The sequence below is a fragment of the Canis aureus genome, chromosome 14 (genome assembly GCF_053574225.1).
Source record: "Canis aureus isolate CA01 chromosome 14, VMU_Caureus_v.1.0, whole genome shotgun sequence".
Taxonomy (NCBI): domain Eukaryota; kingdom Metazoa; phylum Chordata; class Mammalia; order Carnivora; family Canidae; genus Canis; species Canis aureus.
The window spans coordinates 66,479,442-66,551,530 of record NC_135624.1 but is presented as its reverse complement, the minus strand read 5'-3'; the positions used below and the strand labels follow the sequence as shown (position 1 = coordinate 66,551,530).

The 72,089-nt window shown below is 39.8% G+C and overlaps 1 long non-coding RNA gene across 1 annotated transcript; it reads right to left on the bottom strand.

The window, feature by feature from the left end:
• Window positions 1-25,685: 25,685 nt before the first annotated feature.
• Window positions 25,686-48,965, bottom strand: LOC144283000 (uncharacterized). Its single transcript, XR_013351391.1, has 3 exons — window positions 48,856-48,965; window positions 47,786-47,974; window positions 25,686-25,834 (listed from the first exon to the last, which is right to left on the bottom strand). It is a non-coding gene; the product is annotated as an uncharacterized LOC144283000 (long non-coding RNA).
• Between the last annotated feature and the right edge of the window lie 23,124 nt (window positions 48,966-72,089).

Genomic DNA, 72,089 nt, shown 5'->3' with positions numbered 1-72,089 from the left:
TTCAGCCTGCCCAAAAATACTCAGGGCCTAGACTCACTTTGTAACTGTCCATTGATATTATTGAACTTTGATTTTTTTAAAAATCATCCTATTATCTACATTCTAGAGACTGAGAGAAACAGATGTCTGGAAAACTGACCCTATGAAATTCTGGGACATTTGGTACTACTTGAAGACAGTAGGAAAATGTGAAGACTTTGGAAAGCCTTCAAGTGTTGTGGGAAATTTTGGGACCAAGTACATACTTAACATATGAGTTTTTTGGAGGAACAGTCATTGGAAACTAGGATGCAATTTTTTACCTTTGTATAAACTATATCTTTAGGATTCTGAATTTGTGATCTAAGGAGCTGTAATTGCATACTGAAGATAAAGTGTCAAGATGAATTCCACAATTTATGGATCTTTCTAGCTTGGAACTATACACCTAAATGCCAGCTATGATGGATATATTTCTCGAGTATAGCCAGACTTTGCAGACCATGGAGTGACAGCCTGACCATCTTGTATATTGACACTTTCAGAGAATGTACAGTGGTACACCCAAGCCTGAAGAATGACTAATTTCCAGGACTGTTCTATTGCAATGCAGCCTACTGTTGAGAGACAGATAGATAGATAGATAGATAGATAATAGATGGTAGATAGATACATACATACAGAATATATACATGCATCTATAGATGGATACATAGATCAGAGGATATCTCATCCTCGTGCCCATCAGTATACCAAGAGTAATTTATTGAATGTCATAAGCTCTGGCACTGTCCAATCTATCATTGTTGACTTAAGGGCGTATGATAAAAACTGTATTTTTTGGTATATAGAGAACTAGCCTCACTGAAGTCAATGAAGATCCAGATTTTCAGATGTTCTTAACTCCCTAACCAAAGGAAAAATTGTAGCTGCAAGATTTCTGAGAATATCTGTCTATTATGATGGAGCAGGCAAAAATTCTGATAAACATTATACAGTCTGTAGGACACAACCAAGGGGATACACACTTGGCCTATTTAATATTTGATTAGTGGCAACACTGAGATGACTAGAAAAAAATTAAGAATATACTAATGACTAGTGCATGGTGCAAATGATACAGAAGGGTTCCTTGCCAAAACAGCTCTCTTAAGAGTCTATATGGGGCTTAGAAGTGACCAGGGGCACTAGGGAAAAGCATAGGAATATTGAGGGAGCACCTAAATGATATGATTCAGGAATTCTACCCAAAGGAATTTGGCCTTGGGTTGGGGGAAGAGTCTGTTTGGATAATACACTAAAATTGGAAATTAGGGACACCTGGGTGGCTCAGTGGTTAAGCGTCTGCCTTCAGCCCAGGGCGTGATCCTGGTCCTGGGATCGAGTCCAGCATCAGGCTCCCTGCATGGAGCTTGCTTCTCTTTCTGCCTATGTCTCTGTCTCCGTCTCTCCCTCTGTGTCACTCATGAATGAATAAATAAAATATTTAAAAAACAATTAAATAAATAAAATAAAATTGGAGATTAGATGCTAAAATATACAAATAAGGATATGGATTTAGAAGTGATTGCTTGAACACAGTCTTATCAGATATCTTCTGGCTCATTTTGCTTGTGCTGTGACATTTTACATAACAATTTCCCAGAAATCTTTAGCCAGATTTTCAGTCTGGAAGCTGACACCTGGTGTTTCCAAGGCATTGAACATGGACTATGTGTGAGCATGCTTAGCACCTTCCAGAACATAAGGCTGCAGACATCGCTTTGGGATGGTAGCACCCCCAACAGGAGATGATATACTCATTCCTCATTCAAATTGGGCAAAGGGGCAAGGATAGGGATTCTAGAAGGAAGCAAAGAGGGATGACCTCCTCACTAAGTGCAACAATATCCAACTTACAAGGCTCATTTTTATAGCTTGATGCCATTCACCAGGGAGTGTCTGACTGAGTAGCCTGCCTCTGTTTGCAAAAAAGGCTGTATAAGTATATGATTGAGTACGTGTCATTAGGTCTGCTGGGCCTGAAACTCTGGCATAAATAGCCAACCAGCTGGCTGTCCTTCAGATCAACTATAATAAAGAATCCTACTGTATTAGCAATGATAGGGGAAAGAAAATTTGAACTTTATTTTTATATTTAAATCAAAAGGGCATTATAACCTGAATTCGGGTTTTCATCATTTTGGACATAAAAAGTCTTTGAAACTATAATTTTTTAACTCAAATTTCTCCCTCAAAATTTAACAAAGAGGAGAGCTATATTTAAATTTTAGACACTTAAAAAATAAATTTTAGACACTTAAATGTTGGTGACATTTTATTAATAAGAATATCTCAATTCTTTTTAATTAATTGAATGATTAATAATCTATATTGGACAATGTGGATTGGCATAATTTGGGATACAAAATAGAAAGGAGGATAAAGATACTGCCAAGGAGAGCATAATCTTGAAATTAATTTAATTAGTGACTGCTCTGAACCAGCTCAACACTGATTGCTGATTGGAGGTTTTGGGAGAACACACAAAGGAACTGCGGTTGGTATTGAGGAAGGGACCCCGTGAAGATGGAAAGAAGACTGCCCTACCAGACTTCTCACTTATTCCAAATGGAATAGCCATGATTTGGGTATGTTGTGGATGAATATTTGTTCCTAACTTTTCTGGTTTTTACAGGAAGGGATTTTCCTGAACACAGCTGCCAGCCATCCTTTGTTCCTCCCCAAGAAGGTGGCCTGAGTTATCTGGTTGGTGAAAGATAGCTTTAACACTGGGCCGCATTGTAGAATACCATTCAGCTTTATCAGCGGATTAGTTAGCCTTTTCTGTGGCAACAAACAAAGCCAATATATCAATGGTTAAGAACCACAAATATTTATTTCTCTCTCAATGTTACATCAGAGCTGCAAGCCAGCTGTACTTTGGCTTAGCGCTGTTGTGCTTGATAGTTCCATGTGTCTTCTTAGTCTGAAGACTTAGGCATGTGGTACCTTTATCTGACATATGTGGTTCTAATAGGCAAGGGCAAACCACACAATTCAACTTAAGCTTCTTCTCAAAAAAGCAAATATCACCTCTGTTTTCATCCCATTAGTCAAAGGATGCCCAAGACTCGGCCCAAAGTCAGCAAGGTGGGGACTTAGATTCTTCCCACATGATGCAATGACTCACATAACAATGAATGGGAACATATAATCCTGTTATAGAGAAGAAGCAAATAATTGGGAAATTATAATTCAATCTTCCACAATCACCTATAAAGGCAATATTTTCCTTTCCATCTTCCTGAATACCGAGTTTATCGACTAAGTATGGTGGAGTACACAAGGGTCATTTATTGGATCTTCTAAAAACCAAACCAGTCCTCAACATTTCTCAGATATTTTAGTTTTTGTCAGTGTCATAGATGTGAAATGGTACCATATTATTATTTTACTTGAATGTTCTTGATGACTAGTGAGATTGAACATATTTTCATCTTTATGAGCTCTTGACTCTCCATTCTATTGAGTTGCCTGTTCATATTTTTGCCAATTTTTTAGTTTTTTTTTCTTTTGTTTAATGATCTTTGTGTCTTCTTTATATTTCTGGATATGAAACATTTGCTGATTAAATATATTGTACATAACTTCTAGCAGACTAGAGTTTTATTTTTTCCCTTTTTTGAAAGTTATGTATTTTGAAGCACAAAGGTTTTATTTTAATGCAGTATCATTAATAAATGTTTCTACTTATGTTTAGTTTAAAAAAAAATCTCTCCTTCTTCTGATATTATAAGTTTTCTTCCATATTTTCTTCTAACATTTTTAAGTTGTACTTTTCACATAAGATGATTTTAATCTTCTGATATTATGTTTTCTACCATATTTTCTTCTAACATTTTTAAGTTGTACTTTTCACATAAATCATAAAGATGAATTTAATCTACCTATAATATATTTCTTATGATTGATATTAGAGTAGGACTCTAATTTTACTTTTCATTTACAGAAAACCAACATTCCAAGCCTCATTTATTAGATAATTTATTATTCTTCCCAGATCTCCAATACTACCTCAAAAATTTTCATATATCAGTAGTCACTTGTTCAGTTCTTTATCCTGTTTCACTAGTCTATTATTTCTTTCCCCATCTGAGTACCACATAGTTTTAAAAACCATATTTTTATAAGTTTTGCTATCTGGTGGGGTATTTACCACAATTGGTCTTTCTTTTAAAAAAAATGTCTATGTTTTAGTTGGCTAAGTTATTATCATTAAAACTGTTGAATTTTTAAAATGCTTTTCTATTTTTCTTAAGATAATATGATTTTAATTTTTTTAGAATAGGGTATTTTTTGTTTTAGAAATAGTGAGTATGCATCAGTGTTTTGTTTATATTATGTATAATATACTTATTTTACATATATGAGAATATATGTGATATTTATAGCCAGTATTTGAATGTCATTCAAAATCTGTTTTACATCAAATACATTTCCTTTCTTTTTCTTTTTGATCCCCTTCACCCACTCCTTAACCTTTAATCTATTAAAGGAGTGAATACATCCATTCAATGAATACCTTTACAGGGTTAGGGATACTTGCATTTTTAGTATAAACTCAGTTTGGTTGTAATCTATTTTATGATTCTTTTAAAAGGTTTTCTTTCTTTCTTTCTTTCTTTCTTTCTTTCTTTCTTTCTTTCTTTCTTTCTTTCTTCTTTCTTTCTTTCTTTCTTTCTTCCTTCTTTCTTTCTTTCTTTCTTTCTTTCTTTCTTTCTTTCTTTCTTTCTTTCTTTCTTTCTCCTTTTCTTTCTTTTTCTTTCTTCTTTCTTCCTTTGACTGAGAGAGAGAGCATAAAGAGGGAGAGCTGCAGGCAGAGGGATAGGGAGAAGCAGGCTCCCTGCTGAGCAGAAAGCCCCACATGGGGCTCAATTCCAGGACCCTGAGGTCATGGCCTAAGTGGAAGGCAGATGTTTAGCCAAATGAGCCACCCAGGCACCCCCTATTTTCTACTTTTATATGGCTAGTATTTTGTTTGGGGTGTTCATGAGAAAGACTAACCTCTAAATCATTTTCCTCAAAGTGTTAATTTTGGGGCTTGGTTTCAAAGTTTTGTTAGTAAAATCATTTAGGGGACATTTTATCTTTTCCTATCATTTGGATTATTCTGTATAGCTTTTTAGGTTGTAAAGTTAGCTTTTTAACTCTTGGCCTATGGTATTTTGGACACTTGTGTCACTTGATTCTATGTATGTTCTAATTTCTATTAGAATTTCTTCTTTGATTTATAAGTTATTTAGAAGTATGTTTTTAAATTCCCCAAATATATAACCTTATTAGTTACTTTATCTGAATTTCAATTTCATCAGAGTGTGTATTTTGAATAATGTTGATTCTTTGGTATTAATTGTAACTGGTTTTATGACTAGTAACATGGCCAAATTTTAAACATGTAGCAATGTGTTTTTAAGGAGAATAATTCCTGGGTTTAATGTTCTCTATATTTAAGAGAGATTGTTAATTGTGTTTATATTTTCTGTATCCCTACAGACATTTTTGGACTCATAACTTATCAATTATTCAGAAAGATATATAAAAATTGACAAGCATGATGACAGATTTGTCAATTTCTGCTTTTAATTGTTTTAACTATTTGTTTTATATTTTGAGATTACACTCCTAGAACTATTCATGTTTAGAATTGTCTGTCATATTTTCCTGGTGAACTTTACTTCCATAACTATATAATTCCTTTTCTCTAATTGCTTTTCCCTATCAATTCAATCTGCTCTGAACAAATGTAATATATGTGTAATCGATATTAAAAACAGAGACATTCTAGTCTTAGTTTTGAGCAAGCAATAGGTGCCACACTCTTTAAAGAATGAGATGTGAAACCACTTTGCAGTATCTGCAAAGGAGGTGAATGTAACTGGTTTAAACTTCTCTCATACCTTAAGGATAGAAGGTTAGGAGCTGGATAACAAGAAAGCATTTTTAAGAGAGTATTGATTTGCTGAGTCTACTCCTCATACAGCAGAAGGGAAGATCTTTTTACTCAATTAAACCCTAAAGAAAAAAGCTCTAACATGACAAGAGAGGTGATATGTGTTTCCAAGAATGTGTGCAGCAAAATGGACTAATATCATATTTATAAATTCAAAGTGAAGGGAGAGATGGCTATTCTGGTCATACGGGAGGTGTTGAAACAAAGCATATATGAGTCTATACTAAGGGCATGTTGTGGGTTAGGTGCAAGACAGGGATGGGATTACTTAGATCCAGTCCAAGAGCACCACCTAGTAAAGCAAGGTAATTTTAATGAAAAGAATCAGTAGGTGTAGCTGCTGGATGCTTAGAAGTTAAGAATAAGTCAAGCTAGACACAAGCTAGAAAAAGATGCCTTTGTATAGCTCAAGGGAATTGCAGTTGATAGATAAAGTAGAGCTTCTCCACAGGGCACCTCATGAGAAAAACATGCCAGGTTTAAACACCTCTCAGGCCCGAAGAGCACTAATCCTAGAACCCCACAACGATACCAATCCAAGGTCAGCACACCTGGAGGAAGAGAAACATCTCTATCTGGGCAAAGAGAAAAGCATATGACCACACCTCTTTCTACACTGCCTGTGACAATAAGCCTAAATTGAGAGAGGGGAAATGTTTTCATTTTAGATGTTTTTTTTTTTAAGGAATTTATTTATTTATTTATTTATTTATTTATTTATTTATTTAAAAATGAGAGAAAATGAGCAGGGGGAGGGGCAAAGGGAGAAGGAGAAGCAGACTCCCCATTGAGCAGAGACCCCTCCAACTCAGGGCTGGATCCCAGAACTCTGGGACCGTGACCTGAGTCGAAGCCTGATGCTTCACCAACTGAGCCATCAGGTGCCTCTAGACATAGTTTGATTATAAATGAGACTGGATATTTTTCTTACTGAATCAAGACTATTTTTTTTTTATTGGAGATGGATGTGAGAAAATGAGAAAAGTCATTGACTCTGTTTTAGTTCCATCCAAAGGTTAAGAGAACAGCTAGTCTAGATTCTTTGGGGATAGCTAGTTCAAATTCCTCAGTTTCTTTTGGGGCAAACATCAATGCCAAGACCTTCCACATTGGAAATACCTATTTTTGAGCTGAAATTGGTTGTTTCCTTCCTAATTATAAACATCATAAATTGTTAGTAAGACAACACCTCACTTTTTTTTTTTTTTTTTCCGAGTTTCCGTAGTGTCTTATTTGACCCGACTGGGGAGCACGAGGCCGGTTCAACGCGTGACCGTGACCGACACAAGCCTCGACGCCCCGCCCAGGTCTTGGAAGCCAGCCTGGTGCTCGCGGGTGTGCGTCAGGCGGGTGCGGCCCCGTGACCCCGCCTGGCCCTCCAGGCCCGCCCGCCCGCCGGGGGCTCCCCGGGGCTTCCCCAGGGCCTCGTCCGTCCGGGGCCCTCCCGGAGCCACCACGGCAGGGCCCGGCCCGTGGCCACATCGCAGTCTCGCAGCCCAGAGCGGCGTCCAGACCAGGCCCCGGGAGGACCCTGCCCCTGCCAGCGCCGCAGCTGCCCAGGGACCAGCGCCAGCATGTCCCACAGGTGTGCGTCGGCCGCAGCGGCTTCCTCGCGGGCTCTGGGCCTCTTGCCTTTGTCCCCGTCCAGGGGGTCAAGGCCGCCCTGTCCCAGGTGCCCCGCTCGGCGGCCCCGCAGGCCCCTGACCCGCACCTGGCCCGCGCTGGGCAGCAAGCAGGGAGCCGGCGCGGGGCGCGGGCCGTCAGGGGGCGAGTCCTTTCTTCTCTTCTCTTTTCTTTTCTTTTTTCTTTTCTTTTCTTTCTTTTCTTTTTTCTTTTCTTTTCTTTCTTTTCTTTTTTCTTTTCTTTTCTTTTCTTTTTTCTTTTCTTTTCTTTTCTTCTTTTTTTCCTTTCTTTTCTTTTTTTCCTTTCTTTTCTTTTCTCTTCTCTTCTTTTTTTCTTTTCTTTTCTTTTTTCTTTTCTCTTCTCTTCTTTTTTTCTTTTCTTTTCTTTTTTCTTTTCTCTTCTCTTCTTTTATTTTCTTTTCTTTTTTTCTTTTCTCTTTTCTTTTCTCTTCTTTTCTTTTTTTTCTTTTCTTTTCTTTTTTTCTTTTCTTTTTTCTTTTCTCTTCTTTTCTTTTCTTTTTTCTTTTCTTTTCTTTTCTTTTTTTCTTTTCTCTTCTTTTCTTTTCTCTTCTTTTCTTTTCTTTTTTTCTTTTTTCTTTTCTTTTCTTTTCTTTTTTCTTTTCTTTTCTTTTCTTTTTTTCTTTTCTCTTCTTTTCTTTTCTCTTCTTTCTTTATTTCCTTTCTTTTCTTTTCTCTTCTTTTCTTCTTTTCTTTTCTTTTCTCTTCTTTTCTTTTCTTTTCTTTTTTCTTTTCTCTTCTTTTCTTTCTTTTCTCTTCTTTTCTTTTCTCTTCTTTTCTTTTCTTTTCCTTTCTTTTTTTTCTTTTTTCTTTTCTTTTCTTTTCTTTTTTTTTCTTTCTTCGTCCCGAGCCCCGCCAGGCTCATTTCCCCGCATCCCCCAGAGGGCTCCTGCCAGGCAAGGAGGGCTAGTGCCCCCCCCCGGGAGAGGTGAACGGCCCGACCCGGGCTGCCCTAACAGCAGCGGCGCAGGCGGCGGCCAGAAGCGCGGCGTCTCCATCAGCGTCCTGCTCCCCCAGACCGTCTTCCTGTCCCCGATGGCTCACAAAGCCCCCGAGGCGTCGCCGAGCTTGCCGGTGCTGTGGCGGTTGCCGCGTGTCACCCCGTGCCCGCCCCGCGCCCACCCCAGCGGCCCAGCCCCTGGGCTCCAGCAGGCGCGTCCTGGGGCCGCGGAGCGAGCTCGTGCTGCCGGGGCAGAGGCACCCGCCCGGGGCCTGCGCTGCCTCTGCAGAGCCTGGAGCCCCGCGAGGTCCGCTGCTGCGAGGAGGCTGCGAGCAGGCCTCGGGCGAGGAGGGTCCGACGGGCGCGCAGGGAAGGCCCGGATCGCCTCTGCCTCGGGGCCGCCCCGGTGCGGTTCGGCGTGGGTCCAGCGTCATTTCCCTTGGGGGCTACTTGGACCGAGGGCCGGAGCCGCCCGACCCGGTGCATGTGGCCGGTCTCCCCCCGGGCTCCGGGCGCGGCGGGGCTGCTGTACCGTGATCCTTTACCGACCTCACTTTTACCGACCGCCCTAATAAATCGGAGCTTTGCCAACCTCGACCTCAACCTTTCTTTTCTCTTTTATGTGTATGTACGTATATTTTGGAGACTATAAAATCTCCAAATTACAAAGTCATTGCAACAAATACACCTAAAGCAACACAGCGGGACACTCCCAATGAAAAATGACCAAAGTGAAAAGAAATAAACCACACAACTTCAACCAAAACAATTATAAAAATAAAGAAAAAAAAATAAAAAGACTTTCCAGGGGGGTGAAGCAGGAGGCTCGAGCCGGGCGGCCAGAGATAGCGAGAGCTCCGTACCCTCAGGCCACAATCCTCAGCGACTGTACGAGGGCCACGAAGGGGTCCGGCCAGAGACACGGTGCACAGGGGCTCCAGGGAACGTCTCTGGGTCAGGGCTGAGATCCAGAGGGGCCTGTGTGAGGTTAGTAATCCTAACAACCGATTTATAAGGTGGACTTTGCGAAGTTAGAAATTGATGCTAAGAGTGATTAACAAGTTTTCCTAAGCTCATTATTCTCCAATCACTCAGAATTTTAACCCCAGTAAACTAGCCTGACTATAGCAAATACGCCATTTTCTATTCCAAGGTGCCAATTTTTGTAGCATAAGATTAACATATTTTGATTTAGGTCCCCCCACTGGGTGCAACTCCAACATCTAGAACTTTCCCTTCTGTGTTGCACTTCCTTGTTTAATTATCTGCCTCCAATTCACTCTCGGGGCTAGGAAAGTGAAGACTCCTTTTACCTCCTTCATTGTGTCTCCCTGGCTAGTGGCAAAAATAAAGGGGATCTGATAATACATTTCTCAAATGAAAGGATAAGGTTAAAAAAAAAACTACATAATGTTATCAGGAATATAATCATCACAGAGTTAAATCATGCCTTTGGATGGTCTGAGCCAGCTGTTAGACAATGTCATTTCTTGTCTCTTAAAAGTTGCATGTGTAAGTTAGAAATATGATGCTAGGGGACAGATTACAGATCAGGGCAAGCAGTTCAGGTCAAATTTTATTTTATTTTATTTTTAAGATGTTATTTATTTATTCATGAGAGACACAGAGAGAGAGAGAGAGAGGCAGAGACATAGGCAGAGGGAGAAGCAGGTTCCATGCAGGGAGCCCGATATGGGACTCGATCCAGGGATTCAAGGATTCAAGGCGTCCCCAGGTCAACTTTTAAAAAAGTATTTTTTGAGTGCAAACCATGCATTTAGCACTGTTCTAGTTTCTGATAGTACAAAAATAAAGACATCTTCTATGCCATCCAGAAGCTTACAACCGAAAAATAAAGATAACCGCACGCATTGGTAATTTCAAGTTAATTGGTTCATTTGCCACTTGACGGGATGAGCACTGGGTGTTATACTGTATGTTGGAAAATTGAACTCCAATAAACAATACCAAAAAAATCGGCACCTTTGCTTAAAGAAATGCATATTGGTTAACTCCGCATGGTCACTTAACTCAGGGAAAGCTAGCTGGTAGAGAGGGCAACTGAGATGAGTCTTGAAGCATGAAAATAAGTCAACCAAATAAAAAAAGGAAAGGTAGCACTTTAGGAATAGGGAACTGCATGCATAGGTGCACACAACAGCACAGTGTTTCTGAGGAAACACAGTTCCTTTGGTGCCATCGTACATGCAGCAGGAGTTGGGACACAGTATAAAGCGGAACTGGAAAAGTAGAAGTGCCTAAATGAAAAAGTAAATGCATTTCCTATTGTCCACTGTATGTACTCTTCTGCATGCCATGCCTTAACAATGAATTGAGGAACAAAAAGGCAGCTATTCTTCCAGAATTGGCAGGGAGAGGAAATGGGCCTCAGCACCCCTGGAGGAGTCTTCCTTCTCACATTCTAAGGCCTTGATGCACTGCAGTGAATTCTCTCACACTTTCCCCAAAGTATTATCTCGTCCAGTGAAGAGGACCACACGTGGAATGTAAAATGTTATAGATGAGAAGTGAAAGTGAGCAGAGGCATAGCTTGGGGGATGCAAAGCTAGATGGTAAGAGGGTGGAGTAATTAGAAGCATCGGGATCACCTGAGTCAAGTTGGCAGGACAGATAGATAGAGGGCTTCTATCAGGCAGAACTACCAGTGGAAGTCTGGAAGGAGAATAAGTGGAGAGAGCAGGCACATGATGGGAGTAGTTGAAAAGGAGAAATGGAAGAGGTAGGAAGAATGGTTGCCCAGGTGGGTCACTGTCTTTTTTGGACAGTTGCTAAAATAGTATAATAGCATTAGGCTATTAAAAATTGTTTAGTGGCAACATTCTGCAGTCATGGTTCATTCCTACTTACGAAATGTAGAAAGGTCAAGGTCCTATAGGCTGAAGCAATAGACAAAGGCTGGGTCATCTTGGTTCTAACAGTCCTCATCAGATGAGAGGATATCACTGCGTCCTCCTAATGCTTCAGACCCCAGGGTCTGGACGTGCTGAGTACACTAAGATTTGTGTGCCTTGCCATCTGACACATCTGTTGGGACTGGGGCTGAGACCACTGTTAGTCCTTATGCTGTCTATGCTGTCCCAAAGAGGCACCAAGGAGACCCAGTGAACAAATATATGTATTTGTAGGATTACTTAATTATTTATATACGTGTATTTAATAAGAGCCGACTGAGTGGAGGGAGGGGTTACTGGTGATGTAATACCAAAGTTACCAACACAGGATTTGGAGTCAAACAACACTTGGTTCATATTCCAAGCCTGCCACTACTTAAGCTGTGTGACTTTGCATAGGCTGTGTCTCAGAGGCTTCACTTCCTCATCGCTCAGCTGGAGCTATAAATACATATTCATCACCAAATGTTTTATGGTTTAATAAGATGCTTGCATGTAAAATGCCTAGTACTGGGCTTTCAATAGAGTAAATGCTCAAGACACGCTGGCTATTAAGAATAATGATAAGGAGAGGAGGAGGGAAAAGAGAGGATGAAACAGCATGTTCCATATGTTCCCACAAAACAGTGGAGACAGCGGCGGGGCAGATATAAACAGTGAAATGAAAGAGAGACTACAGGGTTAGAAAGGAAAAGGAGAAAGGCTGAAGTGAGGCTGACCATTGATTAGCCAATTTCCAGCCTTTGAAATGGACCACCAGTACCTCATATGGAGGAAAAACATTTAAATTTCTTGCCATTTTTAATCCATCTCATTGGATGATAAATGAACCTCTTAAACCTCCACTAGCTCTGGAATCTCTAGCGAGGATGTCTGCTTTGTGTCTGAGTCCTCTAGCTGTGCGAAGCCCTTTTTATTGAGCCCTGGGAAGTCTTTGATGGAAACAGTCCTTTAAGATGTAGTCTGCTCCTGCATATGGCACGAATGCCCTGCATATTCTTTTATTTATCAGACGCAGACTAATAATGGGTCATTTCTTCTTTGTACTTTTCTGCTGCTTTAGAGTAATTACAGGAAAAGAAAATAAGATTCACATAAGGATCTTTTTTTCTACTTCTTTCTAGAAGAGAAACTAACTTCACAAAGAACCTTAGACTTTGTATTATTGAGACCCTTTGCTTTTTGTATCAATGATTATATGTGTATGAAACACACAATGCAAGCTAATAATGCTTTTAGGGTGTGTAATTATTATGAGGAGGGTGGTAATGAGTCACTCCTTTGCATACAAAAAACATGTTAGATTTATGGATGATGAATAGGCTAAACCCACAACCCATTTTCTGCAAGAAAATTATTCACTTGCTTTGAATGTGATGATGCTTTCGTCAAGTTTTGACCAATCATAATCTTCAGGTAATGCTGGGGCAGGTTTTTGGTTTTGTTAGAGTAACTCTGACAAAAGAATTTTGAATTTTCCATAGAATTTTCCAGCTCTTCTAACATTTAAAAGCTAGATGTCATGACGCATATCATAACATTTGTTAACTTAAATAAAAATGTGAAACTGGGCCCAACGTGGATCTGATCACCAGTTGGGTCAAATTTTCATGCGACTTGGACTCTGAAGGAAGCAACTGTTTATGTGACTTCTGGAATCTGTTGCAATCCCACAGAGACCCCAAAGCCAAAGAAGAGAATGGTTGGAGCAAAGCCTAGAGACAGAAGGCAAGCATTCTTCTGGGCATGAAACAAGAATAGAATCCAGTCTATCTATTATTTTACTGTCAAGCAGTTCTGAAATTAGCCACCAGCTGCGTGTGGCTGTGGAACACTTGGAATGTGGCTGGTCATAATTGACATGTCCAGTGAATATAAAATATGCACCAGATTTCAAAGACCCAGCATGAAAAAAGGAATGTAAAATACCTCATTAATAATTTTTATACTGATTATATGTTAAATGGTAATTTAGATATATTGAGCTAAGTTAATTTCATTATCCAAAAATAATTTTTACTTTAAAGTATGGCTACTAGGACATTGAAAATTACATATGTGGTTCTCACTGTGTGTTGACTGGAGAGTACTAGTCTAAAAGCTTGCCTCAAAGAGATCAATGATCATTCTCTTGAAGTCACCTAATTTCATGTTATTCCCTTTCATGAAGTGTTTATCAACATTTGTGATTTCCTGATTCATTTCAGTCAGCTTCTTAGGAAGGCCAGATAAACAGTGCAGCCTGAAAGAGTCTAATGCGTTTGCCTACCTAAATGCGTGGGATGTTGCAGGCTGTATTTCTCCAAAACTACAAATGATGAACCATCCACAAACACTTCATCTTGATTTTGTGGGTCATCAACCAGAAGATCTTCATGTGGATGTAAAAGTAACTATGTAAAAGAAAATCCCACAGAAATTTTCCAATTGCCCTTTAAGATGCCATCAATTGAAAGTTTGCATGAAATATCGTTAAGGTGCTATTTGAATTATAGGAGAATTGATCACTGATAGGTATGGAAATTATAAACTCTGAGGACAGAATATACAATGACTGAGTTAGTTGTATGCTGAGGAAGAACACAGATATCCTTCCTGGAAACATATAAGTGATCCAACCCTAACTGAACTATATTCTCTCAGAATGGAAGCTTGGTGGGAATGGCTCAGTATTCATCCTAGTGTAACAGAAATGCAAAGGGCTTTGCAACAGCCAGGGCTCCTGCAAAATAACGGTCTGTAACTCAGTGATTGTAGCAAGCTCCTTGGCAGCTCTGAACCACAGTTTCCACATGTGTAAAATAGACATGTGAAAGACAATTGAAGACAATCATATATAATTATATATATATATATTATATTATATATATAATAAGGTATATTATACCTTTGCAGGGATATTGTTGCATAGAGAAACTAGCAAAAGAAATACTTTAAGAGTAGAATTTAGTAAATCATTTTCATGAAGGAATCTCATAAGTCTTAATTCCTATGGCAAACATTTCCATGTGATGTGAACTCTTGACTTTTACCCTGTGACATGTCTCTAAGGGGCACATTGGACTTGTAGAGATTGACTCATCATCAAAATTCAGAGCCTTAAGCCTGCTATTGAAGGAAATCCAATGCAGATTCTGATTCAGATATTACAAGGAGATAATGGTTCTAGGGAAGAGAGGACATCCACATCTACAGAAATAATGCAAAATATATTGTGCAAACTATCTCAAGATAGTTTTGGACACACTGACTCAGAAGGGCTGGTGGGATCCAGATGGAGGAGTCAGAAAATTCAGGGCTATCTCCTAGGAGTGAGGTATGTGCTGGAGGTGGAGATGGGGTAACAATCCATAAGGATGGGGCCCTTGAGGCAATGAGACTAGTCAGGGCTGCCACAAGGGATGGTCTGAAAGGGAAGCAAAGTGAAAGAAAGGGAAGGAAAGAAAGGATGAGTAGAGAACCTCTGTTTAGTAGAGGAAGGAGGAAGAACATGAGAGATGAAGAGGAAGAAATAGTTTCAGGTAGGAGAAAGAAGATGTCCAAATTGACTCCATATTTTTCTGGTCCCCTACCTGCTAGGGGCTTTACCTCAGGTATTCCTCAATGGATTAGGTTCTATTTCTCAATTTCTGTGTATCTCTATCTCCGTCTGTTCTGTCTGTATCTCTCCTCTCTCCCAAACCTGTGTATCTTGTTTGCTCAATGCCACAGCTGCAATTCCTCTCTCACTACCTGTCCTCACTCTGCAGACCTCTGCAGACCTGCATGACCAGGACCCTGATCTCATGCTTTCCCAGACACAGCTATAGGGCATGGAGGACTGCAACACTGTTACACTGAGTCCTACAACTGTTTTACCAAATGAACAGAGTAAAAAAAACTTTAAGCAGATAATAAACATTTTTATTTCTATCAGAGCCAAATAAAAACAAGTTTACCCATTTTTCCCTATTTGGTAGAAGGATGCTTGTGAGTGCTCAGCTCCATATGCTAAAAAATTCAAATTTGGGGGGAGAACACCTTTATTTTAAGTTAATGTGCTGTCTCAAGTGAAAGAGATTTTTAGGGAGGCCTTCTGGTAAACTATGTGTATGTTAACATCCTATGTATCTAAGTTCTTAGATTTTGTCAGTTAGAATATTAATATAGAGATATTTTTGAAGACATATTATAGCATATCCTAAGAAAAGTTTGACTTTCAGAGGTAAGATAGAGATGTGATGTACTCAAGATTGTCTGGAAATCATAAAACTATGTAAGAATACAGATTCCTTGGTAATTACCAGGTTCTATTGTTCCCTTTTAGTTTTATAATTTATAGCAGTGCATTGGGCTACATGGTTGTAATGGGATCCTCTGCCTGTCCTTATCTTGTTCTTGTTCTTGTTGTTTTTTAAGAGATTTGATTCCTATGTATTTCTTCTATTTTCTAGGAACAGTTTCTGTACTTATGTTCAATCACTCATTTCTTCTCCTTATAACTTCCCACAACCATCACAGTTTCTGTTGGTGCACAGAATATGGATTTGGCAGTGGTAGTCACAACTTACGGAAAGATGACCTGTTTTTCCTAACTTCAAACCCAATAGAGAGAGGTTTTTAAAGGAAAAATCTGTCACTGTACAATCCTTCTCTACATTAGTTTTAACCATTTTCTAATTGTCTTCAATTGTTCTTGACATGAAAGAATAGAAGAAATTGGATTAGTGGGGTGCACGGAGATTACTATTGAGTTTCAAAGTCTGAATGAATTTGGTCATAAGTTCTATTTGGAATGGTAAGCCATTTTGAAGCTGGCTGAGAAAATCTTAAGTACAATAATAAAGATGCTCCTTATTGCCTTGAAACACTATTTTTCTAAGTTAGTGTGCCTTTAAAACATGTTTTCACTTCTAAATTATGAGTGATTAATGGAAAACAGATTTGTGGTGGATTTTGTGGTTCTAGGAAAACTGAGGACAATGAAACAAGAACTAAGAGATCTAAAGTTGGAAATAAATAAGGATTACACCATAAGAGAATTAGAGATGTGCTTTATATAAATGGTTTTAAAATACCCCATCTGTCATTCACTCAATCTACTCAAAAAAAAATTTAAAAATTATGTTGAGTACCTGTTATGCTCATTTGTATTAATCAGGGTTCAAGATTCTTCGGGGAAACAGAACAGAATTTTTATGTAGATAGATATAGATATATAATACATATAAACTTAAAATTTTATATAAATTTTAAAATAAAAATTTATATAAATTTTATGTAAAATATATACATATATAATATTAAATAATATTTTTACATATTATATAAAGGAGACTTATTCTGAGGACTTGTCTCATGCAATTATGTAGTGTGAGAAGTCCTAAGATCTGCTGTCTGCAAGCTGGAGACCCACCAAAGCTGGAGGCATAATTCAGTCCAAGTCCAAAGGCCTGAGAAGCAGGGGAACCTATGATATAAGTTCCAGTATGAGGGCAGAAGATGCAATGAGATGTTTCAGCTCAGATAAGGAAGCAGGAATAAAGGGCAAACTCTTCCTTCTTCCACCTTGTTGTCCTAGTCAGGTGCTCAGTAGATGACCTCACTCACAAGGGGAAGGCAGTCTGCTTTACTGAGTCCACTGATTCAAATGCTCATCTCATCTAGAAAGGCTCTCACAGATGGAGAAATAATGGTTAATCTGAGCACTCTGTGGCAAGTCCAGTTGGCACATAAAGTTAATCATCAGAGCATCGTTCTTGTCTTCAGGGACTATAGAGTGTAGCAAGAGTGACAGATGTTAAACAAATACATAATTACATTTGTGATAGCACTTTGGAGAAATAATAGAATGCACTGAAAGCATGTAACAGGGACACCTAATAGAGCTTGGGGGCTCAAGACGAGGGAAGATTTCTCTGAGGAAGTAACACTTAAGCTGAGGATTGAAGAATGAGTGGGACCTAGCAAAAGATGAAGTAGAGGGGAAGACAGGCAGTGATAACTAGCTAAGGATGGAGAGAACCTCATAACCACAAAGAATTGTAAGAAGCTGTGATACTGTGATTTATAGTGAGGAAAAAAAAAATATATATATATATACACAAAACATTCAAATGAATACACCTGTACATGAATTAGGCATATATATTATATATATATAGTCTTTGTCTCTGTTTCTGGCACAGAACTCCTAAAACCCTGGGAATTTTCTAAGAGCTAAGAGCAATAAAAATGTCTTTTGCTATTCATAGCAAGCCCCTTTCAATCACACCTAAATTTATGTTAATGAGCTAACTTTTGGAAAGTACCTAGGATGGTCGCTGGTTGCCAGGGGAACAAAACGTGATTAGAAGGTTGTAACTTAGTCCCACCCCTGAGAGAAGGAGAGACTTGTTAGAGATTGAGTTCTATAACCAAGGGCTAATGATTTTTAATCAACCATGCCTATGCAATGAAGCCTTCATAAAAACCTAGAGGGTTTAGAGAGCTTCTGGGATGGTGAAAGCATGGAGATACAGGGATAATGGTGGGCCTAGAGAACATGGAAGCTCCACTCTCCTTTCCACTTACCTTGACCTATCCATCTCTTCTATCTGGCTGTTCCTGAGTTATACCCTTTTGTACTAAACCTGTTACTTAGAAAATAAATGATTCTCTGAGTTCTGTGAGCTTATCTAACAAATTAGTTGAATCCAAGGATTCTGTGGGAACCTTCCATCTATAGCTGGTTGGTTAGAACAGATGACAACGTGGACTTGTAATTGCCATCTGAAGTACGGGGGCTGGGAGGAGGAGGATCAGTCTGGTAGGATGGGTCTTAACCTGTGGAATCTGATGCTATCTCCAGGTAAATAGTGTCAGAATTGAGTTAATTGCTTAGTGTTGTTGGAAAAAACACAATCAGAGAAGGCCAGCATGACTGAAGCAGTAAGAAGGTGAAGCTAAGGATAGCTGGGAATGACTCATGTACGATCTTGTTTTGCACGATGTCATTTTCTAGGGAAACAAGAAATGAAGTGCAGACCCATGCTCGAGAACATTAATCACAAGAATAGCAATAAACACCACACTGTTGAATATTTGCCCTATGCTATGCTAAGCCCTATGCTAAGCCCTGTTCTGAGAGCTTTACACATATCATTTCACTTAATCTTCTCAAAAACCACTTGGTAGCTATTTATTATGTCCCATTATGTTGATAAAATAGGAGTATTAGCTTAAAGAGGATGAACAACTTTCATTTTAAATTTATGTGGCTAGAGACACCTGGGTGGCTCAGTGGTTGAGTGTCTGGTTTTGGTGCGGGTTGTGATCCCAGGGTCCTGGGATCGAGTCTCATGTCAGGCTCCCTGCAGGAACCCTGCTTCTCCCTCTGCCTATGTCTCTGCCTCTCTCTCTCTCTCTCTTTCTCTCTTTCTCTCTCTATGTCTCTCATGAATAAATAAACAAAAATCTTTTAAAAAATTTACATGGTTAATAAGTGATAAAACCAGGATTGGAACCAAGTTGAAAACTATAGAGTCTAGGCATAGTTCTACATGCATAGTTCTTTGCATAGTTCTACAGTTAATACTGTTTTGCAAAACATTCAAATGAACCCACCTGTACATGAATTAGGCATAATAATTGTTTTGATCTCTTTTTGCAAGGCAAGCATTATTTTTATTTTCTCCTTTGGCAAGGCTTACCAAAGACTACCACCCTCCTCCCATGATTCTGTCGGGCAAAGTAATATGAGAATTCACTTGCCTTCCCATTGATAGAGATTTTTTGTATGGCATTTCAGACAGAATAAAAAGGGGCAGGATCTGTAGACCACATAATCCTTGCACCAGTCCCATTAAAATGCCTAATAGTTTAGGTGACAGAAAATGATTCCAGGTGCTGGTTAAAATGAATAAGTAACATTTTGATAAATTTACTCAATATATTGAAAACTCTAAAGGAACTCACTCTGGAACTTAGTGATCTAGTCCAGGAGATGATTTTAGAATCTCACAGACCAGAATTGAGTTCAAACTCAGTTATTATCCCTGTGATCTTAGCAGATTGATTAACTTCCCTAAATTTCTGCTTCTCATCTATAGAGATAATACGGATAATAAATAAGGTATTTCCTTCACTTGAGTGTTGTGAGAATTTAATGAGATGATATTTATTCAAAGCCAGTAACTGTTAGGTAGCTATTATCAACCTATCTTTCAGCAACATTAAATATCTTAGAGGTCCACATCTTAAGGTAGGCATGAAAATAAGTCAAAATAAAGTGTAATGCTTGGAATTTATATAATGAATGAAATAGAAAATGAAATAGAAAATGAAATAGAAAATGAAATAGAAAATGAAATAGAAAATGTTAAAGAGTAAAAGTATATAATCCATCTAAAATTCTAAAACATTTGAAAGAAAAAACAAATAAAAAGATCCCAAGGTCCTCTCTCGGACAATGTATTTATCTTTATGATATAGCTCAGCATTTAGTTTGATGCTGGGAAATACACCTCCCTCAATAAATATTTGTGGAATGAATGGACAAATAATCGATAAAAGATTGACTGAATGAGTGGATGGAGGGATGGGTAGTTTCATATGTAAAGCAGTACAAATGTAAATTCAGTAAATGACAGATGCCAAGTGTGACTCCAAACTAAATCTAGCAAAGAAAGCAACATGAACATCTTACTTGGAAGATAGCTGGAAAGCAAAGTTAAAAAAGAGAAGCTCCATCAGACCAGCAAGAGAAAGATTGAAGATTCCCCAGTCCAGTGTTTTCTGGTTATAGAGATAAGTTTAAAAAAAAATCCTTATTGAATTTCAGTTTAATGGACATAGTTGTAACCCAAATGATCTTGCAGAAGCAGCAGTTCTTCATTCAAGCACATCTCTGCCTCTGATGTGTAGCTCCAGATGTAATTTTAAAGTCCACCCAGAAATAAAGCTTTCCAAGAGATGGAATATTTGCTTATCCTTCAATTCATATATGCTACTCGGTTATATCTAGTTTTTTGAGAATCTCCACCATGTGCTCCCGCTATCTAAGCTAAGATTTTTAGTAATGCATTTTTTCCTGCAAAAAAAAAAAAATCACGTATATAATTTTGGAGAGAAAACAAATCAGATCCAAATGCTTGGTTATTTCAGGAATCAGGTCAAAATGTATTACAGTGATTTAATTAATACAAAGACCGATTGACAAACGTGATGAGTAGAGAGTGTAAAAGATATGTTGTCAGCAGAACTTTAATATTCCATAAAAGGCATATGTGTAAGTAAAAATGCTATTTACAGATTTCCTTCTCGTGGATATCTATTTAAAAAGCATTGTGTATGGGGGATCCCTGGGTGGCTCAGCGGTTTGGCGCCTGCCTTTGGCCTAAGGCGTGATCCTGGAGACCTGAAATCGAGTCCCACATCGGGCTCCCTGCATGGAGCCTGCATCTGTCTCTGCCTCTCTCTCTGTCTATCATAAATAAATAAATAAATCTTAAAAAAAAAAAAAAGCATCATGTACTCAAGATCCTTTAGGTGTGTATAAACTGAGGGATCTAACACTTAGACATTAAAGGCAGAATTCAGTTTATATATCAGCATAGGGCTGGGGACAAAGTCAGACCAAGGTTTAGAAGAGCTACCTTTCCGTGGCTCAGCATTTTTCCACCCTGTCAAGAAAGACATGGAAAACAATTTAAGGTGAACTTAATGTAACACAATAAGAATAAACTATAGAGAAGCTTGGCTGCACATATAACACTGAACACCAGCTAGACTGGGGTCTTCTTCACATTATCCTTCAGTGGTTTCGGCAAAATAGTTGACACTTAGCAACATGCATGTTAACAACGAATGCATTTTGTTTATATTACTGAGAAATGTAAAGACCAAGGAAAGCAAGTAAAGAACAATATGGTCATAAAGCCAAAGGAAAAGAAGAATAAAGATGTTCAAAAACTCATTTCACAGCATATTTATGACAGCACATACAATTTATCAGTACACTAGTGGGCTTTCCCCTTTATAAAGATAATGTTCATCACCTTAATACTTCTGTCCTACACGAGAAGTGTCAACATTGAAGGAGCTCTTATGGGCAAGATAATACTATTATTAAACAATAAAGAAACAACCTGCCCCACAGCAATTTCTCCTTCATTCAATATTTATTAGAGCTTATGGATATTTCCTTCACTTGTTTCATTTATACATATATATATATATATATATATGATCTAGTTGATGTTCAACTAGACTATATATTTTTCCTGGGAAAACAGTGTGTCTTCTGTTTTCTTTGCACAAAATAAATTTTCTTCTCTCTTCTTTTAATAGTTTACACTTCATTAATTTCATAATAGATAAACATGAAATCATTTGTGGATGAAAAAATAAATGAACAAATGAATACAGACATAAACATGTGTTTAGACTGCTTGACTATAAATTTCTTTAAGGTAGGAAACATGTCTCAACTTTGTCGATTACACCATGACTAGAGTGTAAAACCAAAAAAAAAAACACCCCCCCAAACCAATCCTCCCCCAAACAAAAAACCAATCTCAGCAAATACACTGGCACTACCCCTTCCCAAGCCCCAAACTGCTGATCCTACACTAGATGACAGAGTTCTCCTTAGTCTCAAGCTACTTTAGACCTTTCCCAATTAGCTATAGAAGGCACCTATATCTGAGACATTCCTGGCACATAGTAGGTGCTCTGTGAATGTTTGCCAAGTTGTGGATGCCACCTACCATTTTCCACTAAAACAGAGACTGAAATACAGAGACAAAGTGAGACAAACTCAAGAATGTAATATTGTGGTTTTAATAGCAAAAATTGTTAAATTAAAAACCTTTTTTAAAAGATTTTATTTATTTATTCATGAGAGACAGAGAGAGGCAGAGACATAGGCAGAGGGAGAAAAAGGCTCCCTCAGGGGAGCCCAATGTGGGACTCGATCCCAGGACTCTGGGATCATGCCCTGAGCCAAAGGCAGATGCTCAACCACTGAGCCACCCAGGTGCCCTGCAAAAATAAAAATTTTTATAAAAGATATGTTGACTGCTTTAAGTGGAAACACCATAAGGGTCTTTATTTCATGTGTTATTTCTTTGTTTACAAAAATACAAAGAGCAATGTGTGTGTACTTCAACGTTTATCCAGGTTGACAATCACTGGACAACTCCAGGAACATATTTACCCAGATTGTTTGCCACACCTCCCTGACACAGCCAAAGGAGAGCCCCAGACCTGGAGCAGTCAGCAGAACCAGCTATTGTACTTCTTAGGGGGTTAAATAGAAAGTAAGCCTTCTAAGAGAAAATAAGTACTCACAACGAACTCTCTCATAGGAGTAGAGCAGTGTTCTTTGGGTCCTGAAATGGAAATACCTCTTGTTTCCAATATTTGTGGCTAATGCCACCCAATTGGTAAATTCAGTCAAACATAGTGAGCTGTACCAAAGATTTCACTAAGAACACTATGTTTCAACCCTATGTCCTTAAATCTTAAAATACTGTGCACCTCTAACAATCAGACTTTATTATTAAAATTATTGGATTTGCAAGTAGGTAAGCATATCTGCCAAAAGGTTAATCAGTTTCCATTAATACAGAGAGCATTTAAAACTATTCAAAACCCACAAAAACTAAGGACTCTGTCTTTAGAAAAGGAAGGCAGAACATTTTTCCAGTGGACACTGATCATTAGTTTTAACATCATAGCTTATAATCATCAGTATTAACTAGAACTTCTTACTGCAACTTACATTGAATTGTAAGTATTTGAATCTCTATTTTTACTGTAACAAGAGAGTATCTCATGCAGTTTTCCATCCCCAGCATCCAGCATTATGCTTGAAACCCCTGGGAGATCATTGAATATTTCCTGAAAGTGAATCTATAAATATATTTGCATTTTCCAAGCTGTAGTTCTCTGTGGATTAGAAGCTCAGTGACCACACATGAGATATTGTTACACACATAAGCAGAGCAGTTCCTGGTACAACAGGTTATAATTGCAGGCAGGTATGGGTGGAGAAATAAGAATGTTTTGTTTTGATTTGCTTTTCAGATACCCTTGCAAGATAAAGAAATTAGCTGGATTCATTTGAATGTTTCTTTCAGTTGCCTTTTAGAGAGTCAGAGAATTCATTTGCCTACATAATTTCACATGCAAGAGGATGGAGCTTTTCCCGTGCTTAGGAGAAATATAAGCTTCATTCATTGGTGCTGACTTAGAATCTTGCACATACAAGCTAGAAAGGAATCTAGTCTCCATTCTCTAAATGCTCAGTGACTCCAGACAAAGATAACATTTTTAAATGGCAGCATGACATGTTTATCATTACAAGACACCTTATGCCATTGAGGAAATCTCTGCTCAGCCTCTGTTTCTTTTCAGGTATTCTCTACATTTTTGTTGTTGAGTTTTGGCAGATCTTTAGCTTTTCCTGGTTGCCTGACACCTGAGGCTGGGGCAGAGTCTGCTATTCATCTCAATCTAGATTCTCATCCCCCAGTACTTTGTCTTTTATTTGTGCTAACACACAAGTGACTTCAAAGGGGACTTTGGATGAAAAACAGATACAGTCTGATGAGAATGGAGGGCATAATTGGATGCTTTGTGCTGTAAAAAGAAGTTCCTCAAACTTCCTAAAAATAGGAATCTCTTTCTTTTTTTACATAAAATCTGACTTTGAACCATTGTATCATATCAATAAGTATACTTTTCTGTCATCTCTAACGACATACATTTTTCCAAATCAGCAAGAGAACATTCCTTTAATTTGAAATGATTCATTTGCTCCTCTCTTTCTTTTAATTCCCATTAAATAAATAATGTTAAAAAAATAGGGACAATCCTTGATGCCTATGAACTAGTTGATGACTTTCAATAGACATTAAGCCCAATTATTATTAGTCTAGGGAAGATATGGGAACCAAAGGAACAAATTTCTCCTTTTTGTGTTCTGGAAGGTATAGAGAGTTATTCCAATTACATGCTTTCATGTCCCAATCTTGTACAGATGATATTGGTGTAAAAGTGCAGTGCAGATTTGTTATCCAACTAGTTCTCCTGGTATTTAACAGATAATCTAAGCCACAAGGAGTATATATTTATTCTTGTCTATTGCTATATCCTGTGGATTGTCTACATTAATCTGGGGTAATTACAAGATCTCCACTTTAGTTGGAGATCCAACTTGCTTCCTAAGTGGGATTATGGCTTATTTGCATATGTACACATCTCAAAAAGCTCCATTCCAATCTCTAACAGCATATGTAATTAGGTGATGTATCCAGGAAAATATATCACTTTATTTGACCAAATGTCCAAAAGTTTCACTTTCTCCCTTTCTAGTCTATGACTACTAGAACAGCTGAATTCTAGGTATGTTGTTCTGAACCATAGTTTGGTAATTATTGATTTGTTAATTAAGGCTTTATATTATTTATTTATATTAATATATATTATAAATTATATATTATTTATATTATAACTAGATTGCCACATTATTATGAGAAAGGAGATTACACTGTTTGGCAAAGGATCTTATTACCCTTGCAAATAATACCTGGATCTCAGAAGAGCCTGGTCTCCTTTCCCGGGTAATGTTGGACTTCCAAAAGCATTTGAATGTCGCACTACCTCATGGGATTAGCTGCGTACAGCATAGTTTATACTATCTGAGGCCAATGCTCAGAAATATGGTTCTTTTTTTTTACTCCCCACACTTCAAATACCACTTTACAAAAAAAGAAGTGGAAAGTTAGGCATGTGGGAGGCACGATGACGGACAATTATAACCTGGCCCACCTGCCTTAGCAAAAAAGGCCTGGGAGAATGTTCTGTTCTTTGGGGAGAGAAGTGGTTCCACGTTGCTTCTATCTGAGGCAGCTCTTACTGTTATGGCCTCTGCCTGCAGGTATGTGATACAGCCTGCTAGCAAAATCATCCCAAAGCATCTGTGACTTGTCTGTGCCTCTAGACAAGGCATATGGACTCTAGATAAGAATGGGAGAAAGGTGTCTCACCTGAAAACATCAACTGAAGAAAATCTAAATGTTCCATAGCAGCAATATGCTCTCTCAATATTGAGCTCTCTCAATCTCGCTGTCCCCAGTAAAAGGCCATGAGAGAACTTCCTTTTTTTTTTTTTAAGGTTTTATTTATTTATTCATGAGAGACACTGAGAGGGAGGCAGAGACATAGACAGATGGAGAAACAGGCTCTCCACAGGGAGCTGGATATGCTACTGGATCAGGGGCCCTTGGATCACACCTTGAGCAGAAGTTAGACATTCAACGGCTGAGCCACTCAGGCGTCCGGAGAGCTTCTTAATCACCATTTCCCCCGGCCCTTTCTTCACCATTCTTTTCAGGATCTGCAGTACCTAAAGAACTTGTTCTTTAGATGAATCAACCCTCATGATATGTATTATGACAAATTGCTAACATTTTTTTTACAATTATTACTATTTGTTTTTAAATTTGATTTAAATTTTACATAGTTAACATACAGTGCAATGTTAGTACGATATTGCTTTCTGGAGTAGAATTCAGGGTTTCATCACTTATATATAACACCTAGTGCTCATCACAAGTGCCCTCTTTAATATCCTTCACATTTACCCCATCCCTCAACCCCCTCCATCAACCTTCAGTTTGCTCCCTTATAGTTAGGGTCTCTTATGATTTATTTCCCTCTCCCTTTTTTGCCTCCCCCCCCCCTTCCCATAGGTCCATCTGTTTTCTTCCTTCAATTTCACGTATAAGTGAGATCATATGGCATTTGTTTTTCTCTGACGGACTTACTTCACTTAGCATAATACATTCTGGCTCCATCCACATCATTGCAAATGGCAAGATTTTATCCTTTAGATGGTTGAGTAATATTCCATTCTGTATTTATCACATCTTCTATATTCATTCATTAGTCAATGGACTTTTGGGCTCTCCTCATAGTTTGGCTATTGTGGGTAATGCTGCTATACACATCTGGGTGGGGGGACTAGGGCAAGGGGGCAGAGGGTAGGGATCCTCAACTCACCTGGCTCTACCAGCTTACCTAGATTACTTTCAAACCATCCTGAAAACATACAAATTTGAACCCAGATTTAAAGAGAGAACAGCTGGAACGCTACAGAGAGAAGGGTTTTCACTTCTAACAGTGTAGGAAGGCGGGAAAAAAAAAAAAGAATCAAGTTGGGGAGGGGCCCCACGAGGAGCTGGACTAAAGCTGGGCAGCGAGGGCCTCTGGGACAGGAAAGCCCAGACCCAGAGAAGCGGGAACTTTAAAAACTCCGCAAGGAATCTTCCTGGTCGGGGAGGTGCTCAGCAGGGCAATCAGGCTGAAGCCCAGGAGGGGCAGTGGAGCCTCCACTTTCCCAGAGACGTAATAGAGGAAGGGCGCCCTGGGGAAGGCGCGCACCACGCCGGGCCTGGGGAGAAGCGGGTGGGGCAGGCGCGGGTCCGGGTCCCGGTCCGGGCGGAGGGATCTGCGTCCTGCTGCCCTCGGGGGCTGCAGTCCCGGGAGCGCAAATCGAGCAGCGCAGGCCCCGATCCCAGGGCGCCGGGGACGCGGCCCACATCCTGCGCTCCCCCGGGACAGGCGGCGGCGGGGAGGGCCCAGGACAGCGAGGACGCTCCTGCCGCCAGGAGCCCCCAGCTGTGCAGGTCAGTGCCACGTGCCCCGGGAGCATCCAGGCCAGTGCGGACTGGGAGACTGCGGTGGTTCCTGGGGAGCTCACTCCAGAACGGGGGACCTGGCCGCTGCCAGTGGTGGTGTCCCTCCTGGGGTCACTCTGTGCCTGGGAGAGGCGAGGTCACCTGGGAACAGAGGCGTCAAGGAGTAAACAGCTCCCACTGAGCTTGGCACCGGGCAGGGCAGCTCCCCCAGGTGCACGCACCTGAGAACCAGCACAGGAGACCAGGTGGAAGGACAGGGGAAGAGCAAGTTCCTGACCCAGTAGCACGGGAAAGCTCCAGGGCAAGTCTTTGGATTTACAGTATAGAGAACCAGAAGGTACCCCTCCTTTCCACCCCCCCCCCTTTATCCAGGACAACTTATTTTTATATGAGACTGAAAATTTCCAATATTTTCTTCTCTTTTCCCACCTTAATACAATATTTTACTACCTCTTCATTTTTAAGATTCTTCTTTTTTGACTTCTGTCTTTCTACAATTACAGGTCCTAGATATATTTTCCACTTCTACATTCCCTTCAACATACTAAACTCAATTTTGGGAGATATATGAGGTATTTTGTTTTGTTTTGTGTTTTTTGTTTCCTCTCCCTCATCTTGTTCTACAATGATGGAAGTTAATACCTTCTAAAACATGACCAGCATGCACCCAGAACCAAGTGGTATACCATGCTGGTTCATTCTGTGAGATTCCTCATTCCCATTCTGCCCCCCTCTTTTATCTCATTTATGTTTTGGTGGTCAATGTTGCAGCCTTCTACAAGGACTTCAGGTTTATATAAATCTGGGACTGAACATCTAACATACAGAACTTAATATACTCAGAAATAAGAGGATCACCCTCTAGAGCCCCACAGGTAGACTACATTTTCCCTCCACTACAACTTCGTCACCACCACCATCTCACATAACCTCCCCTTTTTTCTTCTCCTTTTTTTTTTTTTTTTTTTTGGTCACTTCTACTTCAGGATACTTGGCCTTTTATTTTTTACTACTTTGTTTTAAAATTGGGTTTTCACTTTAGTGGTCCTTTTGTTTTATTCCAGTCTGATCTGTTTTCAATTTCTGGTCTCTGACCTTAGCAGAATCATCTAGGGTGAAATTTACTTAGGTCATGGTTGATATTCTTGACTCAGCCCGCTCATACAGCCACTCTGCACTGAACAAAATGACTAGAAGGAAGACCTCACCACAAATGAAAGAATCAGAAACAGTACTCTGCCACAGAGTTACAGAATTTGGATTAAGATTCAATGGCAGAAAGCCAATTCAGAAGCACAATTATAAAGCTACTGGTGGCTCTGGAAAAAAGCATAAAGGAATCAAGAGACTCAATGACTGCAGAAAATAAGTCTAATCTAGCCGAAATTAAAAATCAATTAAATGAGATGCAATCCAAACTGGAGGAACTAACAATGAGGTTTAATGAGGTAGAAGAAAGAGTGAGTGACATAAAAGACAAGTTGATGGCAAGGAAGAAAGTTGAGGAAAAAAAACAGAAAAACAATGAAAAGACCATGAAGAAAGGTTAAGGGAAATAAATGACAGCCTCAGAAGGAGAAATCTGTGTATAATTGAGGTTCCAGAGAGCGCCGAGAGGGCCAGAGGGCAAGAAAGCATATTGGAACAAATCATAGCTGAGAACTTCCCTAATTTGGGGAGGGAAACAGGCATTCAGATCCAGGAGATAGAGAGGTCTCCCCCAAAATCAATACAAACAGTTCAACACCTCGACATTTAATAGGTAAGTTGCAAATCCCAAAGATAAAATCCTTAAAGCAGCAAGGGACAACAGATTCCTAACTTATATGGGAGAAATATTAGATTAACAGCAGACCTTTCCACAGAGACCTGGCAGGCCAGAAAGGGCTGGCAGGATATATTCAGGGTCCTAAACGAGAAGAACATGCAGCCAAGAATACTCTATCCACCAAGGCTCTCATTCAGAATAGAAGGAGACATAAAAAGCTTCCAAGATAGGCAGAAATTGAAAGAATATGTGACCACCAAACCAGCTCTGCAATAAATATTAAGTGGGGCTCTGTAAAAGAAAGAGGAAGCCCAAAGAAATAATCCACAAAAACAGGGACTGAATAGGTACTACAAAGACACTAAATTCATATCTTGCAATAGTAACTCTGAACATGAATGGGCTTAATGATCCCATGAAAAGACGCAGGGTTTCAGACTAGATAAAAAAGCAAGACCCCATCTATTTGCTGTCTACAAGAGACTCATTTTAGACCTAAGGACAGCCTGAAAATGAAAGGTTGGAGAACCATTTGCCATTCAAATGGCCCTCAAAAGAAAGCTGGGGTAGCAAACCTCATATCAGATAAACTAAAGTTTATCCCAAAGACTGTAGTAAGAGATGAAGAGGGACATTATATCATACTTAAAGGGTCTATCCCACAAAGGACCTAACAATCATGAATATTTATGCCCCTAATGTGGGAGCTGCCAAGTATATCAATCAATTAATAACCAAAGTAAAGACATACTTAGATAACCATACACTAATAGTAGGAGACTTCAACACGGCACTTTCTGCAAATTACAGATCTTCTAAGCACAACATCACCAAAGAAACAAGGGCTTCAAATGCTGCACTGGACCAGATGGATTTCACAGATATATACAGAACTTTCCATCCGAGTGCAACTGAACAGATATTCTTCTCGAGTGCACATGGAACTTTCTCCAGAATAGACCACATACTGGGTCACAAATCAGGTCTCAACCGATTCCAAAAGATGGGGGTTGTCCCCTGCACATTTCCAGACCACAATGCTTTGAAGCTTGAACTCAATCACAAGAAGAAATTTGGAAGAAACTCAAACACGTGGAGGTTAAAGAGCATCCTGCTAAAAGATGAATGGGTCAACCAGGAAATTAGAGAAGAATTAAAAAGATTCATGGAAACTAATGAAAATGAAGGTACAACTGTTCAAAATCTTTGGGATATCGCAAAAGCATTCCTAAGAGGGAAATACATCACAATACAAGCATCCCTCAAATAATTGGAAAAAACTCAAATACACAAGCTAACCTCACACCTAAAAGAACTGGAGAAAGAACAGCAAATAAGACCTACACCAAGCAGAAGAAGAGAGTTAATAAAGATCAGAGCAGAACTCAATGAAATAAGACCAGAAGAACTGTAGAACAGATTGACAAAACCAGGAGTTGGTTCTTTGAAAGAATTAATAAGGTAGATAAACTATTAGCCAACCTTACTAAAAAGAAAAGACTCAAATTAATAAAATCAGGAATGAAATAGGAGAGATCACAACCAATACCAAGGAAACACAAACGATTTTAAAAACATATTATGAGCAGCTCTACGCCAACAAGTTAGGCAACCTAGAAGAAATGGATGCATTTCTGGAAAACCACAAACTACCAAAACTGGAACAGGAAGAAATAGAAAACCTGAACAGGCCAATAACCAGGGAAGAAATTGAAGCAGTCATCAAAGACCTCCCAAGACGCAAAAGTCCAGGGTCAGATGGCTTCCCAGGGGAATTCTATACGTTTAAAGAAGAAATAATACCTATTCTACTAAAGCTCCTCCAAAAGATAGAAGGGGACAGAATATTTGCAAACTCGTTTTATGAGGCCAGCATCAGCTTAATTCCAAAACCAGACAAAGACCCCACCAGAAAGGAGAATTGTAGACCAATATCCCTGATGAACACAGATGCAAAAACTCTCAACAAGCTACTAACCAATAGGATCCAACAGAACATTAAGAAGATTATTCACATGACCAAGTTGGTTTTATCCCCGGGATGCAAGGCTGGTTCAACACTCATAAAACAATCAACTTGATAGATCACATCAACAAGAGAAAAAACAAGAACCATATGATCCTCTCAATAGATGCAGAGAAAGCATTTGACAAAATACACCATCCATTCCTGATCAAAACTCTTCAGAGCGTAGGGATAGAGGGAACATTCCTCAGCATCTTAAAAGCCATCTACGAAAAGCCCACAGCAAATATCATTCTCAATGGGGAAACTACAGAACATTTCTGAAAGAATTGACAAAGACACATAGAGATGGATAAATATTCCATGCCCATGGATTGGAAGAACTAATATTGTGAAGTTGTCCGGGGCAATTTACACATTCAGTGCAATCCCTATCAAAATACCATGGACTTTCTTCAGAGAGTCAGAACAAATAATCTTAAGATTTGTATGGAATCAGTAAAGACCCCGACTAGCCAGGGAAATATCAAAAAAGAAAACCAAAGCTGGGGGCATCACAATGTCGGATTTCAAGTTGTCCTACAAAGCTGTGACCATCAAGGCAGTGTGGTACTGGCACAGAAACACATAGATCAATGGAACAGAATAGAGAACCCAGAAATGAGCCCTCAACTCTATGGTCAACTAATATTTGACAAAGCACAAAAGACTATCCACTGGATAAAGGACAGTCGCTTCAATAAATAGTGCTGGGAACATTGGACAGCCACATGCAGAAGAATGAAACTAGACCATTCTCTTACACCATACACAAAGATAAACTCAAAATGGATGAAAGATCTAAATGTGAGACAAGAATCCATCACAATCCTAGAGGAGAACACAGGCAACACCTTTTTGAACTTGGCCACAGCAACTTCTTGCAAGAGACATCTATGAAAGCAAGGGAAACAAAAGCAAAAATGAACTATTGGGACTTAATCAAGATAAAAAGCTTCTGCACAGCAAAAGAAACAGTCAACAAAACTAAAAGACAACCTACAGGATGGGAGGAGATATTTGCAAATGACATATCACATAAAGGGCTAGTTTCCAAGATGTATAAGGAATTTATTAAACTCAACAGCAAAGAAACAAACAATCCAATCATGAAATGGGCAAATGACATGAACAGAAATTTCACCAAAGAAGACATACAGATGGCCAACAAGCACATGACAAAATGCTCCGCATCACTTGCCATCAAGGAACTACAAATCAAAACCACAGTGAGATCCCACCTCACCCCAGTGAGAATGGGGAAAATTAACAAGGCAGGGAACAACCAATGTTGGAGAGGATGTGGAGAGAGGGGAACCCTCTTGCACTGTTGGTGGGAATGTGAACTGGTGCAGCCACTCTGGAAAACTGTGTGGAGGTTCCTTAAAGAGTTAATAATAGATCTACCCTAGGACCGAGCAATTGCACTCCTAGGGATTTACCCCAAAGATACAGATGCAGTGAAATGCCGGGACACCTCACATTCCCACCAACAGTGCAAGAGGGTTCCCCTTTCTCCATATCCTCACCGACACTGGTTGTTTCCTTTCCTGTTAATTTTAGCCTTTCTGACTGGTATAAAGTGGTATGTCATTTTGGTTTTGATTTGTATTTCCCTGAAGAGATGTGATGTTGAGCATTTTTTTCTTATGTCTGTTGGCTGTCTGTATGTTTTCTTTGGAGAAATATCTTCTGCTCATTTCTTGACTGGATTATTTGGTTTTTGGATGTTAAGTTTGAGAAGTTCTTTATATATCTTTGATACTAGCCCCTTACTGACATGTCACTTGCAAATATCTCTATCCATTCTTTAGGTTCCCTGTTTCCTTTGCTGTGCAGAAACCTTTTATCTTGATGAAGTCCCAATAGTTCATTTTCGCTTTTGTTTTCCTTGCCTTTGAAGACGTGTCTCCCAAGAAGTTGCTGTGGCCGAGGTCAAGGAAGTTACTGCCTGTAGTTAATGCCTTCCAGGATTTTTATGGATTCCTATCTCACATTGAAGTCTTTCATCCATTTTGAACTTATCTTTGTGCATGGTGTAAGAAAATGGTCCAGTTTCAGTCTTTTGTATGCTGCTGTCCAATTTTCTCAACACCATTTGTTGAAGGGACTTTTTTCTATTGGATACTCTTTCTTTGTTGAAGATTAGATTGGCCATATATTTGTGGGTCAAATTCTGGGTTCTCTAATCTGTTCCACTGATCTGTATGTCTATTTCTGTGCCACTACCATACTGTCTTGATGACTACAGCTTTGTAATATAACTTGAAATCTGGAATTATGATGCCTCCAGTTTTGGTTTTCTTTTTCAACATTCCTTTGGCTATTAGGGGTCTTTTGTGGTCCCATACAAATTTTAGGATTCTTTGTTCTATCTCTATGAGTGATACTTTGATAGGGGTTGCATTAAAAGTGTAGATTACCCTGCATAGTATAGATATTTTAATGATGTTTGTTCTTCCAATCCATAAGCATGGAATGCTTTTCCATTTCTTTATGTCCTCTTCAATTTCTTTCACAAGTATTCTATAGTTTTCAGAGTATAGATCTTTACTTCTTCTGTTAGGTTTATTCTTAGGTATTTTATTGTTTTGGGTGCAATTGCAAATGGAATCAATTCTTTGATTTTCTGTTGCTTCATTATTGGTGTATAGAAATGCAACAGATTTCTGCACATTAATTTTATATCCTGTAACTTTGCTGAATTCGTGAACTAGTTCTATTAATTTTTTTGTGAAGTCTTTCAGGTTTTCTACATAGAGTATCATGTCATCTGAAAATAGCTTAAGTTTGACTTTTTCCTTGCAGATTTGGATGCTTTTTATTTCTTTTTGTTATCTGATTGCTGAGGCTAAGACTTCTAGTACTGTGTTAAGCAGTAATGGTGAGAGTGGAACATTCCTGTCTTGTTTCTGACAAACTGGTAACATTTTTAAAGAATGATAATCTCTGTTGTTAGCAAGAGACACATTACATTACATTGTTATTGGAATTCAAATGCTACAACCTTGACAGCTGAGAACAATTTGACATTGTTTATCAAAATGTAAAGTATGAACACTGTTTTTAAGATATATTTATTTATTTTAGAGAGAGAGGATGGTGCATGCACAGGCGGGGGTGGGAGGGGTGGGGCAGAGGGGGAGAATCTTCAAACAGAGTCCCCACTAAGCAAGCGCAGGGCCTGATGAAGCAAGGCTTGATCCCATGACTCATGAGATCATGACCTGTGCCAAACCCAAGAGTTGGACTCTCAACTGACTGAGCCATGCAGGCACCCCTAAAGTATGAAGACTTTAGGCATGGCTCTAGGGAATGCCCACAAGCAGGTGAGTCCTGAAGCCAGTTAGAAACTTTCCAGAGCTGATTGTTTGCATTTTGACTCACTCCTAGTTATCTAGAAAACTGAGAAGCTACTGTGTGTACAGATTCATATAATAGAAACTAACATTGATTGAGTGCTTTTTGTATGCCGGGTATTGTTTTAAGCTTGTTTTAAGCTTTAATTTGGTTAATCTTGATGACAACATTAAACACTACTATCATCAACCTCAATTTGCAGATTATGAAATTTGGAGGATAAATACTTTGCTTAAAGTCACACAGATAGCAGGTAGCAGGCCAGGATTTGAGCTCAAGCAATCTGTCTTCCAAGGAATCACCAAATGTAATCAGTTACCTCCACCTGACCAAGTAGCTTACTTCTCCATGTTTGTAACGGGGGGTGGGGTGGGGGGGGTGGGGGATGAAGCCATCTAAATAGCACCACTTCCAAGGTATTTCTTGGAATTTTAAGCATTAAAATGAGCTATATACAGCTGAATGACCTATTAAAAAAGACACCCATTATGTGTTTTGTTAATTGAAAAAACAAGTTTTAAACTATATACATTATGTTCTCATTTGTATACTATCAAACAAACATGCTAAAAACAGAAACAAAGCCCTAAATCCATGTTTAAATATGAATAGGAATTCTCTTGGAATGATAACATGCCAAATGGTTAGTAATGGTTAATTCTGAGGGGTGTAATCAGAGGCGGGAAGGAAAAGAATATTGCTTTTATTTTATAGGTGTCTGTATTACTTTATTTTTATTTCCATGAACATTTATTTCTTTGCTCTGAAATTTCAAAAGAAAAGAAGAAAATATATCCAGAAAGAAGCAATACCTAGCAGTGTCCAAATACTGGAATCCCTAATGCTACATTTGAATAAGCACAAAGTGAGACTTCTATATCTCAAAATCCTTCTGGAGTTTGCACTGAAGTATCTCCATCTGTGTCAATAATAGTTCAAAGTCTTCCATGAGACTCTCAACCTCACAATGCTGAATAAAGATGCAGCTGGCTCCCCTCTCTCCAACCTTCTGACCCAACTCAGTTCCCCTGAATAATTTTAGAGTGGGATAAGAACAGTGATAACTCATGACAGCAGTGACCAGAACCAAGTAGAGATGAAGTTTCTGAAGAAGAGCCCATGTGACTGGTGGCTAGATTGCAGCTGTGACCTTTGATCTCAGCCAAGCAGCTCTTGATTTAGAATACCTGGACAGAGCAAGTCGAGTCCTAGCACTTAGGAGGCCTTCTGAGTTCCTAAAACTGATTCTGGTTCATTCTTTCTCAGAAACGCAGCCTTTCTGCTAAGCGGCTAGCCTAGTTTTGTGCAGGAGAGGAGCAAAGAAATATCTTCCAACAGTAGTGTGCTGGAGCTAGGTGGGGCTCACTTGTTACAGGCAGTTGTGCACATCTCTCCCCACCTCCGAGTTCAGTGACCTTCTGTTACTGAAATCAGCCAAGAATGGGCAAAATTTACACCAGAAAATCAGCAAATGCTACAGATTGAGGCTCCACTAGACAGTTAAACATTTATCTGCAAACCACTGGCCTCGAGGCATTTTAAATCATGAACAAAGAAACTTTGAAAGTTGTTCAAAGTCTTTCAAATCACACTATGTACCTTGAGAAACCCAGAAGACTTGACTCCTGCTCTCTCCTCTTATACAAGAATAGTCACATAGGAATGGGTGAAACACTTAGGTATTGCTTGTCTGGGAAGACAGCAGTCATTCTCCAGAAGCCTCAGAAGTAGCACCAGAAAAATCCATAAGCCTGATTCTTACTGGACAAATTCCCCCTACTATGCCCTGCAAAGCCTCTGTCCCTAAGTTGAAAGCAGAAAGAAAAATATTTATAACCATGATCTGGGTGGTAAATGGATTTAGGGGAAAGAAACTGCCAGGGCAAATATCCAGCAAACCCATCTCTGAATTCCTGAGCCCTTGAGATCCATGTATTTCTAGGACAAAGGTCCCAGTCATGTATTTCTTCACAATCTTTGTTTTCCTCTTAGTTCAATGTGAGTTATGGAGGCCTAAGGGACTTTTCCTGTGAGAAAATCTGTTTATTTCTAGGAGAACAAATCACAATGTGGCAGCAGCCACAGGAGTCTGTAGTCTGTGCTTACGGTGAGTATTTAATAAGAAGTAAAGCACTTTGAACCTGCAGTGACAGACACTACACAAACAGCACTTCTCCTTCTCACCAAACCTGTCTGGGAGCCCAGCCGAAGGGGGTGCTGGCTTTAACACACCTCTCCACCTGGCACCTGGCTCTCACTGCCAATACCGTGCCAAACCTCAAGGGTTTACCCAGTGGGTCTGAGAAGCTGTAACTCCTACTCCAGACCCCCACCCCAGGGAAGCAAAGTTTTTGAGTAGAAAGAATCTCAAATCCTCTTGCCAGCCACCTCATTTTGTAGATGAATAAACTAACACAGAAATGTTAGGTGACTTCCCCAAGATTACACAGCTAGCAGAGCCACAACCAGGATCTTGGACTTTTTCACCTCAGAGCCTGTGTTCCTGACCACTAAGATGTGATCAGTTAAAATCTTTGCCATCCCTCAATATCCAGCTGGAAGGGCTGCACCCTTCATTCCTTGGACAACCAAATGGGTATCATCCCTGCTTACTCTGACTCACCATTATATTCTACGTATCTTTATCATGCTCTGTATTGTCTTCCTAGTCTCTTTTTTCCTCTTTCTGGAATGTGTATTTCCTGAGCTGGAAGTGGGTCTTCCTTTTCTGTATCCTCAGCAACCTCTGGTTTTAGTGCCTTTGGTGCTTAATAAATATGTACTGAATGGGACCAAATTGACCTGAGATTGGAGTTGCTTTTTCTACAATAGTTCTCAATTGCACCTGCAGAAGGAGCAACTAGGAAGCTCATTAAAATGGAGATTCCCAAAATTCTGAGTCAAAAGCTCTTTTTTTTTTTTTTTTTGAGTCAAGAGCTCTTGAGAGAGTTCTAGGAATCTGAAATTTTCAACAAACCAAGCAGTGATTCTGAAGCATGGATCAATCTGTGCTTTCTTTCCTCTCTCTGGTGACAAAGTCAGTTTGTGAGGTGGTTGGCCAAGATGACAGGTGCCGCTGAGTTCATAGAGCAGGGCAGAGAGGACGAGACGAATGCAGGGTTGGACACACAGTCTTAGTTTCATTAACAAGCGTTCTCAGATGGGCTGTGAGGTGAGGAACCAACCTAACGCTTCTGCCAAGTGCCGCCCTCACCAGTATCCCCCAGTCCCGGAGCTGAGATAGTCTCTTAGGAGTAGAGAAGGAGAGACAAATGGAGGCTCTCTGCTCACTGAAGTCCATGCGGAAGTCCCAGTGTAGTGAGGCTTTCTAGGGTGAGCACAGAGTTTAAACAGACTCATCACAGCACTGACATTCTGCAACGTGATATGCTCAGGTAGTGGATGTTTGTAAAGTGCTTTGATCTCACGAAATCAGGGAGAAGGTCCCAGGCCCTGTACTGGGTGCGTCTCTTCCCAAGGCTCAAAGTCCTTGATGGGCAGCAAGGCCGGTTCTTTGCCGGCCGGTTCAGAGGCCGCGCTGCGCGGGGTGGGCCGGGCCGGGGCAGGTGCAGGTGCTGGTGCTGGGGGGACCGCGCGGCAGACAGGGGAGTCCCTGCAGGTGCGGTCGCTCTCTGTCGCCGCTATCTGCTGAGCAGGCTGCTTGCTGCAGACTTAGCATCTGCTTATGATGCTGCCTCCTGCTCTCGACTGGGAGCTGCTTGGGCAGAGAAACTGGGTCCTTTGGCTTCGCGTGACCGGGCCATCGCCCAGACCCCCAGGTCAGCGCGTCGGCTTCCCGCTCCCCACCACCCACCAGCCACACTGGTCTTGCTGTTTCTCCAACATACCACCCTGGTTTAGTTTGGGGGCCTTTCGCCCCCAAATCATTTGCTACGTGGCTGCCTTCACTCTATTCAAATTACAGTTCAGCTGATGTCCTCAGATGACCCTGACCATTTTTTTGAAAATATTTATTATTTGAGAGAGCAAGAGAGTGACGGGGGGGGGGGGGGGGGGGGGCGGAGCAGAGGGAGAGGGAGAGGGAGAAGCAGATTCTGCCCTGAGTGTGGAGCTTGATGCAGGGCTCAGTCCCAAGACCTGAGATCACGACCTGGGCTGAAACCAAGATTGGGAGCGCAACCAACTGAGCCACCCAGGCTGGCCGACGCGGATCGTTCCCGTCTAAATGTGCTAACCCTTGGTCACGCTCAAACTCACCGCTCTGCTTTGTAACTGGCTTACTTCATAGCACTTATTTTTTTCTGATGTTATCCTAATTTTATTTTACATTACTTATTTATTATTTTGATATTATCATTTTGGGAGAACGGCACCTATGTCCTTTCGGTTATTTTCCTTTCCTATTTGTCTATTTTATTTATTCTACTATAGCCTGCAGGCTTTTTGAGAGTAGGGGCTTTATCTACCTCATTCTCCTTTGTAACCCCAGTACCTAGAAGGGTTTAAGTGCTCAGTAGAACACTGTCCATTGGAATGTTGGTTGTTTCAGGACCTTGTGTAGTACTTAACAAATACTCACGAATACGTGAATAAATATAAACAGGAAGTGCTGATGCTCCAAGATAAATCGTTTACTTCACTAAATTGTTGGTTGATTTGCACAAAGTGTGACAGGGTTGGATTAACATAATCTCTGGTATAAACTGACCATCTTTGATTCTTAGCTGTCTTTTAGCCAATGATATACCCAACCCGCAAACCTGTTGATTTTTCTACTGTACTGTTCCTTACGTCTTTCTTTTCCTTTTCCATTTCCATTGCTCCCTAGTCCATGCTTTTGAAATTTCATGTGAATTTCTTTTTTTGAGATACAGAAAGAGTGAGAGATAGCCTGTGTGTGCACATGTGTGCAAGTTGGGGGGAGGCAGGTGCGGAGGGAGAAGGAAAATCTTAAGCAGAATCCATGCCTAGCTTGAAGCATGATGCTGGGCTTGATCCCAGAACCCTGAAATCATGACCTGAGCCCAGATCAAAAGTCAGATGCTTAAATGACTGAGCCACCCAGGTGCCCCTCATGTGTATATGTTTCTATATGGCCTTTCATGTAACAGCTGCGATCAGACAGCCCCATCCACAGATCCTGCCCATTGGCAGATTCAGTTATCTCTCGTTTTGTCATGCCCCGATCCAAATGTTCCAATCATTTACCCTGAAACACTCTGGCATTTCCATTTGCCAGCTGTGAGGTCACGGGCAAGTTATTTAACATAATTTCCTCTTCTGTAAAAATGAACCTGATTAATAGTACCTAACTCATGTCTTGTCATGAAGATGAAAGGAGTTAATTAATTTATAACTGTCATTAATTCACAGTTCCTAGCATGGAGCAGGGAATTACCAAATGGTAGCTCTTATTCTTTTCTTATTAATCATAACAATGGCTCCAGCAATAATTGAAATGTTTTAGCTAGAGTCTCGCACTTTGATCCAGGACTATTTTTTTGCCCTAATTTTTCACCATGTTGGCCCTAATCTTGGCTTTTCTTTCCATTTTCACTTCTTCAAATTCTAACCATGATTCAAATTATCCCACAGAAGAGATTCTTCTTTTTATTTAAAATGTGATGAGGTTGATATGATGGATGAGGTTGACCTTTCCCACTCTGTTTTTTTCTCTCCTCTGAAATTCTTCAACTCTCTCTACTACTTTCTTAGCATATAATCCTGACTGGTGATACCTATCTCATCACTGTGTTTCTTTAATTTTAACTCTTGTCTTTGTTTTTTAAGAATTGTAATTAGAGAGGCACCTAGATAGCTCAGCCAGTTGGGCATCTGCCTTCAGCTCAGGTTGTGATCCCAGTGCCCGAGGATCAAGGCCCACATCAGGCTCCCTGCTCAGAGGGGAACCTACTTCTCCCTCTCCTGCTCCTCCTGCTTTTGCTCTCTCTCACTCTCTCTGTCTAATAAATAAATACAATCTTCAAAAAAAAAAAAAAAAGAGAGAGAGAGAGAGAATTGTAACTAGACTGCTAATATGTGGGAGAACTTTGAGTCCGCAGGAACCCAGCATGATGTACAGCTTCCTTTTTTTCTTACGTTAATTCCTTATATTAGCTGTTGTGCCCAAGATCGGGAATCGAGAAACCCCCAAGGAGCCGACACCGATGCAAACACACGAGGGTTGATTTACAAGCTCGAGCTTGGGTCCAAGTACACCCGACACAGCGGAGCAGGGACTTGGACCCCGAGGTGGGTTTCAGCTTAGTTTTAAGGGCTGGTCTCGGGACCTCCAGAAGGGGGGGAGGAATTCCTCAAGTTCTGTTTACATTCTGATATGGGGCCTTCAAGGGCATTGAGCTCTCTTCTCATTCTAATAGGCGCTTCCTGCCCTTGGCCTGGGCTCAGTTCTTATGCTCATGTGGGCCTTTCTAGGACATTAAGCTGTAAGCTGTTTTCTTCCTGTAACTGAAGTAAGGTAAAGTTCAGCTCTTATTCACAGGGGCCCGGGATGGCTGTACTTGTGATAATGCTGAACTTAAAGTGGAACGGCCTTAATTTTCTTGGCCTCCATATTAGCCAACCACTTACACTGAAAATAATGAAATGGAAGGAAAAGGAAAGACAGGGCAACCCACAGCTCTTTGTCCTTTGGTCATCAGTAGTAAGCCAAAGGTAGAGTATTGGCACAATGTGTGCATATCAAGAAGTAAAATTAAAACAGTTGAGTTTTGTCCAGAGTTCCCACTATTCTGGAAAGGAAGAATCGCATATGTATGCATGATCTGCAAGGGGAAATTTGTGTACTGTCACTGATTTTGCAAAAAAAAAAAGTGAAGTACTATTACATTTGCTTTTAAAAAAAATCACACTGCACAATATAGAAATGAGTGATAAAATTCAAGCTAATAATATGCAATTTTTACATTTTCTTTACTTAGGGGCATTTAAACCATTATAGGTCAAAAGAAAGGCTGCAGAAGAAATGAAAAAGCTTCATATTTTAGTTGCTTTTTTCCTGCCTTTTGAATAAGCAGCGTCTCATTTTCACTTTGCATCAGGCTCCACAAATTTTGTAACTCCTTGCCCCCACCCCTGATAAGTATCAATATTAATGCAACTTCATTCAAGGCTGGAGAATATTTGGATTATATAGGCCTTTTGTGCTCTGATTCTTATGAAATTAACTTCTGTGACTTTACCCCTTAAAGAGGGATCCCTGGGTGGCTCAGTGGTTTAGCGCCTGCTTTTGGCCCAGGATGTGATCCTGGAGTCCCAGAATTGAGTCCCATATCAGGCTCCCAGCATGGAGCCTGCTTCTCCCTCTGCCTGTGTCTCTGCCCCCACCTCTTCTATGTATATCATGAATATAAAAATAAAATATTAATATATATATGGTAAATATTTGGAATAGGCTTTACATTTTTGGTTCCAATGGAAAAAGGATTTGAAATATAGTTCTTGTTTTGTTGGGTTAAAAAAATGATTTTTTTTCTTTTTCTCTTCCTTGCTATCATGTTTATGGTCAAAAAGTTATTGTATCAACTCCAACCTTATTGCAGCAAACTCATCACCATTTCATCCACAAAGCTCATGAAGCCAAAACTATACATCCTCCTCAAATTAAATGATGACTAGACCACAGTAAAGCCTGCTGGAATTGGATGACTCTGCCTAGGGAGGCTTTCATTGTACAAACATAAATAAATGTGCCCAAATATAGCCTCTGAACTTTCTCTCTCTCTCTCTCTCTCTCTCTCTCTCTTTCTCTCTCTCTGGGCAGCCTGGGCATACCTCCTACCTAACAGGGCCAGGTCCTGCCTGTTGCGCCCATTCATAGGAACACAAGCCTTTTGATGTCTTTTATTCTATGACTTCAAGACTATGAACTTGGTAACACTCTCCTAAAGCCACGCCTTTCCCTAGCAAGGCCAGGGATTCACGCCCATGAGCAAAGACTTGCGCTGAGGCAGATTAGATGAGGGCACGCTGCCCTGCTTTAACAACCTGTCAACAACTTAAGAAGAATTGCAGAACATTTTAGTTGGCAAGGTGAAGAGATCAACCTAAGTTGTCAAGTTGCCCAGATTTAAGGGTGTCTTAACTACCTATATAAAACCATGGAGATCATGGGATCTTTTCTCTCCACATCTCCCTGCCATCCCTTCCCCACTTTAAGAATACATTTCCTGCAGTTTATCAATTTCCATATCATTGATATGACTAAGGGTTAAAAAGGTACTAGTAGGCTAGAGAAAAAAAAATTGGTTCCTTTTCATGACTGGTTGCCTGATGGTGTGGGAAGAGCCCATCAGGACTGGTAAACACCCATTATGGCAGCACTTCCTGGAGGGTGGGGGGAGGCATGAGGGTGCCCAGAACATTCTGGATCTCTCATTAACATTGCCATTCTTGTAAAACAGCTTGCAAAGTTGCTGAATAGACAATCTAAGGCTAATTTCTCACAGTAACCTGGTGTTTCTTTTACAGCCCCCTCTTGCCTTGGAAAACCATCACCTAAAAAGAACTTCTGGGCATGCTTGAGCACTGGGTAAGGAGTAGTGTTTCGATTCCAAGAGTTAGATTATCCAGACCACATAGAGGTAGCTGAGGGTGGGAATGTTGGCTTCAACTTAAAAACTTACTATTCTCTCTGCCATTATAGAGGTTGCTAGGCTATGTAGTGGTGATGGGGAGTATTGATGGAAGATCTATCTATAAGAAACTGAGATTATGAATCTCCGAAATGATACTGGAGTATACTCCCAGGATGACATCTGTTTCCACTGTAGGATGCCAGGCAGATCACAAGTATGCAAGAACCCATAGTCATTTAAGAAACATCAGAAAATAATGGCATTGGATATCAAAACAGGAAATTATATGATTAGTGATTTGTTCCAGTAATATTAATCAGGCAGTTCTATGAAAGACTAATTGTGGGGAAGAGTAGTAAAAAGTGAAGGTACAGGACATTCATTGATGACTTTGTGACTATTTAAGCAAGAAATCATTGGGGCTACACAAAAGCAGGTGGGATGAAAAATAGGGTACCCAATCTAGGAAGCTTTATTTGGATACATTCAGTATGATTTTGTTTTGATATTCAATACTGAAAGGAGAAAATAAATGTAGATGTAGTAAACAATGAACATGGGGAGCACAGCAGTTTGGGGGAATAAAGGTTATGTCTTCTGTTTGGGAAATACTGGTTTTAGTGTCATCCCAGCCTGGAGGTTTAAGGAGTAATTGTCACAAAAGAGAGTTGATGCTGTGCTGACCCCCCACCCCCACCCCAGACGTGGGCAGCTGGGGGAGAAAAAACCAATTCTGAAGAAATAGAGAGGCCCTGGAGAAGAAGCTCAAGCATTTCAGAGAAATGCATATGTTCTGAAAAAAAATCAAATAAAATAAATAGATCTAAATCTAGAGTGCAGGGAATAAGTTCCCTTAGAAAGCCTTAAACCAAGGACAAGAAAATGAGAAGAGAGAACTAGAAGATTTATGAAGCTAGACTCAGAAGTCTCTGGCTTGGTCTCAAAGTGAGATTCTATGACTCTGAAGCTATGTATATGGAAGAGAAGGTGGGGGCTATTTGGAGGCTTTCTTTAGAGTGAGAGACAGTGTGAATGGGAGAGGGGGAGGACTGTCCAGTCCTGGCTTCCTGGCCTGTTTTGCTCTGGATGTGGACTCAGCCCCACGTAGGCTTTGAGTCAAAGAGAGCTTGTTCCTATTCTCTGAAAGTGGTGGTGGTGGTGTGTGTGTGGGGGGGGGGGGGGAGGGGGTGGATTTGTTTCTTCTGTCCTTTGCTAAGCTTGAGGATTAATCTAGCCTGACCAGGAAGCAGCCTTTCTCTCAAACCGTATTATTATGGTGGCTGACCTCTTGTCCCATTATCTGCTTCTCTGACTCCCTGTGGGAACTGGGGCCCACCTGATTGTTTCTCCTGGTCCCACTGTCATACCAAACTGACACATCCGTTCATAATTGGCCAAAATCTCATCTAGTGCTAAGAACAATACAGTGTCTCAGTGTTCCTCAATCTGGCCCATCTTCTCCCAATTGATCCATAGACAGGAGAGTTAAACCAGACCTGAAGCTAGATGAGGAGCTTCCCTAGAACCTGCTTCCTCCAGAGTCAATTTTTACCTTGTCCAGAGCCCTCAGGGCAACTTAGTTTCAGCTGATTCCTTCTCCTGTCTGAATTCCAGGATGCCTCAATCAGCATGGCTCTGTTAATGAGACATCCGACAGATCTCTGAGCAGAACCTGGTCTGTGGAGCAAGGGAATGTATCTGTGGCTCAGAGAGAAAGTTATCTCCACTTCATAAATGACCTAGGGAATGTGAAAGGAAGTACTCAAACTAAGTCGGTCTAGCTAGTGGAGTGTACTACAGAAGAAAAGGTAAAGGTTGAAATATTGGTGATACAGGGGAGGGGATGCCATGCTAGAAGGGGAGTCAAAAGCAGTGCCTGGAAAAGACTGTTTTAATTCCTTCAATTCCTTAAATTAATTGTGTAACATGGCATTATGTGGCATATGACTGGTTTTTCATGTGTCCTGGGCTTCCATCAATGTTGGTAATTTGCACATTGGTGTACCTTAGGGCAGGGATGTGCTGAACAACAGGAATAGGGGGAGGGGGGAGCCACTGAAACTTCCCAGGAGCAAGGTGTTTTTTGTTTTTTGTTTTTAATACAACTGATTTTTTAAAAAATATTTTTATTTATTCATGAGAGACACAGAGACAGAGGCAGAGACAGAGGCAGAGGGAGAAGCAGGCTCCATGCAGGGAGCCGGACACAGGACTCAATCCCAGGTCTCCAGGATCACGCCCTGGGCTGAAGGCGGCGCTAAACTGCTGAGCCACCCGGGCTGCCTGGAGCAAGGTGTTTTAAGAAGAAATGCCACAGCCCACCCCATTAATTGCCCAGAAGCTGCCAATCCAATATTACCAAGAGCGAGCAGTGAAGATAACTTGTTGCAGAAGCAAAGGATCTAAAGGGTGACTTAGTTTCAGCTGATTTCTTCTCCTGTCTGAATTCCAGGATGCCTCAATCAGCATGGATCTAAAGTTTCAATACAACGGGATAGTTGAAAGGGCCACCCTTTGAAAAAAACTAACCAGAACATGGTCACAGTGGTAGTTCCATCTCAGCTCAGTCATTGGTGAGAAGCTTTTTCTAAAAAGGCACTTTTTCTGTTTAGCACTCTGTAGTCTTTGAGAATATCCTTGTGAACCAAACTCCCCTCCAAAACCTGGCCCTTTGATTCATCTCTCAGGTGTGGCAGTATATAGTTGCTAAAAATACATGTTCAGAAATTAGACTGTGAAGTTCAATATCTAACTTTGCCACTTACTATTGGCCGTGGCATCCTGCTTAAATTTCTTAAGCTCTCTACCACTTTCTTGTCTTTAGAAGGGGAATAATACCTAATTTTAGGATTATGATGGTAATTAAATAAGATAATACATCTCAAACCCTTGAAAAGTCCCTCAGAGATGGTTTATTCACCACCAATGTAGCTGTTTTAATTATTCTAAGGTGAGGACAAAGAAGAAAGCTGTCACATCTGACATAAACGTGGAGGCCGAGAAAAATTAAGGCCATCCCACCTAAAGTTTAGCATTAGCACAAGTACAGCCATCTTAGGTCCCTGTGAATAAGAGCTGAACTTTTTGGGAAAAACTGCAGAATGTCCTCAATGTCCTCGGCAGGTAATCCCATATCAGAAAGACAACAGAGCTCAGAATTGCCCTCGGCAGAGAATCCCATATCAGAAAGACAACAGAGCCCACACCCGTGGTAGAAAGTCCCATTTTAGAATGAGAACAGAGCTCAATACCCTTGAAAGCCCCATATCAAAATGTAAACAGAACTTGAGAAATTCTTCCATCCCTTCTGAAAATCCCCTAGACCAGTCTATAAAAAACCCAGCTGTAACCCACCTCGGGGTCCAAGTCCCTGCTCCGCTGTGTCGGGTGTACTTGGACCCAAGCTCGAGCTTGTAAATCAACCCTCGTGTGTTTGCATCGGGGTCGGCTCCTTGGTGGTTTCTCGGATTCGCAATTTGGGCACAACAATAAACTGACTTCGTTATGATTCAACTCAATCCAGTTCTGTAATTACCTGTAGATTATTGCTTATTTGTATCCACACACTCAAGATACACTTGATACCACCTTATACTGTGATGTGTTTAAAGCCGACTCTCAGTATTTTCAACAAGTTTCAATCATTACGTTGCTGTGCCTAATCTAACATGGCAAGATATAGTAGCAGAGTGTATGTGTTGTGTGAGATCACACTCTCAGTTGAATGTTTTCAGACAATATTTTTTCTTTTTACTTGATACTCTGTTCAATTAGACTCAGAATGTAAATTCAAATTTCAGTTCTGAGTCATCTTGGTAAAATTTCTAAGCCTTTCTGGATCTCATTTGCCTCAGCTTACTACAACTTACTACAATAATAGTATTTATTTAAGAGATTCAGTGTAAGGTTTAAATAAGCTCACTAATGTAAAACTTAGAACATGGCCCTGCTTCTAGAAGGAGCTGGAAATCTATTCATTATTATCATTCTGTTACATTGGGCTTTGAGCACTCTAGCCTGCAGCTTCAGTGCAGCTGCCCAGAAAAGGACACTGTCATCTCTGCTGACAGCTTCCCTCAGCCCATTCTTAGAACATTCTGCATGGTACATGAAAGAGTGGGAAGCCGTTTTTGTCTTCTTCATAAAGAAAGGGAAGAATTGGGGATCCCTGGGTGGCACAGTGGTTTGGCGCCTGCCTTTGGCCCAGGGCGTGATCCTGGAGACCCGGGATTGAATCCCACGTCGGGCTCCCTGCATGGAGCCTGCTTCTCCCTCTGCCTGTGTCTCTGCCTCTCTCTCTCTCTCTCTCTCTCTGTGTGTGTGACTATCATAAATAAATAAAATTAAATTAAAAAAGAAAGGGAAGAATTGTTGTCACTAGATGAGCACTGCTATCTGTTAGAATATACCTTTTCAAAGTGTGTGGCTTTCATTATAGATCACACAGAAATGATCTAGATTTGAAGGTGGATGGGGCTGGAATCAACACCAGTGAGCTGTTTTACAAGTCACAGCCCAAGTCTGGGTCTGGCCTTTGGAGGCCTGATTATGTTAAATCATGTGACTGGTCAATTTTTTCAAACAGAAGAAAACTCTGTTCCCTAATCCTCCTCAATGCAAATTACCATTTAAATGACTTGCCTCTCTGAGTATCAGGTCAACGGAGAGCCAAGTAACCCTGGACATCAAGAAGAGACAGTTGGCAAAGTTTTCCTGTGAAAGTCTATATTATGCAAATAGTCACCAATAATCATTTCAGTGAACAGAAATGAGCAACAAAGATGTTATTAAAGACCATAATACACAAGCCTAGGACAATAAGTACATGCAAATATGAGCTCAAAAATATGTCTAATTGTCACTCTTTTCACCAATGTGTGGTATAGTACTAGGTAATATTCCTGTCAATTCTGTACTTCTTACTAATACACCTACCTACCTGCACCTCACCAAGGGAAATATCTACCTTTGTGAAGAGGTAAGCTGATGTGGACAATGTCTCATCATATGCTGCCTTCAGGCTTTGATATAGCTTTCCAGCCATTGTCTTTTTGAAGATAGCTGTTCCCTCCTATGAGTTCGCAGAGCCCTTTGCTCGTACATCTGCCACAGCTGTGCTTCTCAAACACAACGTGAAAACAATTCTCCTAGGGATCTTGTTAAAAGGCAAAATCAGATTCATTAGGTCTGGAATGGGTCTGAGATTCAGTTTTCCTAACAAGCTCTCTGGTGTCACAATCAAATGCTAAGCAAAGTGTATTGCAGTTAGTTTATAGGTACTTGTGTGCAAGGCTTTCTCTCTTGCTAGTGTCTGGCCCATAGCAGAGAACAGTGAACATTTATCATTTACCATTAAGCTAAGCTTTGAGGCTTTGAGCCTCCATTTTATGGTTAATAGTCATCGCTGGGTTATTAAAATTAAATTCTAGTAGAAAAGTGTATTCAGCCTGTTAATACTTAATATATATGTACACTTTTCTTCTTAAGGTTTAAAATACTTTTCTCCATTATAAGCTATTATATTCTGAGTATTTTTGACAGAGGGGGCTTCTGGATCATGACTTATTTGTATCTGCTTCTATAGCACCTACCATCACAGGCAGAGCTCCGGAGCTCTTCAGTGAAAGACGAAGCTCCCAGCTGTATTCTTTCTATACAAACATCCCATCTCCTGTTCCTTATCAGTAATATTCAGTTAAAGGTCTCTTTGGTAAATATTTTGAATTACTATCATTTTTAAATCAGAAAATGATGATGAATAGTTTCAGTTTTGCTAACATGACAGCTATTGTCTTTTTGAGTTTTCATATCTCAAGAAATGCTGCTCCTTTCACAACTGGTCAAGTACTTCATTAAAGAAGGAATTCTATCATTTCTGTTTGATTTCTAAATAAATTAGGGACTTGGGAACAGTTTAAAATGAAAGCCATTGTCTTGATGCTAGAATAGTAAGATGAAGTATGTGTTCATTCTGTTTTTCAGTTTTATCTGCTTTCAGGCAGTAAGTACAATGAAACGTGAGCATTTCTGACTCACCTTCTGTCCTCAGGTCACTATCACCGTTCACGTGTCATTTGATGTCATGCAGTGAGGCGACATGCTACTTGGGCAGGCTCTGAATCCCTAGTAAGGGGCACATCAGCAGCTGTTTATAGAGAAAAGGGATAATAAGTGTGAACATTTAATTAATTCTTATTGAATCAAGTCCAGGAATACATATATTAATATGTAATTAATATGTAATAATAATTATATATATATATATATATTTTTTTTTTTCTCCTTTCCATCTAACCTCCCAGATAACCACATGAGATAGGCAATTCACCATTTTATTACTTTCTCATTTTCTAGCTGTGGAAACTGAGGTTTAGCCAAGTGGTCTGCCTTGTCCACGGTCACATGGCTAGTAACAACAACTCAAACCTGTTCAGCCAGTCAATTGTCTTAGAGTTTCAGTGAGTTCACTCACATTTATTGAGTGTCTGCAGTGTGCATGGAATTTAACCAAAACTACCTTGGGTGGTAACCATCACTTTTCCAGTTCTTGAGTGAGGAACTCTACTGGGCTAAGCTAGGTCATTTAGCTGAAAAGGGACCTGATTTGAGATTATAACTAGATCTGGCTGACAATAAAACTATTATTTAGGGAGAAATCATCCTTGTAGAAAGCTAGTGCACTCTCTTCCATTGCTATTCAAAGGAAAATAGTGAGGAAAAATGGGAGAAAATAGAAGGCTGGAAGGTCAATGAACCTACGAAAGGGATTGGAACTGAAGTGGTTTCTTTGGACAACTTTGGTTCAAGTTGGTCAGATTTTTTTTCTTAATCCATCCCTGCTTCCTAGTCAATCTCTTTCCTCCCCCTTTCCCTCTCTCACCCCACCTTGTTCTTGTGACTGACTCCTGTCTCTGTACTAGAGGCTAGTGCTACAGTTTTGATGAAATCCCATTGCCTTGGTTCCTTTTTTTTTGTTGTTACCTCTCAAGCCTTGAAACTAGTTGTCAGAGAACTTGGGTGTGCCCCAATGCCACAGGCAATCTCTGCTTTTAAATAGGAAGATTTACCCAGGGACTGCACTTCTACCCTAAAGAGCTTTTGTTGTGTTTGGAAAGGTAATCTAACTGATCAGCTGGGCCCTCCCAGAACAAGTTCAAACAGTGCCTTTCTCCAAAATGTCTCTCTAGATCTCTGGGCTTTTCCACCTCCCCTCTCTCCCTTAGCTATTCCTTCCAGTGGAGGTGTGTTGATTGTCTTCAATGATTTCCAGAGAGCTCAGTTGTATTACATTCCAAAAGGAGTCCAAAAGACAATTTATGGTTTCCAACTGAGAAGACAAACTTTGAATAGATATGGTTTTGATTCATTTTTTTCATTACCCAGTTAAAATATTTCCTGCTTTTACTTTAAAGGAAAAACAGATAATGAGTTTGATGCTACCAAAATCAAACAGGGATTTATATGCTGTATGAGGTTTTGTTCCCAAAAAGTAAACATATCTCAAAATCCATAATCATGCCTCTTCTTTAAATAGTTTCTTTTAACGTTTTTATTTAAATTCCAGTTAGTTAACATGCAGTGCAATACTAGTTTTGGGTGTACAGTGTAGTGATTCAGCACTTCCATACATCACCTAGCGCTCATCACAGCAAGTGAACTTCTTAATCCCCATCACCTATCTCACCCATTCCCCCAGGTTTACCACCCCTCTACTAACCATCAGTTTGTTCTCTATGGTTAAAAGTCTCTTTCTTGGTTTGCATCTCTCAATCTCTCTCCTCTTTTTCCTTTTTTTCCATTTGTCATATTTCTTAAATTCTATATATGAATGAAATCAGGTAATTTTGATGGTACTTGGTTGGTAATCTTATTTTTATCTTCCCAAATAAAGGCAGTATACTGGTTAATCACAGTAATTATCTGACCAGAGGCTGGCTCAGTTGGAAGTTCTTGTAACTCTTGATCTTGGAGTAGTGGGTTCAAGCCCTATGTTGGAAGCAGAGATTACTAAAAAATAAATAAACTTTAAATAATAATAATAATTGTCTGACCAACATTAAAAATTTGTCACCTTGGCAGTCTAATAATATATATGTATATATTAGATGTACTTGATATAAACATGTATATAATGTAATAATATATATTATTAGACTGCCAAAGTATACATAGTATACATATACACACAAAGTAACTTTGAGTTAGATATGTTACTGGCTTTGATATTTCTATTTTCCATTCATTTTATGAGATAATAATGTAAAATGATATTAGTGATTTTTTTTTAAGTTGTAGAAGAGTTTATCCAAATGAGGACCTTCTTAGAAGGCCAATTCTGGGTCCAGCAGTTGTTCTTTACTTAGTCTTGTGGAATTCCATCCTAATTCTGCATAGGTTAATATTTACCATCAAAGGCTTAGGTTTTCTACCTTGTCCTGGGATACAGAAAGTAATTCCAGACAGAAATTCAGAATGATAGTGAGGCCTACCTCTTTTGTTTTCCTTTTTTCAAGGATCATAGTCCTGTACTATCTGTTGTCCATAGTCTGGAAAGAATTGTTTCATTTTCGTTTTCTAGTTTTCTAGTTGTTAACAGCAAGAAAGCAAGTTTAGTAGTAGTTACTAAATCATGTCTGGAAGCAAATTTTCAGGAAGAAAAATTCCTCTATGTAGATTCTGCTATTCTAGAATACAAAGGCTGTCAAATCTAGGTAACAATGTTTTACGTTTGTTTTTCCATGATCCTATTGCTTACGCAGAATTTATCAAGAAGATCTAATAGTTAATTAGTCCAGGGATCCCTGGGTGGCGCAGCGGTTTAGCGCCTGCCTTTGGCCCAGGGCGCGATCCTGGAGACCCGGGATCGAATCCCACGTCGGGCTCCCGGTGCATGGAGCCTGCTTCTCCCTCTGCCTGTGTCTCTGCCTCTCTCTCTCTCTCTGTGTGTGTGTGACTATCATAAATAAATAAAAATTTAAAAAAAAAAAAAAAAGTTAATTAGTCCAATAAAATACAATAGCAAACTGAGAGATCCTATGAGTTATGTAAAGACTTAATTCCAGCCTGTTTTATTGGTTTCCCATCTTATCAATATTCCTATATTCAGATTTATTTTTTATAAAAGTGACAACATATTGCTGAGGTTGAAAGCCCACCATTTTCCCCAGATTTGCTTTCTGATGATTTGGGTTGCTTTCAAGAGTGTAATCCATTAAAAAGCATGAGAATTTGCCATCATTGAGGATTTTCAAAGGAATGTGATGCTGGCTATAAGGGATAATTTCAGTGGAAACATCAAGTACCATCAGGCTAAGAATAGCACTTCCAGCAGGCCAACACAGACTGTAGGGGTTAAGTTCTGATACATTTCCAAGGAGAAAATTCATTTCCAATATGCCTGAGTTGCAATTGATGCTATGCTTTCATTCACTTCTTCTGATAGCATAAGCTCACATTCCCTTATTACAAATATTTGAAACTAAACATGCTATGAAATTTAGTTTTTCTGGTTTTAGAGAGGTAATACCTTACATAGTCCATATATTTCATAATATCTCCAGCTAGACTGGACAACATGAGAAATCACACTCTGATGTTTCTGCAATGAAATGAATAAATAGCGTCACTAACTGGGATATATCAATAAAAACCAAAAAAGTAGGCTTTCGGAGATTTTTAGATTTGGCAGTTGCAGATAAGGAACTAAGGATATGTATTTTAATGGCCCCTAAGAAGCCTCTAGGAAGTGCAGTATGCTCAGATATTGGTGTCATCGTAATATGGACATATTTGTTATTCATTATATTAAAATGTATATCAAATAAAGTGATAATTTATATTTGAAAACAATAGATAAATTTTTGTAGGAAACTTTTTTTCTTAATTTATGAGTTAAAGTTAAAGCTTAGTAATGAAACACTTAGTAGCTAATATTGAAGGAAATACAAAGGTAATTAACCCATTATCATGAATAATCATACTGTTCAGGTATTGTGACATCAAGTGTTTTTATAACATTATTGTTTACAAAGCATTCTCAGATAGTATTTGATTCTTACCAGAATACTGTGGGGCAAATAAGATGGATATCATTTGTCTCCATTTGCAAATGAGAAAACTGAGGCTTAGAAAATCCATGTGCCTTGTCAAAGACCATTCATTCAGGCCTCACACTTAGGATATCTGATGACAAATCAAGTGCTCATTTCACTATATTTCACTTTGAATCCTAGCTATTATTATATTTCCCTTGTCTATAATCTGTCTCCAATCAAATATTGGCCATTTAAGATGTTCCCTGCTCATAGTTGAAGGCAACTTAGTGAGCCACATCTCCAGTCCTTATCCTTAGTACTGAGATTATTGGTTCTACGAGCGTCCACGGAGTGAGTCATGTGCATGAAATAATCCTTGGGGGAAACCCAATGGGCAGCCTGCCAAGTTGGGTGCAGGTGACCTTCGACAAAGAAAAGTGCCTGAAAAATAATGGGTCACTGATTCAGGTCATTCTTGGAATCCTCGAATATTTAATAATGAAGCATTGGGAATCTTGAGATTAAGGGATCTGTGTTTACCTAGATGGTACGGTAGAGTGATTAGGAACCAGTGTCCTGCAATGAGGCTATAGCACACATGTTAATATTTCTACAGAGGCCCTTACTCATGCCTCCTCCTTCTTATGGGTAAGGATCACAGAGGTACCTTAAGTATCACAGGGAGCTTTATTCTATAGCACACTTGTCAATATTTCTATACCCAAATAAGTATATATTATCACTAATTGGGATGTGTATGAATGTATATGCTACATTCATGTGTATATGTGAATGCTAAACTCATATAATATAAAATGCTTTTCAAGAAATGTCATATTCACATATGCAACATGATTATTCTCAAGTTCATTCTGGGCTTATATCCAGCTATTTTCTTAACAGCGAAGTGTGATTTCTACCCAACCTATGGCCTAGAAAATGAGAATCTCTTGAGGGGGGTAAAAAAAAAGAGTTTAGGAATTCTCTTTACCTGGAAAGAATAGACACCAAATGAGTCAGGAAAGAGAAGTGAGGATGTAGAAAGAACTCCCTGATTTATAAAGAACATCAAAAGGCCTTTGTTTGAATCCTTAAGTAGGGATTCCAGTCAGCCCTCCTGATCTTCACATTGTTTGTCCATCCTCAGTGTTTTTCACAACAAGGTGCTTTGCAAATTTTCAACATTACAAGGAAAGGCTTCTTCATGCTCCAGAGGCCGTTGCCATTCTTATCCTGCCAATCTTTCTGCACTTAATTTCCTCCTCCACTTCATCACTTTCTTGGTACTAAAAACTACTAAACTCGTTTATTTTTTCCAACTGCTGTGGAGGCCGAGAAAATTAAGGCCATTCCACCTTAAGTTCAACGTTAGCACACGTCCAGCCATGCCACGCCCCTGGGAGGAGAGCTGAAATTACCATTACTTCAGTTACAGGAAAAAAACAAAAGTTTACAGCTTACTGTCCTAGAAAGCCCCACATGAGCATAAGAACTGAGCCCAGGCCAAGGGCAGGAAGCCCCTATTAGAATGAGAACAGAGCTCAATGCCCTTGAAGGCCCCATATCAGAATGTAAACAGAACTTGAAGAATTCCTCCCCCACTTCTGGAGGTCCCCGAGACCAGCCCTTAAAACTAAGCTGGAACCCATCTGGGTCCAAGTCCCTGCTCTGCTGTGTCAGGTGTACTTGGACCCAAGCTCGAGCTTGTAAATCAACCCTCGTGTGCTTGCATCGGTGTCGGCTCCTTGGTGGTTTCTCGGATTCGCAATCTTGGGCACAACACTAACATCCCTAGTCTTAGAAATTTCCTCCAACCATCTTCCTGTGAATGGAAAAACCTGCGTCTTCTGTGTCCCACCAAGCATTCCCTTGTTTAGCAGGAGGGTTAGAGCTAAGATAAAGAGAGTTGTTATTTTCTTACAAACCCCTAGAACTGGAATCAAGTCTTTGAGAGCACTAAACAAGTTTTGAGTGCACTGGAGGGCTTAGAAAAACAGAGAGGTGGGCAATGACAGTGGAGTAGGGGGCCTCAACTCACCTGGCCCCAACAACTTACCTGGATAACTTTCAAATCATCCTGAACACCTACAAATTCGACCCGAGATGTAAAGAGAGAACAGCCAGAATGCTACAGAGAAGGGTTTTCACTTCTAGCAAGGTAGGAAGGTGGAAAAAATAAAATAAGAGAATCAAGTGGGGGAGGGGCCCCACGAGGAGCCGGACTAAAGCAGGCCGTGCAAGCCTCCAGGACAGGAAAGCCCAGCCCCAGAGAAGCTGGAACTTTAACAATCTGCACAAAATTCTTCGGAGATGGAAAAGCTCTTAGCAGGAATATCAGGCAGGATCGCAGGTGGGGCAGTGGAGCCTCCAGTTTCCCGGAGACACTAATATGGGAAGTGCACCTGGGGGGGAGCGCACCACAAACTGTGGGCCCATCTCGGAGCGGGCCCCTGGGGCCTCTCGGAGATGCCGGTAGCTCAGGTGGGGGCTCCAGGCGGAGGGGGCGGGGAGCTGCACCTGCTGCCTTCGGGAACCGCGCAGCCCTGGACGGAGATTCCAGCATCACAGGCCCCAGGTCCCAGGGCGCTGGGGGACACAGCCCATGATCTTAAACTCCCCACCACCACCCCGGACAGGCAGAGGCGGGGAGGGCCCAGGACAGCGAGGACGCTCCCGCCGCCAGGAGCCCCCGAGCTGTGCAGGTCAGCGCACCTGCGCCACCCTGGGAGCACCTAGGACCCTGCGGACTGGGAGTTGTGGTAGTTACTGTGCGAGCTGACTCCAGAGCTGGAGACCTGGCCGCTGCCACTGTTGTTCCTCCTTGTGTCACCCTGTGCCTGGGAGGGACAGGGCCACCATGGAACAGAGGCCTCACTGGGTAAACAGCTCCCACTGAGCCCAGCACCCAGCAGGGGACGGGGCAGCTCCCTCAGGTGCACACATCTGAGAATTAGCACAGGAGCCCCTCTCCCAGAACCAGCTGGAAGGACAGGGGAAGAGCAAGTTCTTGACCCAGCAGTGTGGGAAAGGTCCAGGGGAAGTCTAGGGATTTACAGTATACAGAACCAGAGGGTACCCCTTTGCCCCCCCCCCTTTTTCCAGGACAACTTATTTTTATATGAGACTGAAAATTTCCAATATTTTCTTCTCTTTTCCCACGTTACTACAATATTTTACTACCTCTTCATTTTTAAGATTCTTCTTTTTTGACTTCCATTTTTCTACAATTACAGGTCCTAGATATATTTTCCACTTCTACATTCCCTTCAACATACTAAACTTAATTTTGGGAGATATATGAGGTATTTTGTTTTGTTTTGTGTTTTTTCTTTCCTCTCCCTCATTTTGTTCTACAATGATGGAAGTTAATACCTTCTAAAACATGACCAGTAGCACCCAGAACCAAGTGGTATACCATGCTGGTTCATTCTGTGAGATTCCTCATTCCCATTCTGCCCCCCTCTTTTATCTCATTTATGTTTTGGTGGTCAATGTTGCAGCCTTCTACAAGGACTTCAGGTTTATATAAATCTGGGACTGAACAACTAACATACAGAACTTAATATACTCAGAAACAAGAGGATCACCCTCTAGAGCCCCACAGGTAGACTACATTCTCCCTCCACTACAACTTCGTCATCACCACCATCTCACATAACCCCCCCTTTTTTCTTCTCCTTTTTTTTTTTTTTTTTGGTCACTTCTACTTCAGGATACTTGGCCTTTTATTTTTTACTACTTTGTTTTAAAATTGGGTTTTCACTTTAGTGGTCCTTTTGCTTTATTCCATTCTGATCTGTTTTCAATTTCTGGTCTCTGACCTCAGCAGAATCATCTAGGGTGAAATTTACTTAGGTCATGGTTGATATTCTTGACTCAGCCTGTTCATACAGTCACTCTGCACTGAACAAAATGACTAGAAGGAAGACCTCACCACAAATGAAAGAATCAGAAACAGTACTCTGCCACAGAGTTACAGAATTTGGATTAAGATTCAATGGCAGAAAGCCAATTCAGAAGCACAATTATAAAGCTACTGGTGGCTCTGGAAAAAAGCATAAAGGAATCAAGAGACTTAATGACTGCAGAAAATAAGTCTAATCTAGCCGAAATTAAAAATCAATTAAATGAGATGCAATCCAAACTGGAGGTCCTAATAACGAGGTTTAATGAGGTAGAAGAAAGAGTGAGTGACATAGAAGACAAGTTGATGGCAAGGAAGAAAACTGAGGAAAAAAGAAAAACAATGAAAAGACCATGAAAAAGGTTAAGGGAAATAAATGACAGCCTCAGAAGGAGAAATCTGTGTATAATTGAAGTTCCAGAGAGCACCGAGAGGGCCAGAGGGCAAGAAAGCATATTGGAACAAATCATAGCTGAGAACTTCCCTAATTTGGGGAGGGAAACAGGCATTCAATCCAGGAGATAGAGAGGTCTCCCCCAAAATCAATACAAACAGTTCAACACCTCGACATTTAATAGGAAAGTTGCAAATCCCAAAGATAAAATCCTTAAAGAGCAAGGGACAAGAGATTTCTAACTTATATGGGAGAAATATTAGATTAACAGCAGACCTTTCCACAGAGACCTGGCAGGCCAGAAAGGGCTGGAAGGATATATTCAGGGTCCTAAACGAGAAGAACATGCAGCCAAGAATATTCTATCCACCAAGGCTCTCATTCAGAATAGAAGGAGAGATAAAAAGCTTCAAGATAGGCAGAAATTGAAAGAATATGTGACCACCAAACCAGCTCTGCAATAAATATTAAGTGGGGCTCTGTAAAAGAAAGAGGAAGCCCAAAGAAATAATCCACAAAAACAGGGACTGAATAGGTACTACAAAGACACTAAATTCATATCTTGCAATAGTAACTCTGAACATGAATGGGCTTAATGATCCCATGAAAAGACGCAGGGTTTCAGACTAGATAAAAAAGCAAGACCCCATCTATTTGCTGTCTACAAGAGACTCATTTTAGACCTAAGGACACCTCCAGCCTGAAAATGAAAGGTTGGAGAACCATTTGCCATTCAAATGGCCCTCAAAAGAAAGCTGGGGTAGCAAACCTCATATCAGATAAACTAAAGTTTATCCCAAAGACTGTAGTAAGAGATGAAGAGGGACATTATATCATACTTAAAGGGTCTATCCCACAAAGGACCTAACAATCATGAATATTTATGCCCCTAATGTGGGAGCTGCCAAGTATATCAATCAATTAATAACCAAAGTAAAGACATAATTAGATAACAATACACTAATAGTAGGAGACTTCAACACAGCACTTTCTGCAAATGACAGATCTTCTAAGCACAACATCACCAAAGAAACAAGGGTTTCAAATGATGCACTGGACCAGATGGATTTCACAGATATATACAGAACTTTCCATCCAAGTGCAACTGAACATTCTTCTCGAGTGCACATGGAACTTTCTCCAGAATAGACCACATACTGGGCCACAAATCAGGTCTCGACTGATTCCAAAAGATTGGGATTGTCCCCTGCACATTTCCAGACCACAATGCTTTGAAGCTTGAACTCAATCACAAGAAGAAATTTGGAAGAAACTCAAACACGTGGAGGTTAAAGAGCATCCTGCTAAAAGATGAATGGGCCAACCAGGAAATTAGAGAAGAATTAAAAAGATTCATGGAAACTAATGAAAATGAAGGTACAACTGTTCAAAATCTTTGGGATATCGCAAAAGCATTCCTAAGAGGGAAATACATCGCAATACAAGCATCCCTCAAATAATTGGAAAAAACTCAAATACACAAGCTAACCTCACCTAAAAGAACTGGAGAAAGAACAGCAAATAAAACCTACACCAAGCAGAAGAAGAGAGTTAATAAAGATCGGAGCAGAACTCAATGAGATAGAGACCAGAAGAACTGTAGAACAGATTGACAAAACCAGGAGTTGGTTCTTTGAAAGAATTAATAAGATAGATAAACTATTAGCCAGCCTTACTAAAAAGAAAAGACTCAAATTAATAAAATCAGGAATGAAATAGGAGAGATCACAACCAATACCAAGGAAACACAAACGATTTTAAAAACGTATTATGAGCAGCTCTATGCCAACAAGTTAGGCAACCTAGAAGAAATGGATGCATTTCTGGAAAACCACAAACTACCAAAACTGGAACAGGAAGAAATAGGAAACCTGAACAGGCCAATAACCAGGGAAGAAATTGAAGCAGTCATCAAAGACCTCCCAAGACGCAAAAGTCCAGGGTCAGATGGCTTCCCAGGGGAATTCTATACGTTTAAAGAAGAAACAATACCTATTCTACTAAAGCTCCTCCAAAAGATAGAAAGGGACAGAATATTTGCAAACTCGTTTTATGAGGCCAGCATCAGCTTAATTCCAAAACCAGACAAAGACCCCACCAGAAAGGAGAATTATAGACCAATATCCCTGATGAACACAGATGCAAAAACTCTCAACAAGCTACTAACCAATAGGATCCAACAGAACATTAAGAAGATTATTCACCATGACCAAGTTGGATTTATCCCTGGGATGCAAGGCTGGTTCAACACTCGTAAAACAATCAACGTGCAGATCACATCAACAAGAGAAAAAACAAGAACCATATGATCCTCTCAATAGATGCAGAGAAAGCATTTGACAAAATACAGCATCCATTCCTGATCAAAACTCTTCAGAGCGTAGGGATAGAGGGAACATTCCTCAGCATCTTAAAAGCCATCTACGAAAAGCCCACAGCAAATATCATTCTCAATGGGGAAACTACAGAACATTTCTGAAAGAATTGACAAAGACACATAGAGATGGATAAATATTCCATGCCCATGGATTGGAAGAACTAATATTATGAAATTGTCCAGGGCAATTTACACATTCAGTGCAATCCCTATCAAAATACCATGGACTTTCTTCAGAGAGTCAGAACAAATAATCTTAAGATTTGTGTGGCATCAGTAAAGACCCCGACTAGCCAGGGAAATATTGAAAAAGAAAACCAAGGCTGGGGGCATCACAGTGTTGGATTTCAAGTTGTCCTACAGAGCTGTGGTCATCAAGACAGTGTGGTACTGGCACAGAAACAGACACATAGATCAATGGAACAGAATAGAGAACCCAGAAATGAGCCCTCAACTCTATGGTCAACTAATATTTGACAAAGCACGAAAGACTATCCACTGGATAAAGGACAGTCACTTCAATAAATGGTGCTGGGAACATTGGACAGCCACATGCAGAAGAATGAAACTAGATCATTCTCTTTCACCATACACAAAGATAAACTCAAAATGGATGAAAGATCTAAATGTGAGACAAGAATCCATCACAATCCTAGAGAAGAACACAGGCAACACCTTTTTTGAACTTGGCCACAGCAACTTCTTGCAAGACACATCTATGAAAGCAAGGGAAACAAAAGCAAAAATGAACTATAGGGACTTAATCAAGATAAAAAGCTTCTGCACAGCAAAAGAAACAGTCAACAAAACTAAAAGACAACCTACAGGATGGGAGGAGATATTTGCAAATGACATATCACATAAAGGGCTAGTTTCCAAGATGTATAAGGAACTTATTAAACTCAACAGCAAAGAAACAAACAATCCAATCATGAAATGGGCAAATGACATGAACAGAAATTTCACCAAAGAAGACATACAGATGGCCAACAAGCACATGACAAAATGCTCCGCATCACTTGCCATCAGGGAACTACAAATCAAAACCACAATGAGATCCCACCTCACCCCAGTGAGAATGGGGAAAATTAACAAGGCAGGGAACAACCAATGTTGGAGAGGATGTGGAGAGAGGGGAACCCTCTTGCACTGTTGGTGGGAATGTGAACTGGTGCAGCCACTCTGGAAAACTGTGTGGAGGTTCCTTAAAGAGTTAATAATAGATCTACCCTAGGACCCAGCAATTGCACTCCTAGGGATTTACCCCAAAGATACAGATGCAGTGAAATGCCGGGACACCTGCACTCCGATGTTTCTCGCAGCAAAGTCCACAATAGCCAAACTGTGGAAGGAGCCTCGGTGTCCATCGAAAGATGAATGGACAAAGAAGATGTGGTTTATGTATACAATGGAATATTCCTCAGCCATTAGAAACGACAAATACCCACCATTTGCCTCAACGTGGATGGAACTGGAGGGTATTATGGTGAGTGAAGTAAGTCAATCGGAGAAGGACAAACATTATATGGTTTCACTCATATGGGGAGTATAAAAATAGTGGAGGGGATTACAGGGGAAAGGAGAGAAAATGAGAGGTAAAAATCAGAGAGGGTGTCAAAACATGAGAGACTCCTAACTCTGGGAACCAAACAAAGGGTAGTGGAAGGGGAAGTGGGTGGGGGTATGCGTTGTTTGGTTTTCGGGCACTGAGGGTGATACTTGTTGGGATGAGCACTGGGTGTTTTACTTTATGTTGGCAAATCGAACTCCAATAAAAAATAAACAAAAAAAAAAGAAAGAAAGAAAATAAAAATCAAGGCATATAGGATCTTTTAAGGCATTTTTATTCCAGAGTTTCTTAATCCTGATTGATGTAGTCTTTGGTGGTTACTGAATGGGCTTCAGAGAGTCTGTGGGTCTCTTGTAATTGGAAACAACAACAACAACAAAAAGTATAAATCAGTGGGGAAAGCTTTGTTTTCAAAGGGTTTTGTGATCCCAAAGGATCCCACAGTTAGATCCACAGTCAAAAAGGCTCAGCCAAGTAGAACGGCTGAAGGTTTGGGGTTTCAATGACTCTCTCCTCCTGTCTTCAGGTCCTAACCTACTAAGAATAGATAATTGTAGCCAACTTGGGCCCAAAGAATTCATGGAAAGAATAGTGAAGAGTGGGCTGAACAATGGTGTTTTAGCTTGACTGCTAAAAGTTATCCAAGAAGAAGGAAGAGACTAGGGGCGGGGCAGGTCTTGGTACCTTATCTCTGCAAGGCAATGACCCCACTTTCTGGTAACCATGGCCCATTGGCTTGTTATCTATTACTAATTCACCAGGTAAAGCCAACCCTCTTATTTTAGGAAAAATCAAGTAAGAAGAGGCAAAAAAAAAAAAGTAGAAATAATCCAATCCTCAGGGGGAATCCATTTGCCTCTGTGCAAGTGTGATATGGGAGTGTGGGTTCCTGGAACGTGCTGTGATATACATCATGCGCTATCCTCTTTTTTCTTTTCACTGAGCCTACAGAAGTAAATTCAGTGAGTTCAGTTAGTGTAATCTTTGGTCTAACCAGATGTGAGACCTCTAACATCTGTCCTTTACCCCTTCTGATACCATTCCTAAGATAGCACAGCACAGTAGCTAAGAGGGCAGGCCTGGAGCCTGACCCCTGCATTCCATTCCTAGATCCATTGCTTGTGTGGCCTTGAGCAAGTGACTAAAACTTCGTGCTTTCATGAGTGACATGAGCAGTTAATATTTATGAGAGTTGCTATAAGGAACAAATGAACGTATACATGTAATTTGCTTAAACCTTCTCTTGCACAAGGTAACACTCAATTAAAGTTAGTTTTTACTTGCTAAGGCTTTGGATTTTGTCCAGTAAAAAAAGAGCCTTCCAACATTCTTCTCATATCCATACAATTTTACAGCATATGCCATACATTCTTTTTATAAAGTATTACCCATACTATGTTCCCTTATCCCACTTTCAAAATTATACACAATATGTTTAGGGATTGGCTAAAGGAAGAGATACTCCCTAGCATTGAAAGTTACATTATACAATACTATTTAATGATATGAGAGATATCAATAATACAGTGTTCAATGAAATAGAATTAAAACAGTATAAAAAGTATGATAAAATTTTTTTTAGATAACAGATACATGTTGATAGAATGTGTGGAAGAATTTACACCAGAGTATTCAAAGTGTTATTTAAAATTGGTGGAATTAGTGTTAGTGACAAGCCAAAGATTTACGGTGCAGGTTCCACCTTCTCAGTCTACACCTGTCAGATCAGTTCCTGCAACAACTGCAGTTCAAAATGTTCTGATTAATCCGTCAATAATTGGGCCCAAAAATATTCTCATTACCACCAACATGGTTTCATCACAGAACATGGCCAATGAATCAAACCCACTGAAGAGAAAATACGAAGATGATGATGATAATGACACTACGTAAAGAATACAATAAAGGTGTATTTCAAATGTTGGTTTGGAGCCCATTATACGGAACTAGAATATTCTATCTTCTCAAGTTTTATCTTAGAAAACTTAAAAGTAGCTGCAGTATTTTTCACATTAGCTTAAACTGTTAGATTTCTTTTTTAAAAAACTGTTAGATATCTTAAGTAAGCATACCAATGCTTTTTCATTAGGCTTCAAGTAAAGAAGTATTTGTTTCTTAATATTTCGATTAATGTTGAATTCTATAACAATTTTATATTTGGAAGCAGTTTTCTGCCATGTATTATCACTGACAGCAGCACTCAAGTGTCAACTTCTACAGCCTTATCAGTGGACATTAGTACAGCATAATTTCTAATTTACATTTAAACACTTTCTTTTGTAAGGTAAAATAGTCACAATTTTTGTTTTCACCAACTTTTTTGACCAAATCTCTAAATTTAGGAAATAGTTTTTGGAAAGGATAGATTTAAAGGGATTCTAAATTCATTTTGAGTGTATTTGTTTCTTGGTATTCCCTAACTTCCCACCTCCTCAACCCAGTTTCTAGATCCCATTCATTTCTGTATCACCTCTTCCCCATAGGCCTAAGTTTCTATAGAAGGCCAAAGCTCAAAGTTAAAAAGTCTAATTCCTAATAGTACAGTTCAGTGTCATTTTCCTATTTTTACAACCTGCTTTACATGCCTAAAGGTTTGCTTTGCTGTTTTTCTCTCCATATTAGAGCAGTTGAGTTTTATCCATTGCCTTTTATGCTGTTTGAGCTTTCCTCTGCTTTTAACAGGTAGTTTTGGGTCAGTTAGTCTTATATTGTAAATGGATAACACCACATATTTCATATCTCTAATTTTAACAGAGATGCCATAGCTTAAAATCTGCCTTGAAAAGTATATTTACACTGGACCTAGGCAGAAACCACTAAAGAGCAAGTGTTTTTTTCCTGCCATACATATATGCTATGATCACTCCTGCTTGAACCCTTCTTTTGGTATAATTCATTTTTCTAGCTTGTTGCTGAGGATATCATACATAAGATGGGATCAGACCTGAAAATCCTCTAGAAGACCAACAACAAAATCAAATCAGTGTAATGTGACCTGCATTTAGGTGTACTATGCATAGGCTTCTTGGTAATGTTGCTAAACACCTTTCATTATTTTCCACTTATACACAAGTAAACATCTTAGGGGAAAACATTGCAAAGCTTTCAAAAATATAAATAGGCTTGTTGTTTTTAAGTAAGTTTGACATGTTCAATATAGGAATACTTTTGCAGAGTTTTCTAAAATAAATTTTCATATATCTTAATTTAGAACTTACAGCCGAGGGCCCTCAAACTTAAAGCACAAGAGTTCTAGCAATCTTGGGGTGGAATCTTTGGGGTTTTCTAGGTAGAGTATCATGTCATCTGCGAAGAGGGAGAGTTTGACTTCTTCTTTGCCAAGGCAGGAAACCACAAATGTTGGAGAGGATGTGGAGAAAGGGGAACCCTCTTGCACTGTTGGTGGGAATGTGAACTGGTGCAGCCACTCTGGAAAACTGTGTGGAGGCTCCTCAAAGAGTTAAAAATAGACCTGCCCTATGACCCAGCAATTGCACTGCTGGGGATTTACCCCAAAGATACAGATGCAGTGAAACGCCGGGACACCTGCACCCCAATGTTTCTAGCAGCAATGTCCACAATAGCCAAACTGTGGAAGGAGCCTCGGTGTCCATGGAAAGATGAATGGATAAAGAAGCTGTGGTCTATGTATACAATGGAATATTCCTCAGCCATTAGAAACGACAAATACCCACCATTTGTTTCGACGTGGATGGACCTGGAGGGTATTATACTGAGTGAAATAAGTCAATCGGAGAAGGAAAAACATTATATGGTCTCATTCATTTGGGGAATATAAAAAATAGTGAAAGGGAATAAAGGGGAAAGGAGAAAAAATGAGTGGGAAATATCAGAAAGGGAGACAGAACATGAGAGACTCCTAACTCTGGGAAATGAACAAGGGGTGGTAGAAAGGGAGGTAGGTGTGCCTGGGTGATGGGCACTGAGGGGGGCACTTGATGGGATGAGCACTGGGTGTTATTCTATATGTTGGCAAATTGAACACCAATAAAAAACAAATTAAAAAAAACAACTTAAAGCACAAGAAAGGTTCATGTTAGGATGGTGCTTGATACATTGAAGAGAAATAATCCAGTGACAGAGAAGACCTGTCTTATCACAGTTTGAGTGTTTTTAGATATTAGGAAAAAGGTGGTATCAAACTTATAAAAACAGGTCCAATCATGATGGGAGAAAGATGTTCATTATATAGCGTAGGATATCATTACTTGAATGTTCTCAGGGAAGCAGCATGTCAAAAAGCCTAGGTTCTAGTCCTGGCTCCATCCTTTACCAACTCTGTGACCTTACTTCACCTCCCAACCTAGTTCTCAGTAATAGAAAAATAACACCAACCCTGCTTACCTCATAGGGATGTTGTGAGGGTTTAATTGGTATATGAGAAAATTCTTTCAAAATTGTAAGAAGGTTTATAACAACAAGAAATTGTTAATGTATTTGTTCTAAGATTATTAATAAAAAATTGAACTTAAGGGGATCCCTGGGTGGCTCAGCGGTTTAGCGCCTGCCTTTGGCCCAGGGCACGATCCTGGAGTCCTGGGATCGAGTCCCACGTAGGGCTCCCGACTTGGAGCCTGCTTCTCCCTCCTCCTGAGTCTCTGCCTCTCTCTCTCTTTCTCTGTCTACCATCAATAAATAAATAAATCTTTAAAAAAATTGAACTTAAAACAAATAAAAATAAAATAAAATTGGTGGAGTTTAGGGTGAGCTTTTTTCTCCTTAATTTCAACAATCATTACACAATGCTACCAAGTTATTTTTAAGAAAATAATTCAAGCTCAGTGCCTTTAAGAAAGTATTTGAGACCTGATTCTATCCATTCTGACCATATTAATGGTAACATTAATGTTTTCACTGTGCTGGGCCTTAGCAATATTTTCTCACATTTTAGTTGGTTAAATAGATTTCTACTTTTCTCATGGAATGAATACCACTTAACATTGGAAGAGACACTAATGGTCACAGTCCAACCTCTGCATACTACCCAGATTTCACTACTGCTACCTATTCCCTGCCACCACAGTTTCAGACATAGTTTTAGCTTAAATGATTTCATAGACTGAGATCCAGAAATTCAGAGGTAGCAATGTCAACTGTTAAACAGTTTTCAGGTATCCCTTACTTGCATTAAATAAAAAGTCAACCTTGGGGCACCTGTGTGGCTCAGTGGGTTAAGCATCTGCCTTTGACTCAGGCGGTGAATTCAGGGACTGGATCAAGCCCTGAGTCAGGCCCCCTGCTCAGTCAGGAGCCTGCTTTTCCCTCTCCGTCTTCTGTTCCCCCTGCTTGTGCTCTCCGGGGCGCTCTCTCTCTCTGTCAAATAAATAAATAATCTTTAAAAATAAAAATAAATAAAATCAAGCTTTAAACCCTTAGGGATTAGAAAAACAAATATTTCATTTTGTCTAGAGTACTGAGTATGGATATCCCTCCCGTTTTTTGAAAGTTTGAGTTATAGCACTTGGTTATTAGAAAGACCTACTTAGTACCTGTTTGCATGAACTAAGAGAAATCTGAAGAGGATTTTCCCTATTAGGGAAAAAGGCAAAAAGGGAAAGTAGTGTTTAGCATTTGTTTTGTACTGAGCCATTACAGAGGCAGGGTGCACCCTGAGCTGCCCAGCCAAGCTCCTTCCCTTTTAGCTGAGGACACTCAACATCTCAGCATTCAGCTACCATAGCTTTGAACTGTGTCTTGGAGCATTCAGGGCTCATCTCGATTTGTTTAGTGCATCTATTAGTAAAAGGTGTCCTAAAGTAGCAGAGAAGCTTAAGAGAGATTATTTTCTGGATCTGGGAAAAACACAAAAATGTTTCTATGTAGGTGCATTATTTCGGGAGTGGCCAACGGCCTGCAGAGCAACATGCCTGTTTTATTGTGATTGCTGTGACCCATACTTCCCCCCTTGACTCTGTATCTGTGAGAAAGGCACACTACAGCAGTAAGAAACACAAGGGATGTGAAAGACTACTATCAGAAATGGATGGGAGAGCAGGCTCAGAGCGGGATCGACAAAAATGTATCTGCATTTGTGTTTTTTAATGTTTTATTTAAATTCAATTTGCCAACATATAGTATAACACCCAGTGCTCATCCCATCAAGTGCCCCCCTCAGTGCCCGTCACCCAGTCACCCCATCCCTCCACCGTCCTCCCCTTCTGCAACCCTTTGTTTGTTTTCCAGAGTCAGGAGTCTTTCATGATTTGTCTCCCTCTCTAATTTTTCCCCACTCCGTTTCCCTCCTTTCCCGTAGAGTCCCTTTCACTATTTCTTATATTCCACATATGAGTGAAGCCTTGTGATAATTATCTTTCTCCAATTGACTTATTTCACTCCCACTGCCACATTTCAACAAGAAAAAAATACCTCCTACTCCAGTCTCTGCTCCTCTCCCATTGTGGGGCAAAGATCTCCCCAACCCATAGTCTCCTGGTGGCTCCTCCTTGCTCTGGTATGATGCCAGAACCTAAATGGGGGGGCTGTCCCACGATGCCAGTGATGGGCCTTCCCCCCCCACCTGGGATGATGCCAATGGGATTTACTCCTGGAATGAGGCCACTTATGGGAAGCCACATGCTAATGATGCCTGCATCCTGCAGTGATGATACCTCCCACCCATCACATGATGGTACCCTCTTGGCCAGGAAACACTGGACCACACATATCAGGAGGGATCAGAACTTCATTATATCCATTTTTTATTACTTGTTCTGCTTCCCTAGGAGATCATGGTGCTGTGACTCTGGGTGTCTTCTAAGAGCATGATAAGGAAGATTTTCTCTCCCACCCTATCAAAGAGAGAATAGTTTTGGCAGAGGAGTAGTGAAACCACAAAAATAAAATAAATAAAATAAAATAAAATAAAATAATTTTTAAAAAAGCAATGCTCATCTGTATTGTGAAATGAGAAAACAAAATTGTCAACTGTTTTAGTCAAAAAAAACTTTTCCCATATAAATAGTGGTACTTGCTTCTTTGGTTTATGCCATCGGCGGTCATATATGAAAGTTTTCATCTCTATTTTTGGATAGCAGGAAAAACCTGTAATTCAATCTTTTTGTGGATAGGATTTAGACATGTATCCAGAGTTACTACTTTCCCCAAATTCTCTGTCCTACAAATTCCCTGTCTTTCGTGTACTCCCAAGTTTCTTATTTCTCTCCACTGTCACCACCACCACCCTAGTTCAAGCTACCTCTATCTCCTGTGCTGCCCTGGTGAAGGTGCCATCTCACTCATGGGGATCTCTCTGCTTCCTCTCTATCCCTCTCCAGTCCATTCTCCACACAGCAAAATGGTATGCTGATCAAAATCTGAGACTTTGCACTTTCAGGTCAATCCATAACTCCTTCTCCTACTCACACAAGAACCTAAACTCCAACGCCCTATGGTGGACCTGGCCCTGCCTTCCTCCCTTACCGCATTCTTATCACAGCTCCTCCCAGGGACGCCATCCCACATCGTCTTATTCTCCACATGTCCCCACCTCTCACATAGGTCCCTCTCAGCCTTCAGGTACCCTACACATGACACTTCCTCCGGGAGGCTGTCTACCAGGTCTACAGCACCCTACCCTGCGCCCATAATTTAATCATAAGTTAGGCCTCATATTTATTACCTTCATTTACTTGTCATCATTTTATGCGCATATTTTTTCCATTGCTTGTTGTGTTTTGGGGTTTTGTTTTGTTTCTTACTTCGGGTGCAGAGGATTACATGAAACATTCCTCAGACTTCCTGTTGTTTTATTTAGTCAATTCTCAATACTTTCCCTTCCATCTCTCTGCTCCCAGCACCCTTCCCTCACCATTAGGGGGCCATTGTGATGTGTTTTACATGATCTTTTTATATATAATTAAAGTGTCACTTAATGTTAGTAATTTGTGACCTTTGCAAAATGTGTATTAATATAAGGAAATATGAATCATCCTGGTTTATTCTTACTTGCTTCAGCACCACTTTTTAAAATTGTAACATCAAAAATATACATTCCTATTGCTGTGAATATACATCATTTGTTTCTCATGGTTGAATATGGTTTTCCAGTTTGTAGTCAGCATGTTTGACTTTTGGTAATAGACGCCTAGACTGCCTAAATTCTCCAGTGTCATAAATACTACAGTGAGCATCCTCATGCGAGTTCCATACCTGTCTCAGGGGTATGTTTTCCCTGGGCAATGGAATGTATTTACCTTTAACTTAAGTACCTCCATTACAGTTCCAGGCCAACCTCCAGTCAGTAAAGTTTAGTGGTCTCTATATCCACAAGCTTTGGCCATCATTATCTTTCTATTCTTGTGAATCTGATGGTTATACTGATATCCTATTGTTTTGATTTGCTTTTCTTTCATTTCCAGTAAGTTTGAGCATCTCTTTACATGCAGGGCCATGATGTTTGAGTGTATACCATGTGTTTATAGAAGTGTACCCAGTCAAGAATGTGAGTGGGAGCTGAAATCCGAGCCATGCCCTGCATGCCTTGGCATGAAACTAGAGCTATCTACAGAAAGGGCTGACTTTTGCTAATTTGTACCAAGGTGACGTATGGGCTAGCACTAGTCTGGATCACATACTTATTAGTCACTTAGGTTTCAAATTCTGGGAATTCCTTGCTCATATCCTTACCCCCCATTAAGTTGAAGGTCTTGTAATTTCTTGTTAAGTTTTAGTCATTTCTTGCATATTATAATCCTTTTTTGGTTTCAGACATTGCCCATTTCTTCTACAATTCTGTCAACTTGTCTGTGAAATACGTCCATGACATTCTTTTAACAGAACTTCCTAATTTTGACATAATCAAAACAACAGTTTTTCTCTTTAGGTCTTTTAATTGTGGAATATTGCTTAAACCCTTCCCAGCCTTAATTCACAAGTATATTTTCCTGCATTATTTTGTATTAACTTGAGTGTTGCATTTCACATTTAGATATTTCAGCTTTGTGAGGTCCACCTTTGACTGTGATATAAGGTAATCATCCGAGTTTACGCTTCTCCACATTTGAAGACTTTTTTTCTACATTTGCCAAGCAGTCAATATTTTCCTTTTTCACTTATAGTGCTGTTTTTATCACATAATTAGTTGTCTCTGAGCTCTCTGTGCTGTTTAGCTGATCCATTTGTTCATACTCATGTCCATACTCATGCTAGAACCACACTGTTTTACTACTTTACTTTGTACGTGCTTTTATATACAAGGATTCCTTTTTACTTTATTGTTCAAAATGACAGACTTGCACAAACTGTTATTTTCCCATGCAAATTTTAGAGTATGATGTATGAAGTTACTCAAAATACTCAGCTGGAATTTTGATTAGCATTTTGTTGAATTTAAAGATCATTTGGGAAGAAAATCAACCTCTTTACATTCTTAAATTCTAAGAGATCTCTCCAAGACAGATTATTTTGTTTTGTTTTAACAGACACTTAATCTTTTCTTAAATGAAATCCCATGTACTTATTATTCCATATATATGTGTGTACATATATACATACACATAGTTTGCTAGCAATTGTAAATTCTATTTTATTTTTTATTTTAAGATTAAGTTAATTTGTCATTGAAGAAAAATACTATTAATTTTGGAATTTTATATTATATCTGGCAATCTCATGAAATTATCTTATAAATTCTGGTAATTGGCATATTAATATTAAAGCTTCTGGTGATTCTAGATAGACTATAATATTATTTGTGAACAAGAAGATATTTATTTCTCTTTTACAAATTTCTTTTCTTACAGCTTTGGTCAGATTTTTATACTTTGTTAAAAGGTGGTCCTTGTTTCATTCCTAATCTTAAAAGGAAAGAATATAAAGATCTGTTACTAAATATAAATTCTGCCATTACTTCTAGTATATAGCTTTTATCAAGCTCAGGAAGTATCCTATTCCTAGTTCTAAAATAATTTTAAATTATAAATGAATTTTGCATTTAAAAGCTTTCTCTGCCTTTAATTTTATTTTATTTATTTATTTTTTAAAGATTTATTTATTTATCCATGATAGACATAGAGAGAGAGAGAGAGGCAGAGACACAGGCAGAGGGAGAAGCAGGCTCCATGCCAGGAGCCCGATGCGGGACTCAATCCCAGGACTCCAGGATCGCGCCGTGGGCCAAAGGCAGGCGCCAAACTGCTGAGCCACCCAGGGATCCCCTCTGCCTTTAATTTTAAAAAATGTTTTAACCAGACTGAAATTAAAAGAAAATAAAAATTTTGAAAATGCTTTTTATTTGGTGTAACAGAAAATTTCTAATTTTTTTTTTTTACTTTCCTTTTATATAACATTGATAGACTTTCTGGTATTGAACCATCTTTGCATTCCTGACAAAAATTCTATGTTCATGATGTAACTTTTTATAGATATTTTATTATTTATTTATCTATGTATTTATTTTTAGAGAGCACACATGAAGGGGAGGGGCAGTGGGTGAAGGTGAAGGAGAGAGAATCTTTTTTTTTTATTATGAAAAAAATTTTTTATTGGATTTCAATTTGCCAACATATAGCTTAACATCCAGTGTTCATCCCACCAAGTGCCCCCCTCATTGCCCATTACCCAGTCACCCCAACCCCCCACCCACCTCCCCTTCCACTACCCCTTGTTCATTTCCCAGAGTTAGGTGCCTCTCATGTTTTGTCACTCTGATATTTTCACTCAGGAGAGAGAATCTTAAGCAAGCTCCACAGTGGGCTCAATCTCACAACCCTGAAATCATGACCTGAGCCAAACCAAGAGTCAGATGATAAACTGACTAAACTACTCAGGTGCCCTTATGATGTGATTTTTTAAATATAGTTTTGAATTTTGATATCTATACTTATTTTTTTATATATTCCATTTTTATATGTCTTTTTATTTTGATCAGTTTTAACAGAGGCCTGTCTTACTAGTATTTCCAAAGAATAAACTTTGGCTTTGTTTCCAATTATCTTTGTCATTTATCTCTGCCCTTATTTTAAACATTTCCT